This window comes from Natrix helvetica (assembly GCF_964273705.1).
Source record: "Natrix helvetica genome assembly, chromosome: 7".
NCBI classification, from domain to species: domain Eukaryota; kingdom Metazoa; phylum Chordata; class Lepidosauria; order Squamata; family Natricidae; genus Natrix; species Natrix helvetica.
Genome location: NC_138558.1, coordinates 38,326,667 through 38,398,755, shown reverse-complemented (window position 1 = coordinate 38,398,755; position 72,089 = coordinate 38,326,667). Strand labels below are relative to the sequence as shown.

Genomic DNA, 72,089 nt, shown 5'->3' with positions numbered 1-72,089 from the left:
GTTATATATGCTGATATTGATAATATTTTATGTACAAAAAGGATGCTATGACTTCTACAGTGGCCAAATGGCTACAAAAGCTGATGGAGTTAGCAGAGATGCTAACTTGACTGCTTTGATTAAAGAAAAAGATACATTTAATTTTGTTTCTACTTGGAAATTGGTTTTGGACACTGTGCTTGAAGTAAAAAAGAATCTTTGATTTTCGCTTTTCTGATTAAATAGGTTTGCTGTTATATAAATGGCTAGTATATATATTTTATGTAAAAGTAAAAAGTTGAGGTTGTATATATTATTATCTTATTGTACTGCACCCAAAGGAATCAGAAGTCAATGTACATTAAATAAGACATATCACAGGAAGGCAAAATCACAACATTGCACCTTACTTACTTTGGTCATCTCATGCAATCAAAATCACTGGAAAGGGCAATTATGCTTGGAATAGTCAAAAGTGAAAGGAAATTATAGCAAAAATATAGGGGTAGAAACATTAAAACTGATATAAGTCAAAGCATTAAACAACTGAAAGCAACTATGAAAAGGTCAGAAAATGATCAGAAAATGGAGAACTGATCCATATTATTGTCAAGAATCGGACATGATTGAATAAATAGCATCATCATCATCTTCCATTGAGTTCAGAGAAAGTTTTAAAAAGATAAGAACAAACACTTTGAATTGACACAGCAAATATTATGGTGACTCTCAGACAGACCATCCATTTCAGTAGTTGAGGATTATTCTGCACACTGCAATATTATTAAGAACAATATCATTGTTTTGCAGTATAAATTATAATTATAAATGCTAGTAAACTCAAATTTCCAACAACATTTATTTCCTAACTTCCCCTTTTTTGGACCTTTAATTTTGTTTGCATTTCCTGTAACTTAATTTAAATCATTTTTAAAATGTTGCTGGGCAATTCACAACCCACTGTGTCATCCTTTCAGAGATATTTCCTTACCTAAAGAGAAAAATGGAATGAAGATATTGGGTAGGCAAAAAGGAAGCGGGAATGGGAGCAGATTTGCTGTTGGCTTCCACATTGATGTTGCTTTTGGGAAGCTAGCAAGGAGAATTAGAAATCACTTTTTTTCCTTAGTTGAACCATGGAACTACCTGCCACTTTACTAGAGAAAGAGTGAACAAAGGGAGTCTAGACCATGAGGAAAACTGCACCTGTGCCCTCAATAACCCACTCCCTCCTGACAAGAAGGAACTTACCCCTTGACTGTCAGGACCCCCAATCTATTCTATCTATTCTGCAGGTTGCTTCTTCATCTTTCCCTCATCGCTTATTGCTCTTCACAGTTTTTAGATTTCAGCCTCAGTGCCAAAGCAGCCAATAATTGTTCATCAAACCTTTAAGTTCTGGCAGGTGTATTTGAAACGTATGGTGATGCTGAAAGTGACCACAACTATGCCAAATTTCAAACCCACAGGAGTAAGGGGTCCTGGATTTTGGACATATTAAATTAATCCATTTGAGATATATTGCTCAATATAACTCATGTTAAAAATTATTGTTCTATGATTCACTGTTTAATTTTATATAGCTTCTCATATCACAGTGATGTGAACAGCATATACAATAAAACAATTAAAAGAAATAAAAACCAATTAAAACACATCCAAAATAAATTTAAAAGGTAAAAAAATGGATCCTCCCTTATCTGCAATGTATTCCAGTCAACTATCCTATAGCCCAGTGTTTTTCAACCTTTTTTGGGCAAAGCCACACTTGTTTCATGAAAAAAATCACGAGGCACACCACCATTAGAAAATGTTAAAAAATTTAACTCTGTGCCTATATTGACTATATATAAAGTTTATATATACAAAACGGGGGGGCGGGGGCGGCCAGGGACAGTTACCTGGGCGCGTGTGGGGGAGTGCGGTTTGCCTGGCGCTGGGCTCACCTGCTTATGCTTATCGGCCGCCCAGCTCCGGTGGGGGCTCCGGGCCGCTCGACCGCCGCTGGCTCCCTCCACCGCCATGGATCAGCGCTGCCCCCAGCCCCCGCGGGGCGCTCCAGCCCACAGCGAAGGCGTCCTCAGGCGCGGTCGCGGGCCTGCCTCAGCTTACCGGAGATCTGTCCGCAGCAGCCCCCGCGGTGGTGGCAGCCCAGCCTCCGGATCCCACCTCCCGTCATCCCACCTCCCGTCATCAGCCCCGCAAGCCTCTTGCCCGGGCGAGAAGGCGGAGGTGCTTGGCGGAGGCGTCCCTCCCTGCCCCTCCCGCCGCCCTGACGTCCCCCTCTTCCCGCTGCTGCTGGATCGCTCCCCTGTGCCAAGATGGCCAGGCAGGCTGGGGGGGGGGGGAGGCCACGGCATGCTGGGATTCGTAGTTTCCCCGGTGGCTTCCCTCTTCCCTCTTCCCTCTTCCCTTCAAGATTCAAGATTTTCCCACGGCACACCAGGCAACATCTCGCGGCACACTAGTGTGCCGCGGAACAGTGGTTGAAAAACACTGCTATAGCCTATTATAGACAATAGTTAATTTGTAACATTTTTCGTCAATTAATTCTGATTTTGTTCCTTTGACCTCCAGAGTTAGTTAACATTGCTGACTATGTTATTCAACAATATGAACAGTTTTTTAAAATTTAGTTTCAACTATTTTACTTTAATTTACTTTAATGTATTGATTAAATAAATATATTAATTAATAATTTATTAATTAAATATATTAATTTACTTTAATATATGACCAAGTATTGTATCTTATGATTACCTATATCCTCCCACTCATGGCTATAACCATGTTGCTTGTATTTTTACGATTTATATTGTTCTGTTTGTTTCCTAATATGATTTGATAGCTTATTAGTAATCTGTGACTATCACTAAGCGTTGTATCTTATGATTTTTCTTTTTTTCTTTTTTCTTTTGTTTTATGTACACTGAGAGCATATGCACCAAAGACAAATTCCTTCTATGTCCAATCACACTTGGCTAATAAAGAATTCTTTTCTGTTCTGTTCTGTTCTGCTCTATTCTAATTTTCTGATAACTCCAGAATCTACCCTTCAAACCTCCAGATTACTAGAAACATTGTGGGGGAGGATTTGCCTCACACTTAATTTACAGACTGCTTTCATTTTTTTCAGTCCACATTCCTCAAATTTTGCAGAACCTCTTTTACCTAGTATGATTTAAAAGTAATGGAACTTATTTCTTCAAAATCCTTCTTTTAACATGGATGGTTCTCTTTTGACTACTTAGCATCTTTTATTGTAATGTTCTCTACGGAAATTCTTTGTGAAAAATTGGTGAAATATACCAAAGCCTATTTTTTAAATTCTTTTTAAAATTAGGAAGTTATTTTCAAACAAAATCTGCATATTTTGCAAAATTCCTTTTCGTTAAATTAGGAAATAGAGAACAAGTAGACAAAAATCAGTGTAAATTTTCAATAATTGTGGTGGGATAACAAATAAAGAGAAAAAACCTTCAAGTTCATATAGTTCACTATAACGGCTAGCTTTTCTTTTTTCTTGAAAATATTGAGACATGTATAGTTACATGTTTAATCATATTTAATGATTCAGGATACTAATGTAGCTTGTTCCTTGAGACTTCCTTAAAACTCTGAAAGCGATTTTGTTTAACTTTCTGGCTCCCACATCACTCATTTTAATAGCTCAATCTCTGATATTTTCCCATTTATCAACAGATCAATTGTGAAACTGAGGAAGTCTGTCTCCCATCTTGACACTGAGATGGCTATTCAAATCCATCTGGACTTTGTCACTGCTAGAAGGATTAAGAAAGCAATTCCTCACTTAAATACTATGCAGATCCTCTTTGCAATAAAGGTGAGTTATTGTCTTTTACTTAGGCACAAAAGGAATCAAGGAATTCTTGGGCTATAAAATGTAAGAAGAGTTTGGATTTGAGGAAGGAAACATCTCCATGAGATAAGATTATTATTTTACCCTTTTGACCAAGTGAATTCAATGAAGTATGATTTAACTTTCAATAAATGCTATAACCATAAGTACCAAGATAGATATTCTAAATATATTCAGCTAATTTTTAAACTTCATTTATCATTGCAAATTTAGCATATAGAAGCAATACTGTTGAAAAAAGGTTTAATATGAGATAATAGATTCCCAGAAAAATGTATATAATGTATATTTAAAAATGCAAATCCGGATCACAGCAGGAATGACTATACCTATGAACTGTTGCAGTCTTTTGAAAAATCTCTGCAACAGGTGTTTTCTATGGAATGCCTTCAATTATTAATTCATTAGATGACACTAATACAAAACTAGGAAAGCATTTATTGGTTTATTTTTTTATAATGGAGTCTTTTCTATTTGCATTGCTTGCTGCTTCCCTAATGAAACTTACCATAGTTTAACATTTTTAAAGCAAATATTTACAACTAATCATAATTTTGGATGATGTGGCTCTTTTTGGAATTGTTTTTTTAAAAAAAACTAGATGCATTAAGTCAGACAAGTTGAGAGTCCTCTAATATCACCTTTACCATCTGTTATAGCTGTAAAAAATTCTATTAAATTGGCCAGAAAGTATTTCTTCTGAAAGTGAAAGAAAATAACTACAAAGATAATATGTGCTAACTTACTTTCTAATATTATCGCACAATCATCTTCACATTAAAAAGGGCATAAATTGTGTTAATAAATAGTAGTGCTAAAATGTATCAGTTAATTGAAAGGAAATAATTATTAACTATATATCACAGGGATGCGGTGGCTCAGTGGCTAAGAAGCTGAGCTTTGTCAATCAGAAAGGTTGGTAGTTTGACGGTTCAGATCCCTAGCGCTACATAATGGAGTGAGCCCGATACATTACTTGTCTAGCTTCTGCCAACCTAGCAGTTCAAAAGCATGTACAATGCAAGTAGAAAAATAGGGAACACTTTGGTGGGAAGGTAACTGTTCTGTGCACCATTGGTGTTTATTGATGCCAGCCACATGACCATGGAGACGTCTTTGGACAGCGCTGGCTCTTCAGCTTTGAAACAGAGATGAGCACCCCCCCCCCTGGAATTGGGAACGACTAGCACATAGGTGTGAGGGGAATCTTTACCTTTACCCAAATATCATATCATCAGTCATCTAAATTTTAACAAATGTTAGCTGATTACATACTGAAATGTAGACTTTCAATCTTCAGAACACACGTTTGATAAGAAGAAAATATCAAAAACAAATTGAGGAGGCTCCACAAAAATACAAGCTAAGGGAATCTCTTAGACTAATAGCTTGTATTGAATTGTGTGGGTGTATATTTGACTGAGTATGTGCGTATATGCACACATGCAAAAATCTGGTCAATGACTAAATGACACAAGCTTTTAATTTATCCATCTGCCACCACCGAATGGTCATTCAATTTTTGTAGCTCAAGTCTGGTAGCCATAACTATCACAGATGTTAGTAATGTGAACAAGCTTTTCCATGCTAATATTGTTTCAGTGTGTTTGATACAATAAACTGGTTCCTAACTGGAGGTCTGTGTCTTATCATACAGGAAAGAATTTTGTACAGTGAAAGGAAGTGGCTTCAAGAATAATTATAAGGCATAATCTGTCAAGATTGGCTGTTTTTGATCTCCATTTTAATGGAGTTTCAGATGCTTTGGACATATTCCAGAACATCACAATGTGGAGGCAACATATAACGTTCTCGGTATTTAATGGATCACAGACAGACACCCAATGAAGAACAATAGAACAATTGTTAAACAATATTACTGCTGCCAAATTGATATGTAACAAGGCCACCCTCATCTATGACTTGATTATGGATGAGAAGGCCAACCTGCCATGCATTACTCAAATCTAGCTGGGGGAAAGGGAGTTTCCTCTTTCTGAGAAGTGCCCAGCTGGGCTTTGGGTGTAACATCAGTTAAGAATTCAGGAGAGTAGTCTCTATGAGATTATACATTTGACAGATAAGGTCACTTGGATCCATTCAGTTTTGGATACAGATTTTGGTGCAGAGCCATGATAGTACTGGTTGTCACTGTGTTTCCAGGGATACTTCAAGATGCTGGTTGTCACCTTTAAAGGCCTTTATAGCATGAGACTGTATTACTTCAGGACTCCCCTCTCCTCAGTTGTTTCGACTGTCCAATCCAGTGAGTCAGAATGGGCATGCTTTGAGTTCTTTCAATTAAGAAATATATTACTTAGACTTATATACCACTCTATAGTGCTTTACAGCCTTCTCTAAGTGGTTTACAGTGTCAGCATATTTCCCCCAACAATTTGGGTCCTCATTTTATCCACCATGGAAAGCTGGAAGGCTGAGTCAACCTGAGATAACCAATGTTGTCTAAGGAATGCTGATTTTTACCTCTGAGCACCTTCAAGTACAGAATTGTGCTTAATTTGTTATCATCTTAAAATATATCTGAATATACATACATACATACACATACACACACCCAAACGAAGAAGGGGGAGATCTTACATATAAAGATATTGCACTTTAATGATAAAGTGCAATGTTTATTTGCAAGCTTTATTGGCAAGAAATGCAGATATGAGCTTTTACCTGAATGTAAGCAATATACTGTATGCAATATTCTAAATGAAAACCAAATTTACAGAGATGTATCTACAATTAGATTGACTGGAAAAGTACAAATGATCTTGTTGCTTTACTACCATTGTACAAACATTTGCCCTTCCAATGGTTATCTGCAAGATAACATGTCAAGACATGCTACATGTCAAGACATAGCAACCTAATTCTGCTCCAGTCGTTGTTGCTAAGATTGAAATACTATATGTAGATGTCAGCTCATCAAATATCACCAGGTAGAGATACCACTGCCATGGTATCCAGTCTATGTCACTGATCACCACTGACAACAATTCCCCATTACAATCACTGAAGAATTATACAAGTGAGGATGTGCAATTTGGAATACTCTATCAGGGTAACAAGCAGTGGTGGGTTCCTACCGGTTCGGCTCAGTTCAGCTGAACCGGTAGTGGTTTGGCGGCCTGGGTTGTTGGAACCGACAACGACCAAGGCCTGCAATGCCCCTGAACTGGTTCTCCAGGCGGCGCCATAGGCGCCGCCATCTTGTTTTTGGCTTCTGTGCATGCACAGAACAATTTTTATTGCATTGCACATGCAAGCACAGTGCGCATCAAATGTGCGCATGTGACACAGACACAAGCGAACCAGCAGTAGTGCCTGCCAGAATCTACCCCTGACAACAAGGGCTATCATTCGGAATCCATCACAAGAATTTGTATTCACTTGTTGCCTGCTGATTATTTTGTATCAATGTGATGGAAAATTTTCATTTAGTGAAAACAAGCTGCAATCAATTGTAAAGTTATCATTTCCCTTTCCAGGTTTTTTTACCTGAATTTTGTTCCAGCCACTTTTCTGTATATCAGCAATTATACTGATCTGACTCAGATGGTTTCAAAATAATGTTAGGAACTACTTTTGGATTTGTGAGATGCCTTTATATATAGCTGAAAAGCAGTGAAATTTCATCAGCTATCCCCACGGTATTTTGAAAGCTTTGAAACAGATTATTTCTTTGCTCTGACTTTTATCTTGAAGAGGAAAATTACAGGATTCCTAGAAGTAATGGTGTGTCTGCTGTAATAGTGGTAACACTTTCTGGTGGTGTTTAGACTCTTGCTACACATTTTCTTCAAAAGAATGAGGGCCAGGATAGTTGAGTCTTCCCTGGAGAGGATAGATTAATTTGGAATAGCAAAATTTTCCAAAATTGATTACAAAGTTCACCTAAATTATTAGGGCAGTAGATGGGTGAAATATACTGTGTGTTTGTAGCCACAGAACTCAAGAATAAGTAAGAATATGTCTATATGAGCTATCACTGTTCTTTTTTGTTTTGTGCTGTTTTCTTGTCCTAATATATTTTTTACTAATTTGTAAAATGCCCAGAATTTCTAGGAGTTGGATGGCATATAAATCTAAAATATTAATAATTAATTATACAGCAAATAGTTGGAAAAAGTAAACAGACAACCAAGATCTAAATGTAATGTACAAAGTTTTCAAGTTTAAGAGTTTGTATAGTATTGTAAACAAAACAAAAATTCAAACTTTTGGAAATATTTGTGCTCTTTTTTACCTGACACTGAGATTTGAGTAATTTAAGTAATACCCATTCAGTTACAACTGGTATTATTTATAGAGGTATTATCATCCTGTATTATAATTTTAACCAGTAACAGTCTTTTTTTTATGTGAACAGAGCAAAGTTGCCTTCAAGGTGAGATGAACTCCCGATAACTTGCATAGAAAACCTATGTGGTTTTCTTGACAAAGATTTTCTTCTACCTTCTTCTTATATTTTTTCCCCAGATTTTCTGGCTACACTTCCCAAATGATTGCCCATTCAGATTGAAAAGGGTCTGAGCCTACATAGTTTTATAAACTGATGCTGCCAGTAAATTATTTTGTTTTGATACAACATGCATGTAACTTCTGCATTTCTACTTCAATCCTTTTTAAATTCAAATTAAAGAATGCTGTTGCTTGTTTTGGAAATGTCTCAGGAGAGTGAAAAGCATGTGTTGAGGTCCAGATTTAAAGGTCTTTCTGATTTAAGATAGTCATTCCCAAAAGTCATGAATCAATGGAAGTTACAAAACAAAGTCATGTCAAGTAGGCACATGTCTCCCTGCAAACATTCAATCTAAGCCTAAGGAAACATGGTGAAAGATAAGTCTAACAAAAACAGACAGTCAATAAAGGAGGAGGGGGAGAAAGAGAGAGGGGTGGTGGTGGTAGAAAGAATATCGGACTAAAACAAGAGCTAAATGTTCATGTTCACACTTGAAGAAGAGGAAACTAAAGTTGCAAAAGTCACAGGAGAACTTGGAGATGAAATAACCACATTGCAAATATGTAGGTCTATTTTGTATATTCACAGGTTATTACTTGCCCTCACTACAAATATGGAATTGAGCTAAAATAGCATTTGATTGGAGTTTGCCAAGAATAACAAGTTCCTCAAGAAAGATATAATGTACAGAAAATATGGCTTTATTATTAAAAACCATATAACGCATAAGAAATGAAGATTTTAAATATTTGTACTTGAAGTTCTCATTTATCCATAAGTATACAATCTGAAGTAAATATGGATCGAGAAAACATTTTATTGTATTTAAGTAGATCAACTGGTGACAGAAAGAAGACAAAACATTCCTTAAATGAACATTACCAATCAGTGAAATTTGATTATTAAATGATTTTACAGTCTAAATAAAAAAGCCAAAGAACAATACCAAAACAAGACAAAAAGGAATCTAACTAATTAGGTTATATTTTTCAACATAGATCTAAATTATTCTACAATCTCATTTAATATTATTATTATTGTTAATAATAATAACAATAACAACAATAACAATAACCATCACAACAACAATAATAATTGATATCAGTGAACAAAGGCTAATGGACCAACAACATGTAATTCTGAGCCACAAATTTTCCACGACAGCAGAATTAACAGGAATTGAAAAGAAAGCAACTAATGGTCTGAGTATACCAATAAAGAAGAGTAACATCAAGAATGATTTGCAGACTCAAAAGCAAACTGAGGAAGAAAGGGAGGAAGAGGCTGCTGAAATGGATGAAGATAAAGAACAAGGAAGCACTGAAGAGCAAGCACCAACAGATAGTGCTCAATTAGCTGAGAAAATAAAGCATCAAATGGAAGATGCTGAAAGAACACGTTTGCCAAAGCTGAACCAAGTGAACTGGAAAGAATTGAGAAATGCATTAAAAAATGTAATGAGGCTGTGCAAACCATTCAAACCATTACATTAGCTGACACAAACCAGCTGATGTATGCAGCAGCCTTCATAACCACCAAAGAATTGGGTTTGAAAATACAAAGGAACCAAAGAGGCAAGAAGGGGAAGCCTAAGTGGAAAATTTGGTTGGAATTGAAGATCAAAAAATTTCATGGAGACTTGAGCAACTTGAGGAACTTAAGGCAAGGTCAGCTAAAGAACAAGCAGGTCAAAAGCAACCTGGAAGCAAGATACAATTTGGAGAATAAGGAGATTGTGGTAGTAATTGAAGAGCTGAAGCAGAGGGTTGTTGCCATTGCTGAAAAGATTAAATGGTATGAAAATTGAGTAACTCAGTTCAAGGAAAACTCACAGTTCAGAGCAAATCAATACCAGTTTTATAAGAGCTTAGAAAGTGGAGATGGAGTAACAACAAATGAAAAGCCTGATAAAGAGAAAGCTCTGAAATTCTGGAAGAATTTGTGGGAGAACAACAAGAAGCACAACAGAAATGCAACATGGCTCAAGCAGGTTGAGGATTCTATTAAAGTGCATAAAATGGAAGATGTGAAAATAACAAAAGAAATGGTGCAAAGGCAGTCAAGAAAAGTGAAGAATTGGAGTGCACCTGGACCAGATGAGCTACATGGTTTCTGGCTAAAGGGACTTACAAGTATGCACGAAAGATTGGCAGCCCAAATGAACCAGATCTTAAAAACACCTGACAATGATGAATTGATGACAACTGGAAGGACATTTTAGATCCAAAGAGATAAAGAAAAAGGAAAGGACCCCGGAAACTATAGGCCAATCACCTGTTTGCCAACAACATACAAGCTCCTTACTGGTATCATTACAAACCAAATTTACAGATACTTGGAAAGAAATGACTTGTATCCTGTAGAAAGGATGCTGCAAAAATTCAAGAGGAACAAAGGACCAACTGCTGATTGACAAGGTAATCCTAAAGAATTCAAAGAAAAGATGAACCAAGCTGTTCATGGCTTGGATAGACTATAAGAAAGCCTTTGATTCAGTTTCCCACAGCTGGATCAAGAAATGCCTGAAAATCTTTGGCATTAGCAGCAACATACAAAAATTCATGGAAACTTCAATGAACCTCTGGAAAACGAAGCTTATGGCTAATGGAGAAGAACTGGGTGAAATTGAAATTAAACGAGGCATTTTCCAGGGTGATTCCCTTTCATCCGTACTTTTTATATTCTCAATGCTACAACTGACAATCATTTTGAAGAAGGTGAATTGTGGATACGAACTTGCAAAGAAAGGACTGAAAATTTCACATTTGGTGTACATGGACGATTTGAAGCTGTTTGGTGAAACAAAAGCTGAACTGAATTTATTAATTGAAAGCACAAAAGAATTTAGCCAAGACATTGGTATGCAGTTTGGAATTGACAAATGTGCAACAATGGCAACCAAGGCAGGCAAGGTCCTTGAAGATGATGGAATACAACTTGAGAATGAAGGAATGATAAAGGCAGTAAAACCAGAAGAAGGCTACAAGTACTTGGGGATTTTAGAGGCCTCTGAATTAATGTATAATAAAGTCAAGGAATCAACTTCATCCAAATACATTCGAAGAATTCGCAAGATATTAAAGTCCAAATTGAGTGGAGGAAACATCAATTTGATAAGCATACAATGAAAGAATACCAAGATTACTTTTTTTTCCTGTGCCAAGAGTACAAAATAATGCAGGCTGTATCTGTATCTTAGACAGTTCTAGAATGCAAGACCTAATAAAAAGGACAAGATGCCTCTAACATCCATAAACAAGATGTAAGTAAAATATATTTTGATGCTTATTTCCTAGATAAAGTTCAAAAATGTTTCTTTTGTTTGTGAACAGGCACAATGCAGCAAGCATTAGAGAAAACTAGTAAAATCCGCAGGTGAGAATTTCCTGACTGAAAATAACAACACCTCTTTTTTTTGGTTTCAAAAGAACAGTTTTATAACTGTGGTATTTCCCTTCCAAAGGGTGTTCATGATTTATTTGTAAATATTTTTTTCCTGACTGGAAACTTGCCACTTAATGTCTCACAAAAACATTCTGTTTATTTGCTTTTTTATTGTTCTCTGATGATCCTGCAGTGGTGTGGCAGAGATGCCAAACTTAAAAATCAGGAAATTAAAAGTTGTGGTTCATGCATAAACCTAACTGAGTCCTCTTACATTGCATAAGTCTTTCTGTTATTGCACTGACCTTTGTTAACAGGGTCAACAGTTTTTAATTTCCTTACCTTAGAACTCATAAAATCTCTACTAGCACTGCATTTATATATTTTCCTGCCCCTAAATTTCATGTGTAACTAGTCTAGTGAATTAATACAGCTGTCTTCATAAGGATACTGCGCTAAATCTAATCCGTGTATTGCATAAATATTTATGAGGGTTTAAAAAAAGCAAACATTTTCACTGCTAGAAAACTTATTCAGCAGACATACATGCTGAAAATGGATCTGTGTAGTTTCACAACAAAAACAATTTTCATGTGGACGGTTGCATTTGAGGGTTTCTATGAAAAAGTCAGAGAAAGTGAAGATTCCCATTGAATTATAATATTACTAGAATATTAATTTTATTATTCTATCTATCTATCATCTATCTATCTATCTATCTATCTATCTATCTATCTATCTATCTATCTATCATCTATCTATTTATCATCTATCATCTATCATCTATCTATCTATGGATAGCACTATCAAGGCAACAGGGTAGACACCTGGATTCTCTGACTAGTCATGCCACTCCAGCTGTGTGACCTTGGGATTGTCCAAGCAGTTATTAGGAGCCAACACTAACTCTAGGGGTCTTCCTGGATTCCCAAATCCTGCTTGAAAAGCAAGTGTCAACTCTGACTCTAAAGGTCTCTGTACAACTTCATCTGGTGCATAGTTGTGCACTTTCCCAGTTTGGTATTCTCTTAGGTAGTCACTTAATAGTCCCTAGTCACCAACAGCTTGATTACTGCCATGATCTCTGCATGGGATTGCTTTTGAAGATCACCAGAAGCTTCAACTAGTGCAGAATGTAGCAGCATGAACAGCAATGGGATATAACACCTCAGCTTCACAACCTGCCCTTGTTTCTGGTTTGTTTCTGGGTGTGAATCAAGGAACGGGTTGTTACTGTATCATCAAAGCTCTAAATGACATAGGGCCTAGTTATCTGAGGAACTACTCAGCTAATTCAATTCCACAGAATTGGAGCACTCCAACTTCATTCAGTTAAAAAATGTCATATTTTTGGACTCTGGAAATGTACCTTCTCTGTAGCAGTGCCTGCCATCTGGAATAAAGTTTTCTCCCATCCAGATGGCCTTCACTCTGTATTGTAATTCCCTTGTTGGATTATTTTGAGTGCTCAGAGTCATTGAGAGTAAGGTGGCATGCAAGTTTTTTTGACGCATTGAAAAGGCAAAATTATTCTGTGATTCAAATGTCTTTGGAACTTACAGGTTGAAGTGAAAAAACTGACATTCAGAAAGAAGGAAAAGAAAGAATATCAATTTTAATAATAATAATAATAATAATAATAATAATAATAATAATAATAACAACAACAACAACAATAATGCTAATAATAATAGTAATTCTAATAATGCTAATATTTCTAATACTAATGCTAATTATAATGCTAGTAATAATAATGATAATAGTCAGCCCCTGGGGAGGAGAAAGAGACAAATCTTGACTTGTAACAGCCTAACTGAAAAAAGTCAAAAATGTTTTCCATTTTCCTGAAGATAGGGTGAGGAAATTAGCTGATAGGACTTCTTTCAAGAAAGTACTAATTCATTACAAGCCTATTGCGTTTTAAAACTTCCATCTGGCACTTCAAAATGTAGCTCAATCAAAATGGCCTTTGAAGGCAGTGCTTAGTTTATGCAGATTTCAGTCTCCCAAATGTCATCAGTTCTATAATTAGTGAAGTGTCAACTGTTTTCATGCTACAATTGGCAGGATGTGAGAAGGAGAACTGCTATTGTAAATCTTATTCCTATTCCAATTAATTTTTGAATATGAATTTGATGGGCCATTATAAACTTTTCTCCATAGCCATTCTGGTGTGGACTGCTGAATTTGGTAGGTAAAGTATCTACTTGTTATTTATAGACTGCTGGTGTACATTGAATCCTGCAATGTGGCAGAGATTATGAGCTGTCATGAGTTGCTAATGGCACCTCCTACTCTAAACGAACATTTCCTGCAAAATATTTTCCTACCTTTCAGGGTGTTAGCATGGTGCAGTTTCTGTATCAGGATAAACTCTAGCAGGATGGGATATTTATTCATTCTAGATTATCATGGTCTTCACATCAGCCACGAGTGAGTGACCTAGCAGGATAGGGTGGCTCATCAGCTTAAAGATGCTGGGTTTGCTCGCCAGAGGTCTGAGCCTATGGCACCATGTGACAGAGTGAGCTCCTGTCATTTCCCCCTAGCTTCTGCCCATGTAGTTTGAAAGTATGTTAAAATGCAAGTAGATAGGTACCATTCCAGTGGGGAACCTTAGCAGCATTTCATGTGGAAGCAGGAATCAGTGCCAGACCTGCTCAGATGTGATGTTAGGTTCAGCACAAGAAGCCTAGACAGCTGGTGCAAAGTTAGTTTACACCTTGTGGTGTACTGTGGATAGCTCACAAAATGAACTAGCAATCTTAGACTGCCAGAATTATTCTTTGCTAAAAGCAGTACTGACTTCCCTGCTCGTGTATGTCTCTCTCTCACACAAAAGTCAATGATCTTTCAGAGCCCAGAAAAACTTTATATAACCAAGTGATTAGTGGTTAATATATAACAGCTGTTTTTCTTTTTTTCCTGTTGTTTCATATCAGAGTAACTAGCGTGATATTCTGGGCTAAGCCATTGTCTCAGGGTTTTCAAATAGTTTCAGTGAATTAGCTAACATGGAATGCTTCAGTTCTTGAAAAACCTTTAGTGGGCACCAGACAGGATTGGCATTTATCTGTTGAAAAGGTAAGCCAATCAGATGGTGTATCTATTCTAGTTTGTGATGAAGGGATGGCAATGAGATCACTGAAATAAATATTACAAAGATCAGGTAGGAATTGCATAATTAGAATGAAAGCAAGGAAGGAATAAATTCCCAAGGGGGAAAATGTAAGCCTCTTGCAATCTCTTGGATGAGCAAAAGTGCTGGTGTGGAATGAAACAAGGAGGAACTGTGCTGTCAGCAACAGGAAGTGTGTAAAAAATGAAGGATGGCCCTAGAAAGTTGAATGCAAAGCAGATGGCTCTAATTTGAGTCACACTGTGACATCTGAGAAGAAAAAAACCCTGCTCTCTTGACACTTCCAGATACCAAAAATTCCAGAGAATGCATTCCACGGCTTTTTGAAGGTTTCCTATCAAGGGAGGGTAGATTTCCCTTGTTTCTATCAGCAGACAGTCCATAAAACTAAAATTGATAAGCTCCCACAGGCAGCCAAACATCCTAATACTTAGATAAGTTATTTATGTCCTCAAAGACACTGAAGAAATCAGAGCCAAGAAGTGCAATGGGGCTTGGTGATTTAGACACTGGCTCTTTCAGCTGTACTTTGAGATAAGAAAACTAGCATCTTTTATGATCCAGATGAATGAAAAAGCTCTTTTACATATATTCTGAGACACAAACTGATTCACAGTATTATTTCAGTGTATTTCAAGTAGTGCTGTAGATTTATGGTTTTTAAAATAAACCTTATAAATCAAGGTTAGGAACCATATAATCATTGCAGCTAAGCATCAGGCATTAGGACAAATTCTTCTCTAATGTAAACCCATGTACTTGGGTTCATTTCTGTCAGATGTCATCAGCCAAGATTTTCGGTTTTACTTATTCAGATTGTCCTTGACAGGTCTATTAGCTCTCCTGCTAAAATCTTTTCTCTCATTCCATCTGCTGCAACATTAATTCCTGAAAACAAGAATATGTGCCTAGGATTTAATCTGTACTTGATATGTTTATATCTGATTCTCTTCTATAATAAGCAACTTTGGCTTAAGGCTATCATAAAAATAGTGTATAATTTTATAAATATTTTCTGGGAATTCACAGAAATTAAAGCAATATTTTTTTTTGTTTATGCTGAGATAACATAGGGAAGTTTTAGATAGTCAGATAGTTTGTCCTTTAATAAGTATTTATAATGTAGCTTTTTAAATTTAAAGCTCACCCAGTTGTATTGGATCAAATTATTTTATATTTCAAGTACAGAATTATTAAGAATGTGGAGTTACTCATTAAAAAATATAATAAGTAAGTAATTTAGGGATAAGGAAATAATTTATCACCGTTGGTGAAAAAACAACAGAAAATATTCACAAAAAAAGTTTTTTTCTGATCACAAATTCAGAGAAATATGTAATATTACTTTAAATCTCCTAATAAAATTTAATATCCACTATGCTTTCTGAGTAGTTACTTTGAAAGGAATTCTTCATATATTTTAGAGACAAAAATACTGAACTATGTAATGCATATCTATGTAAAGTTACATTACCTTGATTTTTATGTAAATTTTGTGTTTTCCTCTTTAGCATTTGAATTCTTTTTCTGAACCTATATTACTTTTAAACTTTTTTTTCAAGAACACCTACAATAAATTCCCTCACCATTGCAAACTCTTTGTTTTTACAAATGGCACAATATGTGTGCATGTATGTGCGTTGCGGTTTTGTTTTTCTAAATTCAAAAAACTAGAACAGAGCTGAAGGCAAGAGTTTTGGCAGAAGAGCTTAACACACTGCAAATATCTATACGGATTAGAGGGTTCAGAGAAAGATTAAGTTGTTTCTTGGAAGTCTATCTGTAATTTTGTTAAGAACACTTCTAAAGATGAAGTCCATCAACAGTTTTAAGTGTCTTAATTCTATTTGAAGAATGAGTCAGTCTTGGTACAAAATGATTCACTTGTGTACATTTCATATTCAGTACCTGATGCTTGTCTGTCACATTGAGGGTGCAGATTTATGTATTACTTTGTTATCTACATATTTCTCACAAAATCAAAGTGGAAATGCTGGAAAAAATGTGATATGAAATAAATTGATGGCTGCAACCTCCTTATTTCCACTTTTATTTCCTTTAATAGGTCTTGGGTCTTTTTTCAAGTCAAAGAAAACAATTGGGGAACATATACTTCTTTGAAAGATGGCACTTGACATTACTTAGAACTTACTGGCAACTCACTGGAACTTCTACAAATAAATCAGACAAATCACAGAGAAGATGCATTACTAAATCATGTTGCAGAACTATGGAAACAAGCATAAAAGAGTTAAAAGGCTACAGTTGAGAAGAAAAAATTCTTCAGTGGCCAGGTTGTGTGCTATTTAAATCCTCTATAGATTTTTGTAAACAACAGTAAATAGCAAGGTGTTTCAAACTTTGGAAAAGACTTGTTTAATTTCATCATTCTAAAAACAAAATGATCTAGCTAAATGATTTAGCTCCTGTCTTATTACAATATGAACCTTTTTCACAATATATAGTCTATTGCATTCCCCCCCCCTTTTTTTTTGCTTCCTTTCAAACCCTTTATAAAATTTAACTTTACTATGATTGGAAAACTTAATTATTATCTCTGGAATATTGGCTATCCTTCAATACAAAAAACAGACAATCAATTAAAATTATTGCAATCATCCCCTATAGTAGGGAAAATCAGTGTTGCCTTTTCTATGTAGTAAGTTTTCAGTTTCCCTCATTTGCAATGTTAGGATTTATTGCCAAATATTTTGTAGGCTGATAGTCGCATACTTACGTTTAATTCTACTTTTTTATTATTTTTGTTTGTTTTTGTGTTTTCAAACTATTCCTGGGGAAAAAAACCCTTTGTTCCCATACCTCAACTACTTTTTAAAATTCTTTCTTGCTAATCCTATGGTATCCAACTTTTTTCTTTTTCTTGCCAATAAATATAAAGGAGAAATGAAAAGGAGAAGAAAGATCATATTTATTGACTTCAGCAGTTCTGTAATTACAAATTCTTCAATGAAGGTATTAGCACAGCTTATGCTATATTTATCTTGTACATCTTTAAACTTGCAATATTATGGATTAAAGTGGCTTTCTCTACTTTAATATTATTAGGTTTAAAACTAAAAACACAAACAAAAAAAGAAAAAATACTAACCAAACATTTTTTGAAAAATAAAAGTCCTGTATTTTTTAGATAATTTTTATCTATTAAATACTAATCTAATATTAAGTTACACAGTACTAGACTTTTAAAAAAATTGAAGCAGGCAATAGGAGATACACCATAAGGATTTACAATTATTGGTTATCATAAAATTATTTCTGCAAAGAAAGGAGTGGGATGGAGTAGGATTGAAGTGCCGTACAGGTCTCTGATTATTTCTGATATGTTTGTGAGGTTTTTTTTTACCTTAAACTGTAGATTATAAAGTGCTTCTCTTTACAAGCATCTAACTGCAGTAAAAATGTGCCTCTGAAACACACACTCTCTTTTTCTCTCTACTATGTTCTTATAGTATTGATTTCATCGCCAGCCCATACCTGAGGCAATTGTCTCACAATGCCATTCTTCTTAGAGCAGTACAGAATCCATATTTTTAAAATTGGTCTCTATCTGTTTACTTGACAGGTCTCCAAGAAAATTCATGTCCTAGTGAATTAGGTATGTTAGATACCCAGCAGTAGTGGGTTTCAAATTTTTTTAGAACCTCTTCTGTAGGTGTGGTCTGCTTTGTGGGAGTGGCTTACCGGCCATGTGACCTGGTGGGAGTGGCTTGCCAGCCATGTGACCGAGTGGGGTGGCTTCCCAGCCATGTGACCGAGTGGGAGTGGCTTGGCAGTCATGTTACTGGGTAGGCGTGGTCAAATTGTAAAATGTGGTGAAACTCACTTAACAACGCTCTTATATAGCAACCAAAATGTTGGCTCAGAAACTCTGGCATTTGAAGCATGCAAGTCTTAAAACTGTTGTTACAAGACCCTTGCACCCCTAACCCTTTAGAAAAAAAAACCCCAGGAGTGTTCAAACTTGACAGCTTTAAGACTTGTGGACTTCAACTCCCAGAATTCCTCCTCTTGCTCTTCATCTTGATGATGTACGGATGGGCGGGGGGAGGGAGCTGGAACCGGTTCTAAACGGCACTGTAGATTTGTGGAATCTCTTCTATAGAAGAGGTTAGAACTGGCAGGAACCCACCCCTGATACCCAGGCACTATACAAAGGAAATCCACCAATCCTCCTTTTTTTCATGCTACTTCTTCTCCTGCCTCCCAATTAAGGAGGGCACAATTTGCTGTTATGTCTGTAATAGAATTGGGATTGTAATAGGAACAGTAATTATTTTGCTAATAGAGGGTTTCTACTGGTGCAAGGATGAATACATAGAACTTCATAGAACAATCCTTTTTAGCTAGGAATGCAATGTGAAGCCCTGAGACTATTCAAATTTGATCTGTCTCCAAAACAGATTGTTTTGGTTTTTGATTCTAGAGTGACAAATAGCAATCAGTAAAATGAATGAATAGCTATTAATCATCAACTGTTTTAAGTTACCTTTCTTGACTTATATTAATCCCTTCTTTTTTCCCCTTGTAGAATTGTGGGCATGTTTTGTAAAATAAAGTTTTAACAACACTTGAACAAATCCATTTTTTCCCTCAGTAATGTGATTAACTGTCTGGAATGTCAGCTGGTGAAAAGAATCTCCATGAAGTCTCTGGACAAAGTTACTTCATCCCGACAGCTGGCTGGCTGTGACATTTTTCCTATGTTTAACTACTTTCTATGCATGTCAGCCATTAAATCCCCATCTCCCTTTGCTCCAGCCAAAGCTTTGAGAGCAGGTGTTTGTCTTTTGCTTCCTGTCTGTTTCATCTGTTGAGAATAGGCTGGAAAAACCCCTAGCTAATTAGAAAGTTCTATTGAGAAATAATTCCCAAACAGCTGTGGAACAGCATTTTATTCCAACATATTAACTTTGTCTGTCAGCAGAGACCTGACTTTCTTGACAAGTGGCAAGTCCTTGGATCCATAACATAATGCAGTGTGATTCTAACTGAATTGCATGGTAGTCCTTATATGAAAAAAATGTCTACTGTGATAGTGGAGGTACTCCATATTTAAACAGAAATGTGCCAGAAATAGAGGTAGACTAAGCACATAACCAAACTGTGGTATGTACTGATGGGACAATTATTTGTTTTGCTACTATCAGGAGCAACTGCTTCTTAGCACAGGCCACATCATAGTACTATTTTAGGAGTTTATGTAAGAATTACATTAGGGCAGGGGGTGTCAAACTCGCAGCCCATGGACTGGATGCATAAGCACTGGCCATGCCCACCCGCGGTTTAGCAAAGGGGGGGGAGTTGCAATATGTCACGTGATGACAATGTGACACTGAGAGTTTGACACCCCTGCATTAGGGCAATGGTAGTAGAATTACAGCAAAATGAATCCTAGTAGAGCAAGACTAGAGTTTATACAAATGTTATGGATCATGGATAAAACGAATAAGAGGAAAATCAAACTGAAATGGCAACAAACTATTAATTCTGTTATAGCAGGGGTTCCCAACCACTGGGCCACAGCCTGTTTAAAGCCAGGTCATAGAAGCAGCAGGCAAGTGCATGTGCACAGCCCATTTGGGTGAGTGGCAGGTGCATGTACCTGCTACTTGTGCAAATGGAGCTGCGTGCATGTGCGCATACCTGCCACTAACATGGAAGCATCTGCTCTCTCCCACTACCAGCCTGGTCCACCAAGTGGAAAGGTTGGAGACTGCTAATCTCAAACGTTGTTACTAGTGGGTTGAAGTTTGAGAATTCCAATGTGAATTTATCTAATCCATTTCTATTAGAATAAAACATGAACTTTCTTTATTTTTGCATTTTTCATTTCTCCAGATATTGTGATGCATCTTTCATCTTCATATACCATAGCACATTTTTAAAACAAAAGTTTTAGGACAAATAATTGAATATGATACCAAATAAATTTACAAAAACATATATTTATATATGCCTATGCAAAAAAAAAAAAAATATCCCTAGAGTTACAGATTAACATGAAACAGGAGTGGACATGAAAGAGAGTGATACAAATTAAGCCTAACTGATGCTTCCCTACCTACTAATTAGTCTTGTGTATAAATACTTTCAGTTTACTCTGAAAGTTTTCTGTACCTAAAAAAGAGATATCAATGTTTTTTTTAAAAAGATGTTAATGGATTACAGCAAGTTTGATGATGATTTAAATCAGGGGTGTCATGGGCCGGATACATCACAAGCAGGCCATGTTTACCCCAGTTCTGCGAAGGGGAAAAAACATTGCGAAATTTCATGTGACGGCAATGTGACACCACAAGTTTGACAGCTGTGATTTAAAGGTAAAATGTTACAGCTGTTTTTTGCTGAAGTAAGTCCCATATGCTCAGTGACGTGCAGTCAGGTGAGGCAAGTGAGGCACAGCCTCACCACTCTCATCATGAAAAAAAAAGTAAAAGGAAAAAGCTGAGCTAGTTGCTGCCTCACCGTGGATGACTCTGCTTAACCTCACTGGTGCTCTCCCTTCCCAAGTGTAGTGACTTCCTCCCCAGGCCCCCATTCATTTCTCTCTCTCACACACACAGCTGGATAAAACTATATAAAAATCTAGCCCAGCTTCACTGATTACAAGTTTGAAAAGGCAACGTGGCTCCACCTGCAACCAAACTACAGTTGGGGAGGGAGAGCACAAGCGAGCACTGAGGAGACCACAGGAGGAGGCAGGAAGCCAGGCAAAGAGCCATGCTGTAGTACACACACTTCCCCCAGCCTCTTTCTTTTGGAAGGCTCGGCTCGGCTCCCCTCCGGCTTCTCTGCCTCTCCTCTCACCCCAGCCTGCCAGCAGGAGGTGGTGGGTGGGCTTTATTGTGTTCCAGGCATTTCCCACCCAGACAGCAGGCTGCATTTGCAATGGTGGAGGTGTTTGGGAAAGGCAGCAGGGGAATGGGTGGTGGTGGTGGCAGAGGAGCTGCTTTCAAGCCACTGGAAAAGATATCCAATCCAACTTTTGTGTGTGGGGGGGTTTGTTTGAGAGTGAGTGAGAGAGGGAAGGGGTAGGAGAGATAGTCCAATCCAACTTGTGTGTGTGTGTGTGTGTGTGTGTGTGTGTGTTTGAGAGAGGGGGAGTAAGGGAGAGAGGGAGGAAGGAGGGGAAGGAGAAGAAAAAGAAAAAGAAAGAAGGAGCAAAGGAGAAAAACAAATGCTGTCGCTTTAAATTGGAACTGAGCATGCCTGGCTGTGGAATTCTGGGAGTTGAAGTCCACAAGTCTAAAAATATTTGAAACCCAGCACTGTGTCAGTGCCTCACCAGTCATAAACCTCACCGCACGTCACTGCATATGCTTGACTATGAAAACAGTTTTAGGAACATAAAAATCTATTTTATCATTCTCATGGCTTGATTATATTATTATGCATTGTCATTAATTTAAACATTTGGAAAAACTAATTATCCATTTAATCATTTATTTACAGGACCTCTATGGCTTCCTATCTCATATGATCTACCAGAAATCCATTAACAATGTGGAAAAACAAAAGTACCCTGCCCTTAGGCATCAGACCAATAATCCTTGCAGCTCCAGCCTCACTTTAGTCCAATGCATGAGATAAGAGCCAGGTTTTCATCCCCCCACTCTGGAAGGCTAAAAGGGTAGGAATCTCTTGGCTTTCAGGTAAGCAGCTGCTCCAAAAAGCTGGGATGGCTATTGAGAAGGCACACCTCTGAGGTCCCATCAGATGACAACATTTAAGAGAGAGAACTTATAGCATTTCCATCCTTTGTAACCTAGTAGGAAGGGGCAGATACCACTAGTAACCTATCCTGTGTCATGTAGGATTTTAAAGGTAACAACCAGCAACTTGAATTGCAGTTAGAAAGTAACTGGAAACCAGTTCACAGTGTACAGCAATGGTGTTACTTGGGTGAACCACAGAATGTCCAAAACGACACATACTGCTGCATTATCCTGGACCATTTGCAGCTTCCAGATGGTTTTAAACATTGAACTAATTCAAATGGGAGGTGACTAAAACATGAATGTATGTAAGCAAGGGCTCCGAGTTCAGGAATGTATACAGTAGCCATACAAGATGGATTTGTGCAAAGGTCCCCTGGGCCACTGCTTCTACCTGTTCTTCCAGCAGGGTCATGAATCCCAAAGGGAACCCCCAAACTGTACACCAAATATGAATGGGAGAGTGTTACTTTGTTGAGCCAAAGATATCAACATACTTGATTCTATGACCCCAAAACTACAAAATGTCTTGCTGAGATTGAGTCGTAGCTGGTTTCTCTCGATCCAGGCCCTTATAGCCTCTAGGCATTGAGCCAAAACCTGAACAGCATCACTTGGCTAGAAAGCTATCTCAATTATTATCAGAAACAAATAAAAATATAATAAAGGGCAGATTTTGCAAAGGCAACTCAACATAAATAAAAGACTTTATCTATAAAATATTATAATCATTGAGGAATGCAGGATAACTCTTGGGACTTAGTATGTTATGATAATTGTTTGTTTTTCATGTAATATGCAATTTTATGGACGTGAAAAAAAGTTGGTTGTTGCTGTAGTCTGTTTTTAATAAATAGCAGTTCTCCATTCGAAGTATAGCAGAAGTAGCTATCAACTTTAAAAAGCTGTGAGCCAAAATAAATGAAAGTGTAGAAATTTTATTCTAAAACTTTTCTAAATATTAAATTTAAAAAAATAATGCATTTTACCAATAAAATTATTTTGCGCTAATTTGACCGATTTTAAGAACAGATTTTTTTTAAAAGGTTTTTATTAGGTAAACATTAAAAATGTTGGACATAGTGCAACATTTCTCGCAGTCATTTCCATAAAGTTTTTTTTATCCTATAGCAATAACAGTTTATATCCGTTACATAGGCATGTGTAGTCAGTCAAATTACCTACCCATTAATCCCTTTCATCATATAGTCACTATCAGTACATATAAATATCAAATTCCTAAAACTTTTCTAAATATTAAATTTAAAAAAATAATGCATTTTACCAATAAAATTATGTTGCGCTAATTTGACCGATTTTAAGTTTTTAGGATATTCTGTAACTTCATTACTTCTTTCTTTTTAGTGTGAGCTAATGGGTACTGCTTAACCTTAAAAGTTTTAGGTTAGACAATGCTATCCTATACCCCTGATGTTGTGATCCTAAAAAAAAATGCAAGTATGCATAGTCTTACTATTTAACAGTTAAAACACTAGCTCTGAATTCTTAAAAAAGGTAACATAAGTAAAGAACAGATTTTTTTAAAAAAGGTTTTTATTAGGTAAACATTAAAAATGTTGGACATAGTGCAACTTTTCTCGCATAGTCATTTCCATAAAGTTTTTTTGATCCTATAGCAATAACAGTTTATATCCATTACATAGGCATGTGTAGTCAGTCAAATTACCTACCCATTAATCCCTTTCATCATATAGTCACTATCAGTACATATAAATATCAAATTCCTACCTATCGTACAATATTAATACCATATTTTCCAGTTCTTAACTTATCCGTGTTTTTCTGTCCTGACCTTTTTCCCTCGATTCTAACCATCGGTACCATTTGTCCCAGATTTCGTGGTATTCCGTTTCACCCTTGTCTGGAAGTAAAGAACAGATTGATGGTGTTGTGTGTACGTGTGATTCCATCTCTATCTCTATTTCTATCAAATGTGTATTTACTATATCCCAGGTTATATTTCCAAGGACAATGTATTGTTGGCCATGTATACAATGCTTATTAATCATATAGTTAGTGAATCACAAGTATCCATGTTGAAATTAATTATGACCACGTATGTGATATGTTGTGTGCCATGACTCAGATAATTGTGCCAGACATCACAATGCAAGTCGGTAAATGCAATGCTGGTATATCATCATGACTAATTTCATCATTTTGATGTCATTGTAGTTTGTGCCGAATGCCACTAGATCAAGGGTTTATTGAAGAGAAGGAAGACTAGTTCATCTGTCCATCAATCACATGTCAGAATAACCAGTGTGTATTTGCCTAAAGAATAAGGTAAGTATTTGAAACACCTCTGTTTCAGTTTGCAGGCCTTGAGTATATATCTGAAACACATTCCAATAAAAATAAAAAATTGGTCTGGTGAAGACATATACTTAGACATATTTTTAGAAAAGTTAACCCAAGTAACATGCAAAAAAACCCCTCAGACTTGGGTTTATTTGTGGTTTATGTTAGCATATAATTTAGAGAAATTGGTAATAAAAATAACTTATTGGGATTGGCAAAAATTAGAGAGAATGATTACAACTAACTGAGTTACTTGCGTGGAAGAGGCAAGTCAACATAATTTGGGAGCCCTCAAATTTCAAGCTTGCTGTTTGTTCTTCGAGACAACTGGAATCAAATCAAAATAGTCAAAGCAATGTTTAAAGTACATTCTTTAAACTTTGAATCTCTAATTTTAGCAGAAGTCTATTCAAATAGAAAATTAGATAGAAAGTTTAACAATGCTTTAAAACATTTGTATTCCTATAGAAAAACAAAATAAAAGACATGCATGTGTATATCTTGCAATTCTTATTGTTTTTAGTGTGCCAGACAAAGATATATTTTTCCAAGATTTTCAAAATAATGTTACGCTCCTTGAACTTTTTGTTTTGCTATAGATTGGTATAGCGGGACTTAATATCCAGAATTAAGATCCTGTCGAAGATCATAATATGGATATGATCTAATTCTAGATTTCAGACTTTGGCTAGTATCGCCAATGTAGCGCTAATGCTGCACACTATTATTTTCATATATATTATTGTCTCTCTCAGACACACACATAAACGCACACGGGGGCAGGTACAGAAAAGAAAATTAGAAAAGAACTAGAAAATAAAAAATAATAATGTCGTAAAGGAAAAGAAAAGAGTAGCTTTCCCTTTCACTACAAAAAATAAAAACAATTTTAATATTGTATCATCTTCTCTTAAAATTAAACAAAATTCATCATTTCCCCATATTCCATATCTGATCCATAAACAAATTTTTAAAGTTTTGTAATTTGATGTGAGAAAAATCCTTTAAGATTTATCAAAAACAACATATATATTTTAACCTTGATCAAATAAGCCAACTTTATATACTCTTCTTTTAATTCTAACAATCTTGATCTTTTAAAGATCTAACAATATCATAGAAATTGATTTCTTTTTATTTTTGTTCATTCTCATACTAGAGTGGAGGGACAATTTGACAAGCAGTGCTAAATGTATGTTTAATATTTTGTTTTGAATTTGCAAATAGATGAATAATACACACACACACACACACACACACACAATATTTTTGGATGTTTTTAACACTGTGTTTTGCATTTTATCTTTATGGGTTTCACTCTATAAGAAATCATCTTTATAGTTTATGTTGCATTTGCATAAAGGACTGATTGATTTCTCAGTAAAATTTAATCACAATCATATCTAACAAGTAGCATCCTATCATTTTCATTTTTAGATGTAACACTGATTGTTTTGATGGTAGTCCAGATTCAGACATCTCTTGAAACATCATGAAGTCCCAAAACAGATTGTTGAAGTCGGAGTCTAGGCAATATGTGATCCACTGCATCATTTTTTTCAGAGATATTTACTAACCCAAGCAGAGAAAAAGAATGACTATGAATGATTTCCCATTGTCTTTGCTTGTGGAAACCTTGCACTGAGAATGTCAATAAGAAAGCCATCAGGAAGGCTGCAAATTTTTCAGGTTATTCTATTGCACCTATGCAATCTTCCCAAATCTCTCTGCATTTGTGCCATGACAGTCATTTGTGAACTCCCATGCACACTTCCCAATTCATGTAACACTCTTGCACACCTGTCCTGACCTGTGCTGCACCATCACACTCCTTTCCTGACTGTTGTAGCACCTCTTAGGTATCCTAAGCACACAACCCCTTAATTGCTCCATGCTTTTTGCATACCCTCCCTAACTCTCACCAAATCTCTTGTGCAATCCCTTGCTCCAACCCCAACCCCAATCTAGTTTTCTGCTGTCATCCTTGAACTTGCAACCTCTGGCCTGCTTCCCCACTGACTGCTTGTTGGAAGCCAGCAGGGAATGTTGGCAATCATGATCAGGTTCAGGTTTCCACCTGGTTTTGCCATTGACTTGTGGTAAATTGTCAGGGAGCGTTGGAAATGATGAACATATGACCATGACTGATCATGCCAGGATGGTGACACAGAAGCCCTGAAGCAGCCATAACTTTTTCAAATTTTAATCCCACAGGATTCCAGATTTTTGGATATATTCTGTAAATTAGCTCATTTGAGATACCTCAAGTCAAAAATTGTTTCCTTAATGGCCATTTCATCCAGTTGTAGATGACAAATAGGCATGATAGTTTTAGTATGTGTGTATGAGTGTATACACTCACAATATAAACATGCGTGCATGCACGCACGCACACACACCTAGTTGGCTTCTCCATGTGTTTTTTTTGTCTCAGATGAGATCCAGGCTATGCTACTAGTTCAGTGCTTCTCAAATAGTGGGGCGGGCCCCCCAGGGGGGCGCGAGGCTCCGTAAAGGGGGGCTCAGCTCAAATTATTTTATATATTTTTGTTTTGCAGGTTAAAGTTTTTTTAAATATTGTGTTCCTTTAAATCCTGTGCTCCTTTAAATCTTTTCTGCTACAGTTAATAAAGCTATTCTTTGTTGTAAATTGATCCACATTTCTTTCTTTTTTTATTCTCTTATACGTTAATAAGGTGTTATGCAGAGGTGTACTTATAACAATTTTATAGACAAATGATACTATTTACAGTCGCGCGGGGGGCGCGAAATGTTTTCTTCTTCCTAGGGGGGGCATGACAGAAAATAATTGAGAAGCACTGTACTAGTTATATTAACTCATTGAGTAACTAGATAATCAGAACCAGATGCTCCCAATTTTTTCTTCTTATGCCATATTATCTTCATCAACATAATATTTTCATCATAATTTTCCATGATTTTTTTCTAGGAGAATCTTCTGTAGGTATTCTGGAATGTTCAGTCTTTTTTTTTTTGAAAAGAATTTTTTTACTTTTGGTTAAACAGACAAACACAACACAATAAAATAAAATAAAATCATCTTTCGTTACATATTGTAGAAGTGTGTCGATTGGTTACAAATAACTTTTGTGCATCTCTTCCACAGTCATTGCTTATAATTCATATCACACTGTATATTTTAAATCAAAAATCTTTATATATCTTACTATCAACATCCCACAATTCTCATTTGACTTTACTGTTTTAACGTCCTTTTGCATAAAGTAATCAAAAATTTAAAAACACAACCACATAATGACATTTCATTAATTATTTCTAATATCATCCACTAACATTATACCTTTATAACATGTTCTAAGTAAGAATTAATTGTGATTGATAACAAAATTTCTAATCCTCTTTTCCAAGTTGCTGTTTACTATTTGTATCGCAATACCTTTTATTGAGCCAGTACATATATATATTGTTCACTATATCCCTTGTCATTTCATTGTTATTGTTATAATTGTTATTTATTAATAGAAATTCATTCGCTAATTATATCAGGTTTCCTCTCTTCAAACCAACACATGTGTGTACCTTGTTATCATTATCAATTATTTATTTAACATATCACTCTAAAGATTACTAAATCACTGATCACTAATTACATTGTAGAAGCGTGTCAACTGGTTACAAATAACTTGCATCCCTTCCAGTCATTGCTTATAATTCAAATCACATTATGTATTTTAAATAAAAAATCTTTATATATTTTGCTACCAACATACCATGCTTCTCATTTGACTGTGGTTGTTTTAACATCCTTTTACATGAAATAGTCCAAAATTAAAAAACACAAGCACATAGTAGCATTTCATTAATTATTTCTAATATCATCTAATAACATTACCCTTTATAGCATGTTCTAAGTAAAAATTAATTATGTTTGATAACAAGGTTTCTAATCCTCCTTTCTAAATCATGTTTACAATTTGTATCCCAATTCCTTTTATTAAACCAGTACATATATATATATATATATTGTTCACTATATCCCTTGTCATTTCATTGTTATTGTTATAGATATTATTTATTAACAAAAAAAATCATTCACTAATTATATCAAATTTCCTCTCATAAAACCAACACATGTATGTGCCTTATTATCCTTATCAATTATTTAACATAGCACTCTATAAATTACTAAATTACTAATAACTAATTACTAAAAACAACTAATTTTTTTATTATCAACTTTCATATATCAGTCTGTATCCTTCCAGTAATAATACAGTCTTATTTCTTTTGTCATTTGTGGAATTGATCTTCTATTTATTTCCTTAATAATTTTTTTGTGGACTTCTCTCTGCAGCTTATTGCTTGTAGCATCACTTAAGTAATCTTGATGCCCCCCATCTGCTATTTTAATCAGGTTATCTTTTGTTGTCAATCTTGCTTCTGAGAAGTTCTCTCTCCTTAAATCCATAGTTTTTCCTCTTTTTTCTTCTTCCATGCCTTGAAATCTGGGGTATAGTTCCTGTCGATCTAATTCCCTTTTCCATACTCCCCTTTTCCCATTTTCAACCACATTCACTCCACTGGTAATCAGTTGTCTTGTCTTTATAATCATTTTCCCCTTCAATTTTTGGGACTCTGATCCCATCATTTTTTGCTGTTATAAACTCTATTTTTTCCATCTTCTTCTCAATTCTCTCTGTTATTTCTAATAAATTTTGAATTCCAGCCAAGCTGTTTCGCAAAGGTATTGTTTCTTTTGAATATTGTGCCATTTTGACAGACTAGTAGATACTGGCACTATGGCTTTCAAGGCTTCTTATATTAAATTAGCTTAAACACAAGTTCATTTATAATCTTCAAAAAATAAGGTTCTGTTTCTTTTCCTCTCCCACTGCCAGTAAGGCTCTTAAAATGCACCTGTAAAAAAAATTTGTGCCCTTGCTTCTTATCACTTTCTATAAACAAGTTGCCAAGCCTCGAGATACAAAGTCAGTGAGATCAAAAGGAAAAGGGAAAGTGCATTGTTTCAAAAACTCAAACCTCCAGTTTCCAAGTGGCAGTATTGCTTCCCATTCTCTAATGTTATTTCAAACTTAAAAGAAACAGAGTTATCAAATAGAATTAATAGCAAGTAATAAAAGTCCTTGTTGAAATAAGACTTTAATACATAGGTTAAAAATAAAAATAAAAAAATAGAAGAAAAACTGATCCGTTCTCTTTTTAAAAAAAGTTGCAAGCACTTCAACCCACAAAGTAAAATTAAACACACTATTCAAAGAAATCCAATATAGGTTAATTTCGCTACTTATTTTCTTCTGCTTTCGGATTTAATTTAACTTTTTTTAAAAAAAAATTTGGGCAGTCTTTTCCAAAACAATAAAGTTTCCTCACCAGATGGACATACTTTCTCTTCCCTCTTCCCTTCCGTTCTGGAGCCGTCCCACCTTCATCAGCCTGGGGCTGGACTTTTTGTTGCCGGCTTGAAGAACTTCTCTTGGATCGATCAGGGACCTTGCGGTGTCCCTGAGATCAGCAAGATGTATTCTTCCTGTTCACCATCTCTATGGGACGGTTTAGGTCCGATTGGATCACCCAGTGGCAAAAGTATCTGCAGAGGTCTCGGAGCATTGAGACCGCACGTCCGTATCGTCGTGACGTTGGCTCCTCCTTCTGGAATGTTTCAGATTTTGCTATAAAGTCATTAAAATCGGAACCAAATTACATGCTATAAGACTGGAATGTTCAGTCTTATAGCATGTAATCTGATTCCGATTTTAATGACTTTATAGCAAAATCTGCAAAAGTTTAGTTGGCCGCATTGTTGTCTATTCTGTAGTGTCTGAACATACTACTTCTTTGTCCTCCTTAATTTATTATCTTCTCCTGTTTTTAATGGGGTGAAATGTCTTTCCATCAATTTATTAGCATATAATGTCCATTAATAACTGCATATACAGCAACATAAACTTTCACATTCTGCACGGCTCTTATGTAGATTATAAATGCTTGCCATTTTTAATGATCTAATATGATTTCATTTTCTGAAACATAGGTTTGCAAGCTTGTTTGGTTTGTTATAAGAAAAGCAGGGTAGGAAACTTTATTGTGATTTCTCATCAACTCTTGCCTCACATACTTTGCAGGACACTTTGTACTTGCAGACTTCCTGACAGACCTTTCTGTTTTCCTTCCTGGAGGTGATCTGACATTTTAAAAACTGGCTTTAATCAAAGTTTCCACTTCAAGTTTAAAATAGATAGCTTTATAAATGCAAGGAAGCTCAAGCTGCCAAGAGTCACTTGCCGTTTATCCTGAGCTGAACGTACTTCAGCATTACTGCTGTTTAATAAATATGAGTTGCTTAGGCAGATGTTGGATTTAGGTGGTTTCAGTAATCCAGAATGAAACTAACCTTTCACAATTTTACAACCACTTTATTCAAAATGCTTTTGGCCTATTGCACATGTTTCTTTCTCCTTAATTTAAGAATTGCACTGTCCCTGCCTTGTGGATCAATTTTATTTAGGAATGGGCATCAGCCATTATAACTAGCTTATTTTCCAACATGGTGATTTTATAGATAGTTCAATTTCTGTTAGGAAATAATCCCTAGATCCAAATTTTATTTTATAATTGACACATACTTGTTGGAAAAATGTTGGAAAAGCCTTTTGCTTTTAACACAAAACACTCCCAAACAGTTTGATCCCTATAACCTTAGAAACTCTTTTATGCTATTCTGCAAGGAACTTTACAGTGCTTAATGCTCCCTTATTCTGACCAAATTTCCTACCAAGTGCCTAAGCACATACATATCTAATTTTCATTTTTTTAAATGCCCCAATCTCACTGGCTTTGTGTTTGCACCATAGTTGAAAAAAATAAAACCCAAATCATTCTGTTAAACAAAAGCCATGTGAAATGGTGGCAAACTGCGGTGTTTTCTGATTGAAAGAATGTACCAAGGAGCCAATACCAGATGAGAATATTTGCCATGGAAAATTGAACATCTTTGAGTTACACTTTTAATACTGTAAAGCAATATTTAGGTGCATATGAAGAGTTGGGGGAGAAATAAAATTTTGAAAATCTTTTGAGAATCCCTTTATGAGTGTTCCAATCATTAATGAAATCTAGGCAGCATTAAGACATGTATATATCAATTTGGAATCTTTTGAACCTGTGCAGATTAGTCTGCTTTAGTTGGAAAATCAGGACATTTCCAAATTTGCGCCTATGCTTTATAATTAAAGTTAATAAGACATTGCACAAAATAAAATTTTCATATAGTTGAAATCTTAGAAACTAATGTAACTTGTATTCCTTTTAGCACAGGAACATTTTTAAACAATATTTTTATATACTGTTTTTCTCTCTCTCTCTGTCTCTGTCTCTGTCTCTCTCCCTCCCCCTCTCTCATGTATATGTATATGTATATGTCAGTGATGTGCGGTGAGGTTTATGGCTGGTGACGCTGGTGATGTCATCAGGAAGGTGGGGAATGGGATCACGTGTGCTGGAGGCTGAGGCTGCCTCAGCCTCCAGCACACATGATCCCATTCCCCGCCTTCCTGAGCATGCTCCGCCGGCTCACGCTCTGCAGTCCTCGAAAGCGACTGGGGAACGACGAGAACCTTCCTGCCTCTGCTGGACTTTGCGCGCTCCTTGCGACTGCATATTGCAGTTGCAACAACATTTCTGCCTCCGCAGCTCCCGGGCGCGGCTGGACGGAGGTAGCCAGAATGGCGCCGAGGCAGTCTGGCAGGTGAGCGACCGAGGATCAGGCTGCCTTGCTCGCTCTTTCATCTGCGACCCAGTCGCTTTCGTGGCTTCGTCATCCGGGAGCGCTGACAACATTTCTGCTTCCGCAGCTCCCGGGCGCGGCCGGACGGATGTAGCCACAGCGACACCGAGACGGTCCGGGCGGACGAAAGAGTGAGCGAGGCAGCCTGATCCTCGGTCGTTCGCCCCCCGGATTGCCTCGGCGCCATTCTGGCTACCTCCGTCTGGCCCCGCCCGGGAGCTGCAGAGGCAGAAATGTTGTCGGCGCTCCCAGATGATGAAGCCACGAAAGCGACTGGGGAACGACCCAGTCGCTTTCATGGCTTCATCATCCGGGAGCGCCGACAACATTTCTGCCTCCGCAGCTCCCAGGTGCGGCCGGACGCATGTATATAATATTATAATATTATATATACACGTCCCTGGTATATGTATATGTATATGCATATGGATATATGAAGCAATTGATATTTTTGTAGAGTCCCTAGATTTCTTACCAAGACTAACTTATTTCCGATACAGTTTTAAGAAAATTTCAATCACATCTGGCTGATGTAGCTTTCATGTGGGATTGGAAAGCATGTTTCCCAACATGTGGTTCAGATGAATATCCTGCGTCTTCTTTGATTTATGATTCTGTTTAGAAAACCTCTGAGCTTTATAGTCACAACCCCCCCCCCAATGAACAATGGGGGTGGAGAGAAAGGAATCAACAGAAGGCATTGTTTCTTGAACTGTTGCGCAAGAGAGTTAAAAGTTGAATAAGATGCCACATGCAAGCATATATGACAAAACCCTAGCAACATTTTTGTTTTTAGGAAAAAAGGGAGCAGCTATGGATGGAATGACATGAAGGAGTAGAAGGGTGTTTTATCTATTTCCTGCTTTCTGCGTGTGCTTTTCAAATTGCATCCTTTCAAAACTGCTGTCGCATCTGAGAAAGCAAATGGGTATTTGTGAAAGATGTTTCAGAAAAATATCATAAATATAGGGCCTATTGAGCACAGAATTAATTCAATACTACAGGCTTATTGTTTGAAAGAAATTTGGGACTTTAAATTTTGGGACTTCCAGGTTTTAAATGCTCTCAGTATCAAACATTTTAACTTTGAGAAGCAAGTTTCTATTTATCATTTAAAAAACAGATTTTTTTTCCTTCTTCAATTATCTGGTATTTTTCTTGTGTGCTCAGTCACCGCTTCAAAAAAATAGCTTTAAATATGCTTTCCTATGGATTTCTAGGGTCAACTTACAATACAAAATATTTTCTTACCCAGATCACACTCTATTCATTTTCTCCACTCCAGCACAGTCTTGGCTGTCCCCTGCCTTATGGTAGCCATTTTGGCTGCTGCTGCTCCTCGTCTTCAGATAAGAGAGCTTTCCAAGTCAGAGAGGAGAGATGCGGCTCTCTACCTGCCAAGCAGTCCCCCTTTATTTCACCACCCATTCATGATGGCTATGGTCCGAATTTGAACTTTCCAACAGAGAGAGGTCAGAGCTGACTGCAGAGTTCGCGGATAGGCTTCCGCAGGTGCCGGAAGTACAACCGGAAGTCACCAAACTGGTTATTAAACCAGCAGGATCCCACCACTAGTTAATACAACAAAGAAACAACCTTAATGTCTTGTACCAGTGACACATTCTGACTCTATGATCTCAATCTCTTTACCTGGGTCTTAGGGTGCTGTTTTGTCTTAGGAAGGGACCAGTTGTGATGGCTGCTTTTGTACCAACTCCCTGCTTTGTAGCAACCTTCCTGACAGAGCTATGAGATATCACTGCATGGTTAGTAGTGGAGTTCTCCAGGCTTATGGTTCTGGAAGAGTTTAACTTGCTTTTCCTGGGAGTAGAGTCAAATATATCCACCATTGTTTTAGTTATGTGGTAAAAGCCTCCAGGGAGATGAGACAGGGCTAGGTACTGGCTGTGGTTAATATTTCTTTGATGAGACAATGGTGCCCCAGTCCTTTTAAGGAAGCTGTAGTTTGTCCCTTTTTTTCTTATGAAGCCATGATAGATCCTACCCCGATGAACATTTTTGCTTCTGTTTCTAACCTTCCTTTTTTGAAGAAAGTTATAGAGAATGTGGCTATACTGCATTTCCAGAGGATTTTGGATGAAACAGATTACACAGGTGGCACGCAGAGCCATTTTTCAGGGCACGTGAGGCGTTGCCCTGTCAGCTGACCAGCTGAGTTCAGCCTTTTTAAAAGCCATTTTTAGCCCGCTCCAAGCTCCAGAGGCCCTTCGAAGGCTTCAGGAGCTTCCCTGAAGCACAAAAAACCGGGAACGGGAACAGACTTCTGGTTTGCCCGTAGGGTCGTTTTTATTCCTCCGGAGGCTTCAGGGAAACCTCCTGAAGGTCCCTGAAGCCTCTGGAGGGATAAAACTGACCCTACGAGCAAACTGGAAGTCTGGTTTGCTTGTAGAGTTGTTTTTTGCCCTCCAGAGGTTTCAGGGAAGCCGCCTGAAGGTACCTGAAGCCTCCGGAGGGCCTCCGAGGGAGCAGGGGAAGATGTTTTTGCCCTCCCCAGGCTCCTATAAAGCCTCTGGAGCCTGGAGAGGGCAAAAAAAGCATGCAAAAAATGGGGGGAGCGACCCCTCACTGGGGAGGGTGTCGCATGTTGCATTATGGGTGTGGCACGCCTGGACCCCCCCTATGCTTGTCCCCTTTATGGCATGTGAGCCAAAAATGGTTCACCATCGCTGCCTTGTATGGTTTGATATCAGGTGCAACCAGGCTCACATATGAAGAGTTTAAACATGCTACTTTATTGTTCAGTTGTCTTTTTCATAGGAATCTTCCCAAACTGGCAGTTTGCCCATAGGAAGTGTTAACTAAGTAAGCTACCTGTTAGGAGAGCGAGTGTGCAGAGAAGCATAATGAGAGTGGTATGCAAGAACACACACAAACCAGCATACAGGTACACTAAATAGTATAAAATATAGTAGTTTACTATGTGGAAATAGAGAGTTATTCAGAGTTCAGTTTACAGTCCAAGTCATACACGGTACAGTCAGTTAGTTATCAAATAATCAGTTTAGCACACAAAACAGCTAACAGTAGCAAAACAAGTACACCGATCAGCGTCTAACAGAGAGCTAACAGTCATTCTGGCTCCTTCTTATGGCTGCTTGAGGTAACAGCAACCAATTACATCTCTAGCATTTAAAGTAACAGATACATTTGTTACAATCATGGCTTATATACATTGCCAAGCCAAGACTAGGGTTACATCCCTAACAGGAAATACTAGATAAAATCAATGATATTCAAAGGGTTAGACTTTGATTTCTTGTATTTATGTAAAGATTACAAGATTAATCTCCTACTTTACCTGTCTTCTGATGAGACAGTATCTCTTTGAGATCTGGGGCCAGATTATTTCAAGTACCATCTTTTCCCAGTTACATCTATCCAGACTACCAGGAGAATAAACCAGTGTACATTACAGGTACCTTCCATTAAGGAAGTACTTCTAGTGAGAGCCAGAAAAAGAACCTTCTCTGTTGTGGCTCCTTCCATTACAATATTACTCTCCTGGGGATAAGATTGGCCCTGCCTAATTAATAGAAAGCCCTACAGACATAAGTATAAGTATAATCTTTATTGTCATTGTATTTAAATACAACAAAATTGGTTTTAACCTCACTGGTGCAAAATTATAACAGAAGCGAAAAAAGAAAGAAAAAGAAAAAAAACTAGCGTGTGCATGGAGTGATTGTGGTTGTATTTAAAAGTCTGACAGCCCAAGGATAGAAACTATCTTTGAACCTGTTTGTTCAGCTGGCTATACTTTGACGTCTTCTGCCTGATGGTAGAAGTGCAAAGAGACACTGACCAGGGTGTGTATCTTCCTTACTCTGCTAAAGCAGCGAGATCTCGTGATGTCATCCAGTGGTGTCAGAGGGCAACCAATCAACCAACATGATTCTTTTGGTGGAGCAGGGATGTTAGGTTGATATGGAGCTGATCAAATGGTTGGCACAGTGGTGGCAGTGGTGGGATTTTATGGTTTTATGTTGTGGATTTTTAATGTTATAAGCTACCTGAAATCTCTTTGTGTGAGTTGGCCAGCCATATAAATTTGTTTAATAAATAAGTAAGTGAAATTGGGAATGGTACCGACCACCAAGAAAGAGACTGTTATCTTCATTATGAAAGCTTTTATTGCTTTAAAAAACTATACAATTTAGCTATTTACTAACCTCTACCTTAATACCTGTTACTAAACCTATTACACATAGACCACTTTATAGGCATTTATCTAATTTCTAAACTGTCCTATGCATAGTTGTGTTCTTCTTCATTGCCTGAGCTTATAACAAAGTCTTTAGTCACCATTTAATCCCTTTCAAGTTAGTTGGTTTCTGTTGCTGCCAGATGGTGATGTGTTGGTTTTACAGAGTTTTAATCTTTGTTTTTTGGGGGGAGGAGAGGAGGGAAAGGTGCTTTGTAGTTACTGAATGGCTATAGATTCTCAGTATCTGCTGAGGTGATGAGGTTGTGGGATTTGCTTCCCTTTTTAGTGTATCTGCTATTGATTTGCTGAAGTCTAATCCTGCTCCTTCTTCAATATCAGTTGCCTGCTAAGCTGTAGTTTACCCTGGTGGTCAATGCTCTCCCTAGGTTACAACAAGGAATGTAGCCATTCTACTTCTCTCACTCCCACACAACACAAATTATCCTTCAACATAAACTTTTACTCAGGTGCTACCAGTGTTTTCCTTTTATCACTGGAAACTAGATATGCTCCTATGCTCTTCAGTCTACCTTGAAATCAAAGGAAGGAAAGCAAAATGAAAGAATTGTGCATGATGGTATCTCAAAACCTTCCTTCCACAGCACTTCCTTTCCTAATTCTCTTTGGTGATTCTAAGCCTCAATGTCTTCTCCAATGGCTTATGCTCTGTATTCATATCCAGATTTTTTTGATGGATAGATCTAAAATCCACGAACTAGCTCAAAACTTTAAGTTGCTCAGTATAAGTCTCTTGTTTTCTTTGCTGATTCCATTGTTTGACAGACATCCATTTGAAACATTTTTATTAGTGGTTACTGGTATCACAATGATGTGAATGTCTCAGAATGTCACCCTTCTTGGCAGCAGCATATCCTCTTGTTTCATCTCATTTCTCTGAACCTGAATTCATAAATGTATAACAGATAGCATAGAAACCTTACTGGCAGAACAAATGCAAATCCTTGTTCTCAGTTTCTAATCAATTTATGTTTGATTTTTCCCCCCCAATTATTTAAGTGACATGCATGAAATTTTTGCCTTAGTTCACCTCCCAGGCTTTCAACTCAAGCAAGTCATTACTTTTTCTTTACAACCAATCATGCAGAATGGTCATTTGATGCTCAGTTTTCTCCCTTTATCATCTGTGTGCCATGTGACCTGACAAATAAATAAACCATAGGTTGAACAAACTAGAAGGGGGCAGCAATTTATCTACTTCTCACATTTCATGTAATTTACTGAAAAGAAGGACTAGGAGTGATATGATAGCACTGTTCCAAGGCCTCAGGGGCTGCTACAAAGAAGAGGGAGTCAAGCTATTGTCCAAAGCACCTGAGGGTGGGACAAGAAGCAATGGATGGAAATTTATCAAGGAGAGAAACAAGCTAGAACTAAGGAGAAATTTCATACATTTAGAACAATTAATCAATGGAACAATTTGCCTCCAGAAGTTGGGAATATTCCAACACTGCAAGTTTTTAATAAGACATTAGACAATCATTTGTATAAAATGGTATAGGATTTCCTACCTGAGCAGGAGAGTTGGACTAGAAGATGTTCAAGGTCCCTTCCAACTCTATTATTCTGTTATGTTATATAAGAAATAGGAAATAACAAAGGAATTTTTGTTATCATAAAGCTGTGATAACTCAGAGAACAGTACAGTGACTAAATCATAATTTTTACATTTCCAAATTAGAAAGTTTAACCAAATTACTGATTGGTTCAGGGTGTTCACAGACTTTTTTCAACCATCTGGACAGGCAGAAGAGAATCACAAGAGAATGGACCTAGTCAATTATCGTCCAGTCTCCAACCTTCCTTTTTTAGCGAAGGTTGTAGAGAGTGTGGTAGCACAGCAGTTCCCACGTCACCTGGAGGAAAATGATTATCTAGACCCGCGCCAGTCCGGCTTCCGACCCGGGCACAGCACGGAGACGGCCTTGGTCGCATTGGTTGATGATCTCTGGAGGGCCAGAGATAGGGGTTGTTCCTCTATCCTGGTCCTATTAGATCTCTCGGCGGCGTTCGATACCATCGACCATGGTATCCTGTTGCACCGGCTAGAGGGGCTGGGAGTCAGGGGCACCGTTTTACGGTGGTTTGGCTCCTACCTCTCTGGTCGGACGCAACGTGTGTTGACAGGGGAGCAGAGTTCGACCCGGAGGCCACTCACATGTGGAGTGCCACAGGGATCGGTGCTCTCGCCTCTCCTGTTCAACACATATATGAAACCGCTGGGCGAGATCATCCGTGGTTTTGGAGTGGGATATCATCTGTATGCTGATGATACTCAGCTATACATTTCCACTCCGAACCACCCCAATGAGGCCGTCGAAATGATGTCCCGGTGTCTGGAGGCCGTACGGGTCTGGATGGATGGCAACCGACTAAAACTCAACCCTTCCAAGACGGAGTGGCTGTGGCTTCCGGCCTCCCGGTTCAACCAGGTGCTTCCATCTCTGGCCATCGGGGGCGTCCAACTAGCCCCCATGGAACAGGTGCGCAATTTGGGCCCGGCTGTCCATGGACAACCATGTAACAGCCGTGGCAAGGGGGGCGTTCCATCAGGTTCGCCTGATGCGCCAATTGCGCCCCTTATTGGACCGGGATGCCCTACGCACAGTCACCCATGCGCTAGTGACGTCTCGCCTGGATTACTGCAATGCTCTCTACATGGGGCTTCCCTTGAGATGCACTCGGAGACTACAGTTGGTCCAGAACGCGGCCGCGCGGGTGATTATGGGGAGGACTAGATACTCCCCTGTAACACCTCTCCTGCGCGAGCTGCACTGGCTGCCTGTGGTCTACCGAGTGCGTTTCAAGGTTTTGATTATGATCTTTAAAGCGCTCCATGGCACAGGGCCTAGTTATATGCAGGATCGCATCCTGCCCCACACATCCCTACGACCAATTCGCGCACACAGAGAGGGACTTCTCCGGGTGCCGTCCGCCAAACAGTGTCGGGGGGCGACACCCAGGAGCAGAGCCTTCTCTGTGATGGGCCCAGCCCTGTGGAATGACCTCCCCCGTGACATTAGGATTACTTCCGATCTCCGCTCCTTCCGTGTACAGCTGAAGACCCACCTCTTTCAATTATCCGGCCTGGCTCAATCGCAATCGTAATTTTCCCATTCCTCCAAACTGTTTTAAATTGTCCTTAAATATTAATTTTTATTGGGTTTTTACAATTGGGGTATTTTAAAGTTGATTTTTAACTGTCTATTGATGTAATTTGTTTCCTCCTCCGTGTATGTATGTAGGTATGCTGTGTATGTATGTACGTTTGGTGTTGTTATATATTTTTTATGTTTTATGCTCCATTGTACGCCGCCCCGAGTCCTACTTGGAAAGGGAGCGGCTAATAAATCCAAATTTATTATTATTATTATTATTATTATTATTATTATTATTATTATTATTATTATTATTATTATATAATCACACGGCTGACTTCAAAATGCTTTGGAATGTTGTGATTGGAATTGTGCCATGAAGAAAGAGGTAAAAGAGTCCTTCTAGATTTTACTCTTCTAGTCGTTGCTGACCATAGGTGACAGTGCTTATCTCTGTTTCAAGGGCCATTGAGCCAGCCTGTCCAAAGATGTTTCGGCAGTCATAAAGATAGCTTTATGTCACAGAGTCCTGTTTTGTGAAAATAACCCACAGATGAAGATTTTACAAAGCCCAATTCTTCACATGTTATAGTGCCTTTAGTTTGGAGCTTGGTAGAAATTATGTTTTCTTTGAGAATTATTAGTGTGGAGACCAGTGGTTATGTTAATCAGAGGGAAATAGAGCTTGTGCAAGGCGGACTTGACCTAAGTATTATCATATGCCATTTTTAAGTTCATCTTTGTGTTGATTTCCCCCACCCCCCTTTCTTGTAATAACATCTAAGCTCTTTTCATCCTTTCCATCTTTGCTGCAAGAATTTGTTACTGTATATCCAGAAACAGACTAGATAATGCTTTTTCCACTAAGATCATAACTTTCCTCCTGCTTCGGACAGAGGAACCCAATAAGCAATACCTGGACACTCATTTGAACCAGAAATACTGTAGATATATCTGAGTAAAGAAGCAATGGAAATTGCTAGCTGGAGAGGTAGCACTCAAGTTGTTTTCACATCTCATTTTGAATATATACACTAATTATATAACATGAAATTAATAGTTTAAAGTATTAGTTTTGAACTAGCCTTTTATGCTTCTGCAACTATTTATATACCAGCCATGCAGAAAACAGCGACTTGTGTTTCTTACATTTGCTTAGATTTATACAAGGCAAATTGATTAATGCAGTATTCTTGAGACTAAAATTGTTGAGCTTGATGGTGTCTGTAGTCCAACACAACTGACAGCTAAAGGTTAAGTTACACCCATTAGTATTTTTGATTTGCTCAGTTTTAGATACTGAATGGTTCTTGATTCCATTGCCAGATTGCTCTTTATGGAGAAATACTATTAAAACACATTATTCTGATATCAAATGTATCCAACAGTTGTTTGCCAGCAACTTTCCTGAGCAAGAGAGAAGGGGACTTTACTGTTTTAGAAAAAAATCTCTGGAATGACATAATTAATGGGTGCCCATGGTTTCTGCCAAGCTGAAGAACTTGTGAGCACAATCCATGCGCACCCTCTCACTCAGAACTTTCATTGACCATCATAGCTCATCTCTGCAAACAGCTGTTTCCTTTCCATTCAAGTATTTTTGGAAACTTATTCCCCCCCTCCTTCTCAAAGGTATAAAAGTTAGTAAATAAAACACATCTTCCTGGGACATGAAATCCCATCACAGCTGGACAGATTTACTTAACCCGTAAAATCATTCCTGAAAAACTATTACTTTAGCCAGTTCTAAATGCAACAAACTTTGATTTTTCTTGGCTTTGCCCACTTTGCTTGCTTAGGGGATATAGACTCTTTCCTCAGAACACATATGCAGCTCCCATTACCATTAAGAGGGATTTAAATTTACACACAGACATCTGAAAGAGACTTGGCCACTTATTTTTAATGTCCCAGTGCCAACAAAAGCAAAGACCTCTTGCTTTCTCTCAAATCTCTGCACTACTAATTGAGAACAATGCTTATGCAAGACTTCCTTAGGGAACTTGGGGCCTGTAGTTAGATCTAGGATGAAATTCAAGTATGAATCACAGCTGCTCAGAGGAGGGAATTTGGAAATCTTCAGATGAGCTATAAGCTAAACAAGAGTCCATCAGAACTAATAAGGATGAATTTAACTCCTAACAGATAAACAGAAGATTTCTCCTTTAAATCATCATTTTGTGAAGTCAAAATAATATCTCTTTAAAACAGTAGGTGACTCAAGGATTGTCACAGCTATTTAACAGCTAAAGATTGGATCCCCCATTCCTCCCCCAGCATTTCTGTAAAAGAAAATCTGTTTTTAATACATCAGCATATGTAGCAAAAACACTTCACGTTCTTTCTTTACCTGTCCCCAGTGAATAACAATATTATCTCTCAAGGATTCAGCTGCATTCAACAATGGTAGCTTTTATTTTAACTTCATAATAACAGTAAATCCTTAAAATATATAAATACTGTATATTGCATTGTAATTAAAATGATACTATTGGTGAGAACTGGAAACTGCTGGAGTTGTTGATGTTAAGTATCTATATGGCCTAAGAGGAACATATTTATTGTTAGTCAACCAGTATTTCATTCACAGAAAAAAAAAGTCATATGATACAATAGCTGCATTTCAAACTGTCATGCCTCCAGGGCAAAAGAGAGGACTGGTTTCTTATTAACGTTTTGTTGGATTTCTAACAAAATTGAATTTGAATCTAAAAAAGTCCTTAAAGGTGAAGTTATTTTTATTTTAAAATAATAATAATAATAGAGAAATTATATAACTGAATTGATTAAACATCTATTAAGATATAAACAGAATTCTTAAAACAGTCTTACATGTGGAACAATTTCCTATTTTTTAATATTAATAGCAGAATACTTCCTTTCACACACCAATCAAATACGTTTCAGTTTTAAGATGTTAAAGAAGCATTTTTATAAGCAAAGTATTAAGTTAAGCAGTTAACCAACCACAGTATTTTGTTTAAGGCATGTCCAATTAGTTTCTGAATGTGTTGAAGAAAGCCACAAAGTGTTTACACAGAGGACTTGTGGACTAAATTTATTATGCTGCTAAACTGACTTTAAAGCAAAGATGTATAACATAAGGTCTAGGATTCCATGTTGCCCTGAAAACTTTGGATGCCTGCTCAAAAGTAAGTTCATTGCATGCAGTGTTGATTATTCACACATAACCAAATAAAGATATTGCTGGAAGCAGACATTTGTACTGGATGTAGAAATATCATTCTGGATTATGTGACACACAGCAAATGGAAAGAGTTAATGGGAATTATTGTTGGCTGTTTAATGCCTCATAACTGTCTTGCATTAAAGCTTTACATGAGAAAAATGTTGGAAAATGGTAATCTATATTTGCTTTGCATTAGACCTTTCTCATGGAACCCCAAAATCTGATACCAGTTTTAAAAAAATAAGTAACTGACTTCAGAGCCATAAAAATACTTAAATTTATCATAAACTGCCCCGCTTGCCTTACCAAACAACCATTCCACCCCCAACTTCAATTCTCTTTTATTGATCTAAAAGGAGAGTCTCCTCCAACTAGCACACAGTCTGGGGTAAGGTGAGCATAACACTATAGCACTTGCTCTCAGTTCCTTCAAGCTACCACCACCCCTTCTTCACTGCAGCAGGGGCATCACATCCAATACTCCCTTATACCCCAGCACACTTACGCTACATGCACTCAGTTCACAAATAGCATCCTGCTCAGTCCTTCTACCCAGTTGCCCCATCGTAGCTCTCACTGAAGAAAGAGGAACAAACACATTCACCTGACCGTCGCCCAACTTCCTTCCCCACCACAATCCCAGGGCTTCACCACAACCACAGGCTGTTGTAAAACAGTCCAAAGATTTTAAAGGAAAGTCAGAGTAATAGCCCATAGGCATGCTAGCTGCACTGAATACTATTGTAACTGTGCAATCCTATAATATCTCCTGAACTCCAAAGCATGCAAACACCAGTAAAAGTTAAAATTCCCACATGCCAATTAGTCATTCAAAAATCCAGGCAGCAGCCTGCCATACTCCACAGCCCTAGTGTTCATGTGAGTAGGTCTGGTTGCTGACAAAGGCTGGGGAGCTTGTCTCCTTCATCAACTCCATCTCCATCAAGCAATCCATGCCATCTCCTAAAGCCGCAGCTGCCAACTTTTGGACTTTTGGACTGGAGTATAGCGCCAGCAGATTACAGCAGGTAAAGAAGGTAGTCTATTGAGATTCAGGTGAGAGTGGGGCTTACAATCATAAATAATCCATCTTCTCTCCTCCTTCTCCATCTCCACTGCCAACTTCCCCTTTTCAATCTCTCCACTCTTCAAACTCTCTGCTTGTCTGCTTCTTCACTTCTCCATTCTCCACAAGTTTTCCAGCCTGTCATCAAATTTATCATGCCCGCCTTCCTCTGACCTTATCTCAACATATTCTTGTTCCACAAGCCAATTCCAACATCCAAAAAAATCTTTCAAAAATCCCCTATGCAAAACTCTTTCAGAGTTCTATCAACAAACACAAACACATGCTGCCATCATTTCCTTAACTTGCTAAGTTGAATTTAATTACCCAGTTGCATAGAATCATACATAGTATGGGGAAATCAGGAAGAGATTTTTTTCCCCTTTTCTCAAAATGCTGTGTGGAGGAGGCATCTAATCAAACTGCTTAAAATGTATTTAGAAAAACAAGGAAAAGTGTATACACAATTAAAAGTGCATAATCTGCCCACACAGTTAATTATAGCAAGATGTAATGCTAGCTGCTAATTTAGATCGTTTATAAGGCATCACATGATATATTAAAAGTTATTTATCTTGGTGACATATGCATCCAAATATTTAGGAAGTATTTTAGGAAAACAGTGGTGGGAGAGAAGCATTATTCTAAGTCAATCCTTCACCATACTTGGAATCCCCAAACTGAAAAGTGAAATCAGCAAACACACAGTTTTTTCCCTTAATGCTGTTAGAGTCTGTGGTTGTGTTGGCAGAGGAAGGTCTAGTCAAGTAGACTAAACTGAATTATGTGCTATTGACAGATCTTTAGGACTATAGTAGTACACTTCACATGGAGCTGTCCAGCATTATGTATGGGCCTAACTCTTTTCTTGTGGTGAATTCTCTCCTGGTCCTGATCTGCTGAAATCACTATAAACCATTTACTATCTGGACATTTTTTTTAAATATATAACAAGATAGTGGAACATCAGTGTTTTAGTATGGTTGGTTTAATATGAAAGCTAAGCTCTTTAAGATTCCTTCTGAGCTTCCATGCTAATAAAAAAACATAACACACCTTAAACATTTAGGACTAAATTTAATATACAATCTAAATTCATTATATCTCCATCAGCTCTTTGCTTCTGAAGTTGTCTCGGCACTGTAATAAAAAAATAAATAGCAAATTCTGCAAAATAAATAAATTATTCTTTATTCGCCATTCCTCCGATTTTCTACCAATTTAATTTTTGTCTGGAAAAAAAGACACTCATAGATTGCAATTGGATTCCATTTTGCAAAATTCCCTCTGAGAACTACATTTTGTGCTGCAAATCTAAATATAGTTTTGCTTGTTTTATCTCACTTTTGCCTGTGATCTGTGGCATATTTAACAACATTGCATTTATTTTACAGCACTTGTCAATCATTTATAGATATAAGCCACAGAAAGAAAAGATCTTCCACGCCATGTTGTTTGTCACTTTCAACTTGGTGAAAAGAAGTTTAAACTAGAAAAACTACAAAAAGGGAGAGTGTCAATGTGTATAAATATTTGCTGGTTTGTTTCATTCCGCTCTATTTTTATTGGCAGGGAACTGCGAGTGGCTGAAAGATGGTCATTAACACCCTGACTGGATGTGCTGACAGGGTGATTATAAGATTAATATTCTGTGTTGTATTAAGAATGTCAAAAACTTCCTCTTACCTTTCTGAGAAAAATAACAGTATGGGAAGAAACTTTAGACAGTACAGTAATTTTTCTAAATGCTGGAAAAATGGATGAGTACGTGGCAAAAAAAAAAAAAATTGGCAAGTCACAAAGAATCACCTGACCTCATTTCCTGGATGTGCCAAAATCGTTGCACCCTGACACATAGCCAAGGAGAGGAAGATGAAGTAAAGATACTATTTGTTAATAGAAGGGCAGTAAAAGTTTGTCATATTTTAAATTGTCTGTGCAAACTTTATTTTAGTATCATGGCAAAACATCCCTTTTCATTTAAATTTTAATGTTAACCTTTTACTTACAATATGAAATAGAATATATTGTATTGCTATAGTAAATGGCTGAATCCATGGAATTTAGAGACCGGAGGTCTCAGAATCTCAGGAGCCCTCTAGTCCTTCACATTCTGTCCATGTTCTTGAACATCTTGGTAGTTCTTGCTTCTTCCAGCTATCTTTCAAGAGGAATTGGTGTCAACTCTCAATCCTGATATTTGAGAGAAATAGGGCTCTAACCAGAGGTGGGTTCCTACTGGTTTGGCAGAACTGGTAGTAATTTGGCGACCAGGGTCACTGGAACTGGCAGCAACCCAGGCCTGCCATCACCTTGATGTTCAGTTCTGCGCATGCGCAAAACAATTTTTATTGCAGAAATGTAACCCCTCCCCCCTTTTTAATGTTTTGCACATGCACAGATCTTTTTAGGTGCAAATGAGCACACGCACCAAACCAGGAGTAATGCTGGCAGCAACCCGCCTTGGCTCTAACAACCCTTTTGGCACAGGTCTCTGCCGTGTAGCATAACATGCAGAAGTTTGATCCTTCCTCTCCTTTCCATGGGAGATAAATCAATCTCAGAGGAGTTAAACAAAATGAAACTTTATTGTAAAAATAAATGGTAAACTCCCCTTTAACTTTAGATATTTTAAAATATTTAAATTCAAAATAAAATGTAATGCTCCAAGCAGACCACCAGAGGGTGGTGGTCTGTTACCAATTTTCCTGACAAAAATTTCCCTGGATGGCTATGTGGAACTCTGTTGGTGGAATAGAGTCCCCATTGCCAGATTAATATATTTTTTGACAAAAACATTCATTTTTCCCTGTACATTTATTATAATATGTCCATATTATACTATACTACCTGCTTTTGTTAATTTTTATTCCCGTGTCTTTCCTGCGTTAGTTATTAATACATTTGATGTTTTTACAATCAAACTGAGTATTTTAAATAATTTAGTAATGTAACCAACATTGTTAGTTGTTAAACATAGAAATAATGATAATAATACTTTGTGATTTTGTACACTTCCCCTGTTTTCAACAGAAATCATGTTGATCTCATGGGTTGAATATTTGAATTCCACCTTTGGGTATTAGATTTGGACCTAATAATTTTGGTTCCTTTTGTTATATCTTCTTTCTTTTCTTGTAATGTTTCTTCACAGCGTCTGGAAAATTCAGAGCTTGAGGGCTAAAGTGCACTTCCCCTCTCTCAAACTGCTCTTTGTAAATTATTGTACAGGGTGCTATTACTCTTAAGTCTACCAGAGGCAATTGCTCAAAAAGATCCAGTTCCTGTAAAAACAGCTATAGGTCAAAAACTGAAGGAGCAATGAAAAGAGTCATTTTAGGCCTGTGGTTTTTGGCACTGAACTGTTGTGAATGTATAAGCCATATAAATGTTAGCTTTCTAAATAAACCTAACCTCCGGTTGGATGGAAGCAGCAAATAAAGTTGGAACTTGTTCCTTTTGCAAAACAATCTCCAAAATATGTTTTGATGAATTCCAAAACGCTCTCTAGAAATAATCTTCCTTTTTTGGTGATTTTAGTTTTTGTAGAGAAAGAATGGGCAAACATTTGTAGTTGAAGTAAATTATTTAGATATCTGTTAAGCCAAATCATTGATAGTAAATTTATGATGAGGTAAAAATTATTTGTGCACTTAGATTTCCTCTCTCAATTTTTAACAGATGGTTTTGATTTTCATGGAAGTTGATCAGGAAGAAATGTATATTACTCCCATTTCCAAAGGCATAGACTGCTCTGCTAATGGACTAGCACAGTTTTAAAAAGCAGTTAACCTTACCAAAAATTCATTGTCAAATACCAAGTAATGAAGTGTATGCCTCTTGACTCTCACATGACTGAAGTTAAAGTTAGCATATTTCCATGTACTCTCTATTTTGCAATAAATAGTGCATGATTTTTATTAGAGTTTTTGAACAAATATAAGTGAAGCAATATAAGGCATTGACACAGTATGTTATAATACATGGATATTTTTTCGTGTCTTTAAAGGGGAAAAAAAATCAAATGTGAATCATCTGTAATACCTTTTGAACCCAAAGTCTAAATAAATTCTGTTATTAATACACATTGCTCAAAATTATTAGTATTAAACATACTTTTAAAGACTACTTTGTTATGTTTGTGGGATAAATAATTTGCTGATCTGGAAAAAAAGCTATTTGGCATGATCTTAAAATGAGAAATAAGGTTAGAAATTCTTGACAGAGTCCTACATTCAAGTTTCATCAAGATTTTAGCACTTCTATATAATATTGGAAAATTAAAAAATGATAAAAGTGAAAAATTGGATTTGATAGCATAGTACATTTTAATATATTACAGTTTTTGAACCATGATTAACATAATAAGTATTTTTTTTAGTTATTGTCAATATTCTAGTCTTCAGGAATTTAAGACTATAGACCCTCATGGCGAACCTATGGCACGCTTACCAGACGTGGCACGCAGAGGCCTCTCTTGGGGCAGGCACACCATTGCCAGCTGCGCTTCCTGGTTCCTTCACATGCATGCACACCGGCCAGCTGCTCTCTTCTGGGTTCCAGTAATCCACCGCCTTCACGGGAACACTTAAGTTTCGGCAGTTAGTGCCAAGATTAGCCATCACTGCTATAGACTATATTCTACTCACAAACAAGGTTACATTCCAGAGCAATAGTTTTGAAATGCCATTCTAAAACAGTGTTGGCATTTTAAGCACTACCTCAAAAACATATTACTTCAGTTAGAAATCAATTTTAAAAAACTATTAAAGCCAGGTATTGTATAATAGTTAAAGGCATTGGGATAGAAACCAAGGAAACATGAATTCTATCCACTTTAGGCATAGAACTCTCTTCTGCAGTAAGAACTAGGAAATGGCAAATTATGTCCAAAATATGTTGCCAAAAGACATCCAGGGAACATGGCAGACTGAAGACTGTTTGCAAAAGGCAGAGCTAATGTTTACATCTACAAACAGAAAGCCAACAAGAGGCTATTTTCACCTTTTCTGGGCAAAGACAGGATGTGAGATCACCAATGCTGTTCTGTGTATGGTTGCTCTTTGTAAGGGGACTGCAAAGCAGCTCCTCTGGAGAGTGGGAGAATCAGGAGTTGAGAAAATTCGCTATAATTGCTCCAATCACAAATGAAGCCCTTTTAAAGGACACTTAAGTTCACACTTTCCTTGCTAGCCATTTTAGATATTGATTAACTGCTTCAAAAAGATAAGGCATCTTATGTGTTCAAAGTGACACTATTGCAAATACCAGGTGAGTGCCTTCAATCCAGAGTAAAAGAAAATGAAGATGTATCTTCATAATCTTTAAGAACTAAAAATAAACAGTGAAAAGCAAGTTATTGTTTTTACTATATAAAGATTTAAACAGATTAAGGACTCAAAAATATTAGAATCTTGATTTTCTAATATCAAGACTTCAAAATTAAATAAAATAATAAATGCATTTTTTGGGGGGAAACTCTTTTTAATATTGGAAACATAACAAGATGAGTAACTTATGATGTCCTTCGGAGATATCTTTGAGGAATTGTACTGAGAAGCACAATTTGTCATCAGCAATAAACAAAAAATTAGAAGAGACTTTAAAAATTAAGAAATAAATAAAAACAACAATCCCAGATAGTAATTTGAATTTTATTTTAATGAACTTACCTGGGTGGCTGTTTAAAGTATTAAAGCCATTTGTAACCAGGATCAATAACCATCTGAATGTATTAATGAGAAAGATTGTTTTGTGTAAACTGACAAAGTCAGTTTATTTGATCAGGATTAAAATTGGATACATTGCTATTTAGGGTGGATGGTTTTGGGTTTGCTAATATCTGGACTAGAAAAATGTTATGATTAGATTTAATATGGTGTTTAAACTTTCTCCTCTACAGTTATTCTAATTTGATAGCATTAAGGTTTATAACATCTCTATGCTTAGTAATTCTCTTCAGCCTATAGAAGTTAGTACAGAGTCAACTTAGGGATTTGTTCCACATTATTGCTCAGACATGATATTAAAGTGCTGTTGTGTTAGTCATGATCACTATGATGTTGGGATCTTCTCTATAGAGGCCTGAATCCTTTCATTACCATTTATCAAAAGTTGAATTTATATCACCAGCAGAGCAAGCATTAACAAATATTTACAGTACCGGGGGGGGGGGGGGGGGGAGCTACTTACAGAGCCTGGATTTCTTTTCAAGTGTGAGATGAACCAGAAGATAAAATGTTGATAATATTAAGTTGCTAGAGATGGGGTGGGGGATCTGGAAGCACAGAAGATAGTATTGATGGCTTCATGTTTATTACTGTGAATCTTTAATTATATCATAGCTATAAAAACAATCACACCCTAATTCAAGGGTCATATACTTATTCATTAAAAAAATTGCTGCTGAATAAAATTGCTGACCAAATCAAACAATTATGACAGATTTCTCAGTAGGTGAATTTGATTTATAACAATAAATTGCCCAGTACTAAATTGATAATATCATTTCAAGACATGTGGAACCTTCCTTTTTCCTACTTATACCACCTACTAATTATATCTTTATACTAATTTCTGTCTCATGCTGTGCTCAGGATACTTTCAAAACCACAAAGCCTCACAGGCAACCAATGAAGCAAAAATGTGGTAGCATTATTTACCATAGATTATTATTAGTTTTAAAAAATTGAAATGTACTTCAAAGGTAATGAAACAAATGATCAGCATTTACCCACATCTGATTTTAATAGCAAAGAATAATCTCGGTCAACGTGACCAATTCTAGCAGAACAAGCTGCTGAAATCTACATGACTCTAAGAGTAGGACTATATCTTTGACCATTTCAGGCCACTTAGGATTCTTTCATGTTCAGACTTAGCAGTTGCTTATACTATACTATATTCTCTCTTCCATATTTTTCCTTGCCTGTTGCTATAACTACATATAACTAGCCATAAGCTGGATTTGAGGGTCCAAAAGCCTTCCAAAAAGAAATGAATAAAAGACATTTACATTTACTCCCTTTTCTTTTAGAAGCAACAATTATTACTTTACTTTACTTTACTTTATTTCAAACTTTTATACCGCCCCCTCTCCCAAAAGGGACTCGGGGCGGTGTACAGTCAGATTAAAACACATAAATACATGGAAATAAATACAAATATAGTTAAATACTAAATATTTAAAGAGGAGGCTGTAAAAAACTGTACCTAAAGTAAAGCAATTAAAACAATGTTTAAAAATAATCCCTAAAAATACCCAATTAAAAATATCTGCCAGGAGGTAAAAAAGACTATGAATGGGCCAAGCCGGCTAAACGGAACAGGTGAGTCTTCAGTTTTTGTCGAAAGGAGCGGAAGTCGGTGGTGGTTCTGATATTGGGGGGGAGGTCATTCCAGAGGGTTGGGCCCATCACAGAGAAGGCTCTACCCCTAGGTGCCGCCCGTTGGCATTGCTTAGTGGACGGCACCAGGAGGAGTCCCTCCCTGTGAGAGCGAATTGGTCGCAGGGAAGTATGTGGTAGGATGCGATCCCGCAAGTAACTAGGTCCTGTGCCATGGAACGCTTTAAAGATGGTAATTAACACCTTGAAACGCACCCGAAAGACCACAGGCAGCCAGTGCAGCTCGCACAGGAGCGGTGTTACGTGGGAGTACCTAGTACTCCCCATAATGGCCCGCGCGGCTGCGTTCTGGACTAGCTGCAGTCTTCGGGCGCATCCCAAGGGAAGCCCCATGTAGAGGGCGTTGCAGTAGTCCAGCCGAGACGTCACCAGTGCATGAGTGACCGTGCGTAGGACATCCCGGTCCAGTAGGGGGCGCAATTGGCGCACCAGGTGAACCTGGTGGAACGCCCCCCTAGCCACGGCTGCCACATGGTCATCCATTGACAGCCGGGCATCTAGGAGGATGCCCAAATTGCGTGCCCGTTCCACAGGGGGCAATTGCTCGCCCCCTATGGCCAGTGATGGTATCAACTGGCTGAACCGGGGTGCCGGTAGCCATAGCCACTCAGACTTGGAGGGGTTGAGTCATGACTATTCTATCATTTTTATCTTTCTTTTTACGATAAATACTACCTTAGGTAAAGGTTCCCCTCACACATATGTGCTAATTGTTCTTGACTCTAGGGAACGGTGCTCATCTCCATTTCAAAGCCAAAGAGCCAGTGCTGTCCAAAGACGTCTTCGTGGTCATGTGGCCAGCATGACTAAATGCCAATGGCGCACAGAACATCCTTACCTTGCCATCAAAGATGGTCCCTATTTTCTACTTGCATTTTTACATGGTTTCGAACTGCTAGATTGGTAGAAGCTGGGACAAGTGTTGGGAGCTCACTCGGCTATGCAGTGCTAGGGATTAGAACCACTGAACTGCCGACCTTTCTGATTGACATGCTCAGCATCCTAGCCACTGAGCCATTGCATTAATTGTAAACAAAAGGTGTTCAAGATATTTAATAGCAGAGAATGATCTCTGTCAGCATTCATTAAGTTTTTTCATTCTAATTTAATTTTAATTTTAATTCTTACGTTCTTAAAATTGCCTCATCAATTCCTTGCATTGATAGCACTGTTAAATAACATTGCTCTATAATTTAATTCAAGTATGGCTTTGTCTTAGCAGAGGACGTTAACGAATATTTCAGAAATTGCTAGTCTATTAATTTTAGGTGCTACATTTGGCCTAATGAATGGAACAGTTTGAAAAGACTTGAGTGTATTCCTTAGCCCTATGAATAAAAGGAAACTAAATCAGAAGGCATATGCTAAAATCCCCTAAAGACTTTCATTCATATTCAGGTTTTGCAGTTGTTTATACTAGCACATTTTTTTCTTTGTGAAAAAGAAAAAGCCTATGATATAATTCCAACCCATTGCTTGAATCACCAGAGGCAATTGGGAAGCAGTTACAGCAGATTTTAGAGCTGAAGGCTCAGTTCATACATGATCAGTGCCAGAACATTATTCTTGGCTTTTTCAAAATTGAAAATAGCTAAAGGCTACGGTTGCTATGTGCAGATTGCAGTTTATGGTGAATGGTTTACCTATCTTGTCAATCAAGTTATGTTTGTGTTATTTGATTAAGCAATTTTATTTTGATTAGTTCATCCTTTTTTTAAAAAAATAGCTTTATTTGGCATCTTTTATTGTCAATTGAATAATACAAAATTGCAACACAAAGACCACAAATTTTACATAGCATAAAGGTCTATAGACACTTGGTTTTTCTTTACCAAATGCAATCATTATGGCATATGAGTCTCCAGGAACTATTTAAGTGATTAAGCCAACAACTACGTAAAATGTTATGGAAAAATCAACTTGCTGATTTTTGTCTGTACAAAACCCTATTTGATGTACATAAATTCAGAGTAAACTCATGCCTAGAGCTACAATATATCTCTGAAATGAATAGGAAACTAAGGAAACTGAGTCACTAAAGCCATGACTTAGAGATCATCTTCATTTGCCCTCTTTATTTTGCTCTTATCAAAAAAAGTAAATATGTTTATAATATGGGCACTTGTTATTCTGATTAACAAAGAAATCAGTTTTTAAAAAATATGTATTTATGTACAGAAACCAAAATAATATTAGTCAAATGAATTCACAGGTCATAAATTTAATACAGGTTTATTAAAAGGAACAAATCATAATGAAATAAATATACAAGAGACCTTAAAGTTCTTTTAAGGACCCCAAATTTAAGCCCAGTTCTTCTTAATAGTCATATTAATAGAGCAACATTTTATGAGAAATATTGGGTGATTAATCCTCTAGTACAAAATGTATTAGCTCTTCTTCAGTGGTGGGATCATCACCTATTCTCATGAAAAAGATACATGGAGAATTGGTTCATGTCATGGATGTATGCTTTCAGAAACAGGGACACTATTGTATCTTCTTTCCAGTACCTTAGATTAGGGGTCCCCAATCCCTGGTTCGTGGACCAGCATTGGGCTGCGCAAACAAGCGAAGCTTCATCTGCAGGATGCAGGCAGCATGCGAAACTATGTCCCCTCCAGTGTACAGAAAAATCTCTCTCCACTGGTTTCTGCGCCCAAAAAGTTAGGGACCACTGCCTTAGATGGTAAGTCATCTTGTTAGGAGAAAAAGTTTGGATGAGTGTGTTATAAAGCATAATAAAGAAAATGTGGGGTGGGAGGGAAGCAAAGACAGTTACAATAGTAAGGTGCAATGGGTGCAATCTCAAAACAACTGAAGCATCACTTGAATACCATTGTCATTGGCAAAATCACTATCAATCAATTGCAAAAGGCAACTTTACTTGGAACACCTTACATCCTGTGCCTAGCTAAATGGCTATGGAGATTCTCAGTAATCCAGATCATGGTTGTCCCAAAGGTGCTTTTTTCAAGAGACAACTGGACTTTCTTGTTCTTATTTGAAGACATTTCGCTTCTCATCCAAGAAGCTTCTTCAGTTCTCTCTCCAAGTCCTTACTGAAAATATATTGTATACTCTTGTGCTAATTAAAAGCAAAGAATAAGACTGCACAAAATTTTGAATTCATTAGTGAAAGAGAAAAAAATAGGAGTTACTTCCTTTTCTCATATTTTATATATCTTTTAAAATATAAATTACCCTGGATCCTCTGTAGCTTTACAAGTACTATACACATTTTAAAATAAATATTCACCATTGATGCCTCAAGAAAACTATCCTTCATTTTTGTCCACTCAGTGCTGCCAACTGACTGGCTTATCATGAAACAACAACGAGGCCCTCACAGCTTCAATACTTAGAATATATTGCAATTGCTCACGAAGAATACTTTTCATTTGATATATTTTATGTTAGTTAATAAATTTCAAAGCAACCTCAGAAAATCTAGCTATGTTGTCACTAAGAATTGATACAAGCTTGATGGTACATTGCCAATCAGTGACAAATAGAATAAATTTGACTACTTCCGACACCCATCACCTAAGACATTTACCTAGCTGAATTGGACTGATACGATTTGTAATCTCTGCAAGATTAATCAATTGATATAATTTCCTTATTCAAAAATCACTAAGATCATTACTAAGGATTTTAAGACAGTAATTTTGAAAGAAAATTGATATCCACAGTTTAGCAATTAAAAACATCGAAATCAGATGTACATTCCTTGCTAGCTTTTAAACATTTTCCTGCATGTTATAGTGTTAATTTGGATGGTTCTAACTTTTTTTCCTAAAGTTAAACATAAGCAGCTCAATGTCAGCTGGCATTGAAATTCTTTCGGAAGTAGTCAGTTGAACAAAATATTGTTTAATTAATAATTATGTTGTTTTTAAAATGGATCTTTGCAGGGGTTGGCTTATTCTTTTTCTGTTCATTTTCTTAGTCAATAAATGTTTTTATTTACTTTATGTATGGGTTTGGTTCTAAGATGTGTGTATATTTCTGTAATCAAGATAACATTATGTATTATGTATATAGTATATGAAAATATATTTTGTTTTCCCATTCAATTATAATTGCTATGGTTTCCTGATTAACTTCATTTCTTTTAAAGACTTGATTCTACTAAATAGTTAATGATAGGAAATTGCAGAGTATCTTTTTATTTTACAAAAAAAAACACCCTAATATTTACTTCATTCAATTTTGGAAAACAGATAAAAGAAAGCCACTTTTTGTTATTATCATTTACATATTTTACCGCAAAGACACATTTCCTTAGTTCATGAACTTTTAAATTTGAGTCAACATTGAACTGAAAACATATGGTCCTCCAGATGTTGTCCTGAAGCTTTTTCAGATCCAGTCAACATAATCCAAATAGCACCTGGATCCTATATGCGTGGAATAATGGAAACTGAGTATAACAATACTGGTAAAATGAATAAAATGATAATAAATCTCTTTTGTAGAGGAACTGCCAGTTCATTTCTAAGATGCATGAAGAAAATAAGGAATATGTACAAATTTATGTGGAAAGTGGAGATTGCCTTAAAATAAGGGACATCTGGTAATTTAAGATAGAGTTAGCAGTCCCCAAAGAGCTGTTCTCTTCCTTCCCTGAAAACGCCAAACAGAAAGTTGAAGTGATCTCCCATCATATGTCCAGTTCTAGGTCAAAGAGATTTATATAACCTTGCCTTTGACATGATTAGTCTCAGCTGGTAGCCTGCAGAATTAAATTAACCCCATATGGACCAAACAGATTAACATGTTTTTAAATAAACTACACTTTTAGCTATAAAAGTACATTTTTGTGGAGTCAATTATTGTTATTGCTGAAACTCTAAGATGATGAATGCTTTAATTTATAGATCATTAGGCTACTGTCAATGAAATGAAACTTTTTCCATAAATAAGTCAGAAAAAAACATAGATTCTTAGTATATAGAAACCTATAGAGCCGAGGTGACGCACTGGTTAGAGTGCAGTATTGCAGGGCTACTTCAGCTGACTGCTAGCTGCATTTCAGCAGTTCAAATCTCACCGGCTCAAGGTTGACTCATACTTTCATCCTTCCAAGGTGAGTAAAATGAGGATTCAGATTGTTGGGGGCAATATGCTGACTCTGTATACCGGTTACAGAGGGCTGTTCAATGAAGCAGTATATAAGTCTAAGTGCTATTGCTATAGAGCAGAGGTGTAAATATAGAAAAGAAAGAAAAAAGAGAAAGGAAAAAACCAAATATTACAGTGCACCCCAGAGATCTTTCCCTCCTTATATTTCTTTGTCTATAACAACTAAAAGATATACAATATATTCCAATTGTGCTCTTATCCCCTCCAAAACAACATATATTCTTGAGTAGGTTTTTCCCCCTTTGCCAACACTGATTTTATAAAATCCCCCCATATTTCATTATAATTATTTGCTTTGATCATCCCTTTTTTAATTTTAATTTCTGTTGTTAATTTATCATTTGTTGCCATACATACATATATTTTCATTATACCACTCATTTCTTTGAATACACTATACACCTCAATTTAGAGGAGGGGTTTATGCATTTTTGACTGATATGTAAGAAATAATCTCAAGATCTGTCTGGGTAAAGAATGTTTCAAAGGAAGGGAAAGGGCAGTAGAAAAATTACATTTGTGTGAATACCTCTGTCCCATGGGTGAGAGGCAGGGAAAAGAGTAGAAACCAAGCCCGATGCATGAGACAACCTAAGAGCAAGAATTTCAAGAGCCAGACCATAGTGAACTCTGTCACTTTATAGGGTGAAATGCATTGGAATGGGTACATGCAGGGGTGGGATTCTACCAGTTCAGACAGGTTCGCAAAAACCGGTAGCTGTGACTATCAGGTGGGAGTGAACCAGTTCACTCCAACTTTGATCTGGGACGGCCCAACCGCCCCTGAGCTATACTGACCTATATTTCCTTTCAGAACCCCAGCTGATCCGTGTGGCAGAGTGGATTGCCGCACCTCAGCTGTTTGCTCACCAGTGGTAATGCGGAAGTTTTAAGTGAATTGTGCACGTGCGCAGAATGCGTTTCAGGCATGTGCGTGTGAACCATATGCGAAGTGAACCAGTTGTTAACCTGGTAGGATCCCAACCCTGTGTACATGTATGTGTGTGTGTGTGAATGTCTGTCTCAGGGAGGGGTGTAGTCTTATAGGTGAGAGCGACAGAATAGAGGCTGACTGCTTCCAGCTGGCTACTAGGACTGCAAATAGACAATGGGTAGTTCTGGAGAAACCAAAAGATAAAGACTGAAAGTAGCCAGGAAAGTGGCAGGTATGGTGATTAGAGGCAGAGTCTGAAGAGTGGGGCAGAAGGTTGTTGTAGTGAAGGAAGAGAGGAGTAGCAGGAAAGGCGATATGGAATTTGATTTATGTCCTTCTTTTAGCCCCCAGCCTTGATCCAATGACCTGAGGCTCAAGTTGGTTTTCTTGAATGCAGATCTATATGTAATGGAAATTTCCTCATTTATTACAGTGTGCTGAAGGAGAGGGCTGGCTTGCATATATCACTGAGACCTAGCTGGATGAAGATCAAGGGTTTCTTCTGCCTGTAATCTGCCAAAAATGGTTTCAGGAAAGGAGGAGTTGCAATCATATTGTGTTAGAATTTGGTGGTCACCAAAATTGTTACCTGCAGGTGACAGGATGAGAGCTCCTATATGTGAAGTTGAGATCTAGAAGCAAGCTGAATTTTTGGGGGGGTGTTTTGTCAAGAACAAAGATGAAACACCCATGAAACACCAAGAAAGTTTCTGTACAAACAGTAAGTGCATATTGTTGGGATTCAGTTCCAGTATGTTTATTCCCAACTGGTTCATCACAATGTTCAAATATCACATCAGGACATTCATCTTGTTCCTGCCCAGTGTTGAGATGAGATCTAAAGTTTTGAATATCTGAGCATAGTGATGATATTTAATCCTAAATAAATTGATTAGCTTTCCTAGTGACTTCATGTAGACCTCATCCGAGATTTAAATGTCCAAAGTCTTGAACTGTAGTCCTACAATAATATCAATGGTACTTTTCATTCAGAAAGGAAAAGAAGTACTGCAAAACCGCAACTTTTGCAGATGATCTAAAGGATTACATTATTAACGGTCAAAATACAGCCAAGAAATCTACAAAAACCAAGGGAAGAACACACCCACATCCACATCCTGTTGCAGGTTGTCTGCAACAATAATTAAGGTCAGCTTCCAACTTGTTGAAGAACTTCATACTGAAGGACTTTCTGAATAATAGTTGCCTGGGTCATTATTGTACAATGCATTTATTAGTAGGTGTCTATATTATTTATTTAAGCTATTTGAATACCTTAGATTTTTATATATTAATTGGCTGGTAGTATAACAAAGCAAAGTAAATATTTGTGTATGTGATTGTGGAATCCTTTGAATGAAATGTGGTCAAGATTTGTGCCTTATGTATAGTTATTTAGATGTGCTACTTACATAGATATAACTTATCTAAAGGTAATCAAGATTAGTTAGATTTTATTTTTAAGAGCCAGATGTCTATAGAACAGTTAATGAGTGGTCACTGATCAACTCTTTTTTTTAAAATGTCTTGAGCTCATGTTTCAATATTAAAATTTTCATTTTTATTTTTTAAAACACTCAACATAAAGAGATTTAGGGAAGTTAATACAAAGGTACAAAAAGCTGTATTTGAAATATCTCCTTTGCAGTCATTTTTCCTACTCTGAATAGACCAAAGTTTAGTTTAGGTCAAGAGAAAATTGCTGATCTGGAAATAATAGCACATTCCGGAAAAGCCTCATCACACAGCTGGTCTCTATTATTGCAAAAAGGAAACAAAACAAACATTGCAAAACTATGTTTATTGGTTTCATGTTAGTTGCTATATTACTGTATCTAATAATAAATTAACAAGCACAGTAAAAAAAGACTCAAATTAAACATAAAAAAGACCAACAGACTAATGACAGTATATACAGTATAGCAACAAGCCTTAGAATCAACAGTGAAAATATTTAAATGGTAGGTAGTTTCTAGCTATTAGGACTAGCCATTAAGACTAAAGGAACAGTCAACCACATGCCACAGACTAGAACTTGTTAGAGCAGCATTTATACCTTTGTGTAAGATATTCAGAAGCCATGATGTATCAAGAGCCACAAAGATCAGAAAGTTCAAGTTCACTCTATGGAAGTGAAAATTGGACTGTTAGAAAGCTAATCAACTCTTCCAAGCTTTTCTAGAAGACTCATCAGAATACCATGAACAATCAATAATATGGAAAATAATATTGAATATTGTCAAGCTGACATTCTCACTTGAGACAGAATTGACCATGTTTAAATGATCATACTTCAGACACACTAGTACTCTGGGGAAGTGTCCCCAGAAAGATAGAATAAGGCAACAGCAATAAGATTCCAGTGGAAATGGATGTTGGAAAAACTGAATGATAGGGTTAGAGACAGATTCTCATAGATACAGTTTATTATGCAGTCACTAGGAGCTGTCACCAAATTAATGACAATTAATTATAACTAGAATATATTAGACCAGGAGGTTGTCAAACTCATGACCTGCATCACGCGCTGGCCACACCCACACCCCATTTAGCAAAGGGAAAAAAGTCCTGATACAAATGTGATGCCGCCGTCACGCTGCAAATTTGACACCCCTGTATTACACTATTTCCTAGATTTCTATTTGTGGGTTGCTTTATTTGGCTTTCAGTTTGGTTATCACACTGATTTGTATTAAGTAAAATAATTCATATTACCAACTAATATGGAATCTTTTCTTTTTCTTTTTTGCTTTCTAGATTTTTAAAGTGCAACAAGTGTACTGTTTCATCGAAAGCAAACTTTCTAGCTTAGAAACTCCTCCCTGTTAAACTTGTAAAAACGTTTAACTCGCTGTATTACCTTAGTTCAGTGCTTCTCAATTATTTTCTGTCATACCCCCCCTAGGAAGAAGAAAACATTTCGCACCCCCCGCGCGACTGTAAATAGTATCATTTGTCTATAAAATTGTTATAAGTACACCTCTGCATAACACTGTATCCTTATTAACGTGTAATAGAATAAAAAAAGAAAGAAAAGTGGATCAATTTACAACAAAGAATAGCTTTATTAACTGTAGCAGAAAAGATTTAAAGGAGCACAGCTAGAACATATACATACATATATTTATATATAGAGTATCACAGAAGTGAGTACACCCCTTAACTTTTTGTAAATATTTAAGTATACTTAAATATTTACAAAATGTTAAGGGGTGTACTCACTTCTGTGATAACAGTGAAGAAATGACACTTGTATGTGCATGTATACACACACAAACACACACATATATATCCTGCACGCAGTGATTTCTAGAAAAAACACCTGCTCGTCTCAGTGGGAAAGACCCACGCATCCCAGATGCGAAGACTGTCCAAGTGGTCCTTAAGATGACCGCCAACTTAGGGAGGGAGGGAGCCGCAGAGGCTTTTGACTTTTATGCCAACCAAATGCTCGCTGATTGGCTCCCTCAACGAGCTTCTCTGCAGCGGGGCTCAAAGGGAAGGAGAGCGGGATAAAACACCGGAGCGCTCTAAGCTTTGGAAACTCTCGCCTTTCCTTACCACGGAGCCTTGGAAACTCTCCAGACAGAGACGCATCCTTGAAGCCCGGGTTTCGATTCTCTCCGCCGGGGCCCCGCCTTACTCCCCACCCATTTAGCCAGCACTAGATCCAGTTCCCGTACGGCTCCAGCGGCTGAGGGAAGAGAGACGCGGGCGGGCTCAGCGATCCTGACGGGCAATCCCTGCCGCCAGGGCGGAACAAAAGCGGGCAGAGGAGATGCACCGGAGCGCCACCGGGGTCAAACGAGCCCCCCCTTTACGGAGCCTCGCACCCCCCTGGGGGGGGCGCCCCACTATTTGAGAACCACTGCCTTAGTTCTACTTGTAAAGTAATATAGATCCTTGAGTTACAGCCTGTGAAATATGTATTGGGATTGTTCAGCACTTTGGATATGAAAACAAAAAGATGTTTGAAAATGCTTAATGGTGTTAATGTAATAGCAATGTACAGGTTTTTAAACAAATGTGTTTTCCCCCAAAGTTAGCAATTTTATAGCCTACCTATAGGAAAAGATATTTTGGAAGTAAGAAGATGCAGACAGGTGCCCATATATAACTTCCACTTACTGTGAAGCTAATTTTTGCTTTCAATCCAAAGGGATACAGAACACTAATTGATGGATGTATTTTATTTTAGATATTTTTCCATTATTCTCTTGGACATCTGACTTTCATGGTACCATTATTTGTTACATGTCATGAAATTTGTGTATAAATTAGACCTTAAACCTAAATAATATAGCATCACCTTGTTGTATTTCGTATACAGGTATCACAGTTTGGCAGGAGGATATAAAGGAATCTGTAGCTTTTCTTGTGTCACTGTAATTCTTGATAAAGAATGCCATCAGGCAAGCCAGCAGTACCAAGCAGATGCCATCTCTGAAATTTAGCAGAATTACATTTCTATTTTTTAACAGCTCCCAAGATATTATCTCCTGAAATATTTCAGTGCCAAGATGTTAAAAGATTTATCTAGCTTAAACAAACCGTAGGATGTTGCTAAGGAGATACGATAACAGAATTGTGTAATGTTTCTGATGAAGGCCTTGGTGACATGTCATTTCTCCCTTGTTCTCTGAGATTGTCTGGTTTATACACAATGGCATTTGACATGATTTCCTTTCATGTTACGCATCAGAGCTGATCTTTTTTGTTTTCTAAACAAACTGGAAGGATACCTGCATATCATTTTTTTTTAAAAAAGCTTTGAAATAAGAAGACTTGGTTTTGTATTCAATCAAAAGTAAGAACTGAACATTTGGCTTTCGAGGCCTTTTGTCGTCGTTTATGACAATTAAGTGAAAATGTTCTACGAGCGTCTTTGAAATAGGATTCTGATGAATAAAACTGATTTTGATATGGTGCTCATTGGGGAGACAAATCTGGGTTACGTCATATTTATCAGGATTACACAGTAAACTCTCTCCTTTCCAAGACATTAATATTTCTGAAGGCCATGCTTTAAATAGAAGTAATATAGTTTTTCAAGCCTCCAATTATGAATGTATATGCATTTTCAATACAGTTTTTTTTTTAAAAAACCTGTCTCCGAATCCTCTAGTATCCTATTTACTGCTTTCCGCAAGGACTGGGATTAACATTTGGATAGCTAAGAGGAACAGAATGTTTTCATTTATGACTAATGCAATGGTTAGATGTTTGATTCCAAACAGAATTGCAGATCTAGCAGGACAAAGCAAATCAAAATATTACCAAACTAACATGAGCAACTACTCCTATCAAAAGAGAAATATGGTTATCTCTTCAAATAATTTTCTTCTGCAAAATCTAGAAATCTTCATGATTTCTAGCTGTGTGTATGTATCAAGCTTTCGTTTAGAATTCATTTAAAGGAAACGAGAAAGAACTGGAAGTCACAGGAAATATGAATATTGCCAAAAACAATATGTAAATGTTATTCGACTTAAAAGGCAACTGACATGAGCAAAGCTTTATGTTAATAAACGTGTAAAGTAAAGAAAATAAAAAAACTAACATGAGAATGTGCATCAGCTTGTACTGTATATTTAATGAAATAACATTACCCAGTTCTATAATTAATATATGGAATCTTTTATTCTGAAATTTCTATTGCTTCTATTATCTATAATTAGGGGTGAAAGCTTTTTATGATCTGGGGGAAAATATCACTGATGAAGGAAGGCTGCTGCTGCTTGAGAAGCTAGGCAGCAAAGTTGAAACTCCACAATTAGATATTTTTATCTATTATTTCCTGTTGTTTATATTTTGTAAACTACTCTGTAACATTTTTGCTCAAAGAGAAGGATCTAAATGTCTTAACAAATCTTAACCAATAAAGTAATAATGAAAGTTTTAAAAAGAGTAAAAAAGGAGATGAAACATCAATCATTCATGCTATTAAAATGTGTGCAGTATATCTGCCCTTTTCAGGAAAGACTTCAGAAATACTTTCCCCAGGACATATCTTTGAGCATTGACTGGAATCTATATGGTTTGGATGGTAGAAGAATCAAATCAATAAATAATATTCTTTAAATCTTGGCAATCAATATTATTCAACAAAGCCTCACTCTATGTGATCTCTTAGAGCAGGCAGGTTCAATAAGTAGAAAGAAGACCTACTGGCATTCTGGTCCTAAGTTACTTAAGAATCTAATGGCAATGAAATTACTTTTATCTTTCAAACTGTCATTATGAATTTGGCATTGAAATTAATCTTTATGCAGTCAATGTTTAAAATATAACTATAGTGTCTGGGTAAAAGCATTGCAGTTGCCTCCAACACTACATGATAATTCTGGCCAAAGAAAGCCACATGTAGAATGCATTGCATTAGTGCTTCAGAAAAAGTGGTTAGAAAATATGGAAGACTTGCAAGTGGCACATAATTGTTATTATTAAGAAAAACTTACTTGTGCTAGAACAGTATGCTATGCCTATGAGTTCTGAATGCCATAGATTTTCTAACGTAGAAATTCATGGTGGAGACTCATTACAAACTATTTCTTTGTAATGTGATTACTGTTCCCTTTGTTTGTCTACCACATCATTTTTAACATTTGAAATTCCAAATGAATTTGGTGGAGAGAGAATTCCAGCTTGAAAAATCTCAACCTAATCTCAATCAGTCTTACATGGAAACAATAACAATGCTCCATAGTTAATACTTAACTCTGTCTATCGAAGGTGAACATGCATGCGTTGGGATGATTTTCTTTAAAGGAGTGAATGGAAAAAGAAAGGTAAAATTATTGGCTCTGGTCATCCTTGACAAACCTGGAGGTGCCTGGAGTTTGTAAAGAAAGTATCATGTGTTTAAACCCTGAGCTAGGAATATTAATAGAGATAGACAAGACATTGACTCCAAACATTGGAAATACATCACAAATACCACAGTGAACTTTGAGATAAACTGACAAATAGTTTAGGTACAAGGCATGTAAATATTTGCTGCTCTATGTGATGTCACACCAATTACAGTGTTCACAAATCCTCTCCCATTCTCTCTTCCTCCACCACATCCAATTGGCTTCCTCTGATCTTGTATAAATAGAAAAGATCATGAGGACATTTTTTGTTAGACAGCACGTAATTTTTTCCTCAATGTCTTGATGACAGTAACTTATGCCATTCACTTCTGTCCTGCTTTTCTTTAAGGTTGCCTTAACCCTCCCCCCATCAGAAATTAGTGACATTCAGTAAATGATCAGCTAATTAGGGAGTATCAGATCCATTTTTTAAGATCATTACTTCTTTCTTTTCTATTGGATCATGTTTATTATTCAAGTCCACAAACTGTACTTATTAGCTTCAATCTAAATTTGAAATTCAGATAAAATGGAAAACACCATTTTTAATATATATTTATTATGTTTTATCAACAGGAATAAAATGAAAAAGAAGGAAAACAAAAAACAAACATCCAACACTAAAAACAACAAAATTATGTACAAAAAAGAAAAAAATGATCCAAACATCAAATAAGGGAAAACACCATTGAGTGAATGAAATCTTCCATACATTCAAAGAAAGGAGGAAGAAAAATGTTGCAAGCATTCATTTACATGGCAGAAATAAAGTAATAATGAAGTGGCATGATCAGGTTCTATACATAATAATTTAAACTGCTATGATTCATTAGCACATGCATTTTAGTTAAGAACTTTGAATCACAGGGATTCTTTCAGGAAGTGGTGTTTTTAATAAGGAAAAGTGGCATTTATCAGATATCTGTGTACCAAAGATGTGGGTTATTCAACTTAGCAAATATCTACAGTTATTCAACTTTTTTCATTTGCTGTTGTATTTTTCATCTGCAAAGAATGAAAGTTAGTTAAAAGGTTACTTAAGTCAAACATTACTCCTTTCATGAAGCATTGAACGTTTGACTTTAATATGAATACATCCATATGCTGCCTCCTTCTCTCCCATATGGAATTATAGTAAAGTATGTTGAGATATTACCATGGCTATCTACCAACAGGGAATTTATTTCATTGTCTTTCTACTGTCTGATCTGTTTAGCATTTGAAATAGTTGGAGTGATGACTCCTGAATTATACTTGTTGAATACAATTTGTTGTCAAAAAACTCTTCTTAGAACCATACTAAAACAAAGAAAATTAAGTATAATTATGTTCTGAAACTGGATGCATAGTTACATTGCATATGTGGGAAAATAGAACCGTACCTGTATGTTTTCAATGTGTTATACAAAATTTTAACACTGAAAATTGACTAGCATTCTAGGCTTAATATTCTACCTAGCAGTGACCCAGGAAAACCAAGCATTAGGGTAGTGACAAATTTTTTTCAAACATGGAAACTCAATTAAGTTGGCCTGAAATTTGAATCTGCACCTTGCAGGTAGGCATATTTGTAATTGCCAAAGCCCCATTTATACAACTGACATGCTCTATGGAAAGTTAGTTATATGTCTGTAATAATCAGCACAACATACCCTTTTCAGAAAACTGGTGGGTATGCAGTGCACTCTACCATCAGTTCCAAACATTAAAATGCTCTTTGTTTATATATAAGTTAGCTTTATTTTTATTTTCTGGATAAATGTATACACTTTAAAACAAAACATTGGATGCGGCAACTTGCAACTTTTATTATTCTTTCCAATCCATGAAATCAGTGTAAATAAATCATGTAAGGGGTTAACACCCCCCCCCGCTTTTCACGACTGAATTGAACAGGAACAAATGTAATGTGATCAAAGAATTCTGAAAAGAAAGATGAAATTCAAAAATGGTCTACATCTAGTCAATGGTGGTAGGCAGTAATATTGCAGGATAGGATAGGAGAAACAGAATCCTATGTAGTCCTATGGAAGAGGGAGTTGGGTGGCAGATTAGAATGTTGGCAAGTGTTCCATTCTAAGCTCTTTCTTAGTGGCCATGGGATCTACATCAGAAAATGTCATGTCATCCTGTGCTTATACATACATGAAGAAATGCACATGGTTGAAGTCCAGAGCAGAGATATGGTCAGAGGTGCAACCCAGTTGGAGCCATTTTAAATAGGCATCTCTTTCCCACAACTGTGACATATTTTGTTATCCAGAAGAAATGCAACCTGTTCCTATGGTAACTGCTGGTAAAAGGATTGGGGGGAAAAATCCAAGAAACTCTGCAGTGCCTGTTTTGCTTGTCTTTTCATTATTTTAATTATTTCCAAACAATGGAATGTTGAATATAAATTATGCTAAGGAAGTCAGGTTTTCTCTACAAAACCAGACTAGAATAGGACTGACAATTTTATGGTTACCTCTGCACAGAGATTAGTGATAATCATATTAACCACAGGCTATATTAACTCGATGAATCATATTGCCTTGCTGTATTTCAAAAAGACAATGCCCCTTTGTGTAAGTACATATGTAGGAGCCAGGATAATAGATTGTAAAATAAGAACCACATTAGAAGAAAATATTTAGCTTACCAAGCTTGATATTTAAAAAGAAATATTGAGTTGCTATTATTATTGAGTCTAGTATATTGAGTCCCAAAAGGTAGATCTGGGGAAGAAAAAATAAGAGAGAGAGAGAGAGAGAGAGAGAGAGAGAGAGAGAGAGAGAGAGAGAGAGAGAGAGGAGAGAGAGAGAGAGAGAAAGAGAGGGAGGGAGGGAGGGAGGGAGGGAGGGAGGGAGAATGAATTCCATCATGCATCACTGTGAGAGTTAGTTGTCTGTGGGAAAGTTGGTTTGGGAGTGGCTTGGAATATTGCCAGTGGTTTCATTTTAAGCTTCCATCTTCCTTCCCTTTCATGTTTCACAGACCAGAACTATTATTAAAGAGTTGGAAAGAATCCAGAAGCCATGCTCTGTATGCTTTATCTACCTTATTTTTTATGAGTGCCTGTGGGATCCCTATGGAATCAAAATATCCATAGTGGTGATGGAAACTGATACTTTGCTTTGCAGGAAACTATGTATGTTATATTCAAAAGTTGGGTGTAAGGATTTTGGTAGGCATCAAGGAAGATAATTGTGTATTCACTGACATTGATTCAAGTGAGGAAATGGTAGGAACAGAAACTAAAGGTATTAGGTCCATGAACAGCAATGTCACATGCCAGCCTTCCCAATTTAGTGCTCTCCATATTTTGGAGTACTGTAATTCCCAGAATTTCTACCATTCCCATATACATATGGTTTCAATATATCAAAGGTGACGGGAAGAGAAGTAATTCAATTGGAAAAAAATTGTGTGGTTTTTAACAACAGGTTCACATGTGTCCTTTCAAGGAATTAATCACAAAGATTAATAAACATACTATTTATGATTTTCTCTACCTAGAAGTTCATCACAATCTGACTACTGAATAGTGTCTTATAAACTAAAGGCTTAAACTAAGAGAAAAATAACAGACGTTTCCTTGAAAAAAAGGTGGAGTTAATTTGCTTTGCTCAATTTACTAAGTTGGGTTGTTCTGCCCTATTTGCTTAGAATGCTTAAATACTGATGCAAGTCATTACTTGAGCCACTGAAGCAGAAATATCCCCCAACATTATCATAGCACATCATAAAGATATGACCTTCTCTCTTGTTCTGCATTTCAATCATTATTAGCTTTGGCAGATTTTTCCTTCCATAATAGCATCTTGACTGATTACCTTCCACTAAAAAGTAAAGGATTCCCTGTGCAGTCATGTATGACACAAGGTTGCGGTGCTGATGTCTGTTTCTGGGTTGAGGGAGCCAGTGTTGTCTGAAGACATTTTTGTGGTCATTTGGCCAGCATGGCTATTTATCAAAGGTACATGGAACACTGTTACCTTCCCACTGGTGGCACCTATTTATCTACTTGCACTTGCATATTTTTGAACTGCTAGGTGGCATGATCTTCCATTATATTGTTAATATTCCAGACTTCATATTTTATCTGTATTTTGTGCTGCTCTTTGCTTGACATTTGGTACCATCTTAGCAAAGGAAAGACTAGGCTTTAATCTGAAATTAAATTTATTTTTTAGCTAGTTGATATACCATTTCCTTTTAATCACAGGTCTATTATTCATGAATCTTAGCATAGCTTAAGAAGAATGATCAAAGGTACGATTGCAATAATGATACGAGGGGAACATTTGCATTGAACGTGAGCATGAGGAAGGTAGTTGGAAGGAAAACATCAATTCTGAAAAGATAACATATTGTTTTTTCAGAAATGAAGAACTCTATTGTCAAATATTTATTGATGGTACCAACTATAAGGAGACCCCTTTTTGTGCATGCCTCAGCCTGTATGATGCTTTAATTAATGCTGTTTTATTTCAACACAGAGTTCTCCAAGTTCAAGATAAATTGAGATATGCAGCCAAAGAATATAGAAAGGAGTCGGCACTTAAAAGTGATGTTCTCCAGAAGGCATGAAATATGTAAAGTTTTAAATGTAAAATATTCAACTATATATACCTTCAGTTCGTTGCTCAATCTTTACTTCCCTGTTTCTCCTTTCCTAATGCCTTAAGGGCAATAAAATTGATGAAACTACTTCCGAGAGCTGTTTATTGTAGTCAGTACTAGTTGGTGCATGTTCATTTGTTTTTACCTTCTCTTTTCAATCCAATATATCACTTCGGTGCCAGGCTCACTCAGCTCCTACAAATGAATAAATAACACCACCGAGAGATGGGATTTCTGCTGATGGAGCAATACTATTCCTTTCTCTTTAACTGTGGTGGGTGTGGGAGTTGGCCAGCAGTAGCAGTGCAGTGATGTGACATTATCCTTGGAGTGTGAATGGCTGTTTTCTGGGAAAGCAGATGGGGTTCTTACTAAAATAAAGATGGTATGCCTGTAACTGTAATGGGTGCAAGGCTTTGATAACGCTAAAATCTAAGCGGTGTCTTCTGATAAATCAGACGCCTATTAATAGAAGCTGTTAATAGCCTTAGTAACATTTTCATCTGGAAGAAATAGAATTGAGAAATATTACTTACCTTATAACACTTAACATGTTGCAGTGCTCTATTTTGCCTTTTTTATAAATAAAAATGAGAGATACTTTGGGAACATACCTTAAGAACACCTTGGAAAGCTTGGGTATATGAGAAAATTCTCTATTGGCTCTCCATATATCCAGTTTTCTTTACTATTATTTTGACTAATTAAAATTGAATAATAATATGAGACTGTACTGAATGGTAGCGATAGTTTACATATCCTTTCCCCACTTTTCCAGTCCTTTCTTATACATAGTTTATTTGTGTGGTACAATACAAGCTTCAGCCATGAACAGGAGGTATAGAGGTGAATAGTGATAATCTTGAATTATGTGCCATGTTTTCTAGTTTCACAGGAAGGCTGTAGCTGACTTACTTTGTCACTAAGCTATGCCTCATTTAAACCACTCTATATCTTCCCTGCAGGATTAAGTGACAGTTATTCTGCAGGCTAAAAACCTCAATTTTTGAGGCTAAAAGCATCTTCACTAAGGAATATGCACAGTTGCTGCTGTCATAGCTATTAAACAGAACATCAAAAGCTAAGGTTACTTCAGATGACACTGTTGTGACCACTTTGCCTGCATTTAATAAAGTAGTGCAACGTTTTTGGAAATAAGCAACAGTATGTATCATGTAACAACTTGTTCTCCTCATCCGAACCCCCACCCCTGGAAAATTGCTGAAAGGGGCTGAAATGTATCTTCCAACTCTGCTATTCTGTAATTCTATTTATAGTAAAAATCACTTTATATTGCTAGGTCAATAGGCAAACTACTGATTTTTTTAAAAAGAGGAGAAGATGGAGAAGAGAGATAAAAAGAGAGAGGATGAGAGATTGATTTTCTTTTGTCTCTGGACTTAATATATGTCTTCTGTAACAATTGATATTGTCAGTCAGAAATAAGTGCATTGAGTTATAATATATATATATAGAGTATGGCTTATAGTGAGACGTAAACACCATGCTTTCATTTTATCCACATGGATTTTTAAAAAGTGATTACATTCTGTTCATAGCAACCAATTGTTAATAGTACTAAATGTAATTTTAGAAAGTCAGACCTTTAGTAACTTGGCTTGAATGGAACAAATATAAATCCTTATAGATAGGTAGACAAATACTAATCGAGACTCAAAGAAACCCCCAACACTATTTTCTCTTTCCTTCTCTCTCGTCTCTATCCCACCCTTTTAAAAAAAAATATCTTATTTTTGTCTTCTGCTGCTAGGGAAATCTCAGCTACCATATATCCCATGACTCACCCTTCAATTACTATTGCTGTCATTCTGCTCCAGATTGCTAGGAGGTAGGGAAGTATTGATAAATATATTTTATAAGATTAAAGTAACCTTTTAGAAAAGATTTAAAGCTTTGCTTGAAGCAACCTGACTTCTCTTTGTTCTAGAACATACTTCAGATTGTTTTGAATTCACATTTATAATATAGTCCTGAATTCTTTCACAGTATCTGGTGTTATGAAAACAAGAGTTGTAACTGGACAGGAAACCATTTTTCACTTATCAAAAATAAGCCGTGTAGACAATTGTTTTTGTCTGTGCGTGGTATTTGAACAATGAGAAGTTTCAGTAGTTTTAGTATTTATCCAGGATTTGGTTTCTCAGAAAAGAAGATATAGAATGATTTGTTGGGATGATATATTATATGGATATGCGTGATGATATTACCACATGAAATATATTTAGACAATATAAAATAAAAAAAAATAGAATTCACACTGAAATACACTGAAGCAATTAATAGTTTAAAGAAGGCACAATTTGGTTTTCCGATGCCAATTCCCTAGCCATGAGCCCAACTTATACAGTGGCAGTAGTATGTGTAGGTAAGAAGTGTGTGTATGTGTATCAGAGGTGAGTTGCTCCTGGTTCGGACCGTTCGGGAGAACTGGCAGTGGTAAGTGGGTGTGGGTCGCCAAAATGGTACAGACGGCGACATCCCGAACTGGCCTGCTCAGACGCTCACACTACCTTGCTTTCGCCATGTGCATCCACACAAACTGCCTCCTGCCTACACACAGGTAAGCAGCATTTGCGCTAGCCTATCCCCACTCCCCACCAGCCAGCGTCTCCTGAAGCCGCCGGTGTTGCAGCTTAGCAAGCTTCGCATGCTAGGCAGGGTGCGATGGGAGGAGAGGGCGGTGACAGCAGAGGGTAGTGGTGTTGGCGGCAGGAAAAGGACTGCGGAAGGAGAGGGCAATGGTGGTGGGAGGAGAGAGCATCAGGAAGAGGGGGCAATGGCGGCAATGAGGGCAAGGTTAGGATTAGGTGTATAAAGGTGTGTA

At 37.0% G+C, this 72,089-nt stretch overlaps 1 long non-coding RNA gene across 1 annotated transcript; it reads right to left on the bottom strand.

Moving 5' to 3' along the window:
* Nucleotides 1–24,815: 24,815 nt before the first annotated feature.
* LOC309395700 lies at nucleotides 24,816–42,433 on the bottom strand. The gene is made up of 3 exons (XR_014175977.1): nucleotides 42,392–42,433; nucleotides 38,455–38,509; nucleotides 24,816–24,949 (listed from the first exon to the last, which is right to left on the bottom strand). It is a non-coding gene; the product is annotated as an uncharacterized lncRNA (long non-coding RNA).
* Between the last annotated feature and the right edge of the window lie 29,656 nt (nucleotides 42,434–72,089).